The following is a 72,089-nucleotide window of genomic DNA, read 5'->3' as shown; positions in this document are numbered from 1 at the left end:
AAGGAAATTGGATAATTAATTCAATATCTATCTTCTGATTAATAGGTAAAAGCAGAAATGAGAAAAGGGGAAAAGAGAAAGCTGTGGAGAAGAAAATATGCAAGAAATAATATTTAAAATTTTCCCGGCCGGGCGCGGTGGCTCAAGCCTGTAATCCCAGCACTTTGGGAGGCCGAGACGGGTGGATCACGAGGTCAGGAAATCGAGACCATCCTGGTCTACACGGTGAAACCTCGTCTCTACTAAAAATACAAAAAAGTAGCCGGGCGAGATGGCGGGCGCCTGTAGTCCCAGCTACTCGGGAGGCTGAGGCGGGAGAATGGCGTGAACCCGGGAGGCGGAGCTTGTAGTGAGCCCAGATCGCGCCACTGCACTCCAGCCTGGGCGACAGAGCGAGACTCCGTCTCAAAAAAAAAAAAAAAAAATTCCCAGAATTAGAAGCTTAAGTTTCAAGATTGAAAGGGCCCACTGAGAGCTAAACCAATGAAGGAGAAGAAGATACTCAAAAAAGCAAGTCGGTGTGAAATTTCAGAACACTAAGGTTAAAAAGAAGATCCCAAAACATTCTGGAATGGGGAGGGATAGAGTGCACTAACAGGTCACACACAAAGGGTGAGGAGTAAGCAGGATAGCTGATTTCTCAATAGCAACACTAAACGAAAAGACAATGGAGAAATGTTTTCAACATGGTGAAGGAAAATGACTTTCAGCCTAGAATCTATACCTAACCAAACTATTAATTAAGCATTAGAGTTGAAAAGAGATATTTTCAGACATGCAGCATCTCAAGAAAAAAAAAAAGATCTTCCTGCACCCTTTCTCAGTGTATTCTCATGTCATACTGGAGGGTGTGTTACACTGAAATGAAGAAGAAAACCAAGAAAAAGGAAAACATTGCAGCCACGTAAGAGGAACTGCAACACAAGAGAACTATGAAAGGGATTCTAGGATGATAGCCAGCATCAGGTCTAAAGCATAAACACTCTATGTTAGAACAATAGGAGACTGTGCTCTGTGAGAGAGATCTCTAGGGAAATGAAACTAATTATTTCTCTGGCTTGACTATAGGGAAATTGTATTGAGAGATTGTGATAGGGGCTAAGAAAACTTAGGAATAGCATTTAGCTAAGTAAATAAAAAACAAAACAATTATTAAATTTAGGGTAAGCAAAAAATAAGCATAAGAAAACAAATATAATTAAGTTCACTCCTTAGGCCAGCAGGAAATAATATTTGTATAGCTATAATAATGTAAGCAGTGAATGCCAATTAATCAAAATGATTAGGAAAGTTGGCAGGAAATGAGAATGTTGTGATAGAGCAGTTAAAACCTTATCAATCCTAAGAAGTCCCTGGATTATGCTTAAAATTAAATAAAATAAAACAGCAACTTAAGCATGTTATTTAAAAATATAGAAGAACAGATCAGAAAAAAAGCACTAAAATTCATTGCCCACAAGAAGCAGGATAGTACGTTGAGAAGTGGAAAAAAGAGTGATTTTTTTTTTGTTTTAACCTTTGCATAATTTGACTTTTAAAGCTGTGTGCATATCACTTTGGTTAAAAAACAAATTAATTTCCACTGTCTTGGTCCTTTGTCCTTCCCTTTTATCAGAGTTCTGCTTTGGGTATCTGCTATAGACTGAGGCACCAAGCCTTCTTAAATTCTAATTGATTCTCAACAACATTTCTGCTCTCCTTTACCAAGATCTGGCTCTTGAAAAGTGAACTTTCAGGAAGACTTATTGAGTTATTTTCCCTTCACCCCAGTTCTCCAGTCAAGCACTCTGATGTAAGCATTGGAGATGGTCTGGTCTGTTTCCAATAATATAATTCTGTGGAGAAAGTGTCAGAGCTACAATCTTCTCCCTAAGTATAATTACAAGTAGAAGGTAAATATGTGTCTTTCTGAGCCATTCAATAAGTTGAAGGTTATGCAAATCTACATTTTAGACGTTATTTCCGTAAGTCAATTGTGTTTTTTTATTTCTACTGCATTACTCCACAAAGTATTTTAGGCAGAATAAAGACACATGCAATACAACAAAATGAAATAAATTAAAATAAGCAAGGAACACAACAAGGGGAAAATAAAGATGTGAAAGTAAGAGAAACTAAGAATGAGGTCGGTACACACAAAATACATGCAAATAATTCCTATATATTTGATAAAATGGGCCACAAATTTGGTTTTACTCTTGTTAGTCAACATGAGGAGAGAGGCCCGATCAGACATGTCATTCCTAAGGCCTATAGCATAAAAATAAACCAGCCCCTATTCCTGTAATGAAGAGAGGATGCCGTGTAATGGGAACAACGTACTCAACGTACTCAATGCACCCTTATAGTCAACACAATGATCATTTCACTGGACTATTCCTAGGCATGGCTGAGAAAGGAAAATACAATTCTAAGACCCCAGTGGACTGAATGGACCCCCTCTTGGCCAAGAAGACCCTAGAGAAACCTTGGAAGCTGAGTTTCCAGCCATGATGTAATGGGAGGTGAGACATGGCTCATTATACCCCTCCCTCCTTAAGCACCATTAGGCTTTCTTTTCTAAGGGCTAAACAGAAACTAGTCCTTTCAAAATACTCCACACTGATAACGTTGATTACTAGCTTATTCTCCCAGGCACAAAACAAAAACAACTTTGGGAGGCCCAGGCAGGTGGATCACTTGAGCCCAAAAGTTCAAGACCATCCTGGGCAACATGGTGAAACCCCATCTCTACAACCAGAAAATACAAAAAGTAGCCTGGCATGGTGGCATAATCCTATAGTCCCAGCAACTCAGGAGGCTAAGGTGAGAGGATCACTTGAGCCCGGGAGTTTGAGTCTGCAGTGAGCGAAGATCATGTCGCTGCACTCCAGCCTGTTTGACAGAGCAAGACCCTGTCTCAAGAAAATAAAAATAAATAAAATTTAAAAATAAACAAAACAAAGACAAGAAAAGATTAATCATTCCTTCACCCCTCCCTGACATCTGCTTCCTCTCTTCCCTTTTTTCTCTAATGTTCACCTTATCTTATGTAAAATGTAGATGTAGTGGGCACCAACTGAAGTCTCACAAGTACGTAACCATTAGTCTCACTGTCACGCTCCCTGCCGCCCCCCTCCCCCATTCTCAAGGAAAATGTAGAATACTAAACCTCCTGAGAACTTCTTTGGAAAAACAGCCACAGATATGTCTGTGACTCATGTTCTTCCTGGATGCACCCTCAAGCTGGATCAATAAACCTCAGTGCATTGGGACACTTGCTTCAGTCACCCATTTGGTTGTCCATAGCTCAACGGCATTAAGACAATGTAAAATTCAGCTAACATATTTTGGGTAGGAGAATGATGCTGATGAGCTTTTATTCAGCCTCTTCACTCTATAATTATCTGATTTAGCCTAAGGCTAGCTTTTAAGGAATTGGATGTGTGAAAGGAACATAAAATTTCAGGACCCCTAAGTCACTCTGCCAAAGGGAAAATTTAAGCTTGGGAACTGAGTCACACAAAACTGCCTTTCATTTTGTTCCTAAGTAGCTGCAAAGCTAGAAGGTCACATATCTCCCTAGGGGACCTCCCTCACAAATTGCTCACAAGGAAATTCTCTGTGGGCCCCAAGATCTTTACCTTGAAACAGTTCTGTTGAACTTCACCTTGACAATATAAATGAACAGCTTACCTTCACAGGTACAGGACAAAGACAGGACTAGAAGTCATCCCTCTGCTCACATGAGACAAATGCATAGTTGACTGTTCCTCTGAGATATCAATAGCATGGGGTAGTTGCAGGAGGATGGAAAGTAAGAACTATGTTGGGGTCTGCGTGTTTCCTAAGCAAAGGAACGAACACACAAGACAACACAAGACAAGACAAACATGGCGGCCACCCTGAATGGTGCGCTCTGCTTTATTTTATACAGTCGTTTGTGGAATGTTGCCAAGTCACAAGACACATTGTTGTTTTTCTGACCTTTCCCTGACTTTCTGGATTTTCAAGATGTTTACACATAAACAAGCCCCCGGGGTCTGCTGTTTGCAGCTGGCTCTTATTGGGAAGCCCTGCTTCCTTTGCAAGAGCAGGACTTCTCGGGAACGTCTCTTTTGGGAGCACGTAGTCCTCTGCAGAACTAGGCAACTAACCATAGGATAACAGAAAACCCAAAATAAGGGAAAGAAAATGGCCAAACTCCAGTCAGGGTGACAGGTCCACGGCTCTTCCAGGCAAACCCAAATAAGGGAGAAAGGGAGTCATAACTGGGAGGTCCCTGAAATCCCCTCTTTTTCCAGAATACCTAATGATTATCCCACCCCCTAATTAAAGAAACATCCACAAAATTAGAAACCCAAGCTCCATTGTGTGTGACTGTTCTCATGAGCACGCCCACACTTCTTTGTTAGTGTGTGCTTTTGTTTTGCAATAAAAGCTTCTTGCCTTTTGTTTTTGTTTTTGTTTTTGTTTTTGTTTTTTTGAGACGGAGTCTCGCTCTGCCGCCGAGGCTGGAGTGCAGTGGCCGGATCTCAGCTCACTGCAAGCTCCGCCTCCCGGGTTCACGCCATTCTCCTGCCTCAGCCTCCCGAGTAGCTGGGACTACGTCGTCCGGCTAGTTTTTTTTTTTTTTGTATTTTTAGTAGAGACGGGGTTTCACCATGTTAGCCAGGATGGTCTCGATCTCCTGACCTCGTGATCCGCCCGTCTCGGCCTCCCAAAGTGCTGGGATTACAGGCTTGAGCCACCGCGCCCGGCTTGCCTTTTGTTTCATTCTGACTCAGCCCTGAATTATTTTCCTTTTTTCTTATTTATTTTTCTTTTTAAAAAAAGAACAGGGATGGGATCTCACTATGTTGCCCAGGCTGGTCTCAAACTCCTGGGCTCAAGCAATCTGCCTGTCTTGGCCTCCCCAAATGCTGGGATTACAGGTGTGAGCCACTGCACCCGGCCAGTTGTCCCTGAGTTCTTTCTCATCACAGTGTGAGAAATCTGGACACTGGCTGGGACTGGGGTCTCACTGGCATCTGGGGATCCCCCTGAGCCCCTTGGCACCATCTCTAGCCCCTTCTTTCACAGTAAAATGTGGATTCAGTAAGCATTAATCAAAGCCTCAAACGAATGTAACTGCTTGCCTCTTTTACTTGTCCTCTCCCTTTTTTTCTTTCCTCCTTCCACTACTGCCTGCTCTTTCTCCTTTAAATACTGAAGTCTTCAAACCCTCTTTGGAAAACGCATGGATCACAGATGTTCCTGTGATTTCTGTTCCTTTTTCCTGGGCACATCCTCAACCTTGGCAAAACAAACCTCTAAATCAGTGGTCCCCAACCTTTTCGACACCAGGGACTGGTTTCATGGAAGACAACTTTTCCACAGACAGGAGAGGTGAGGGTGGGAGGAGGGATGAGGAGGAGGAAGATGATGGTTTTGGGATGAAACTGTTTTACCTCAGATCATCAGGCATTAGATGCTCATAAGGAACAAGCAACCTGTGCAGTTCACAGTAGGGTCCTGCTCCTGTGAGGATGTAATGCTGATCTGGCAGGAGGCGGAGCTCAGGCAGTAACGCTCACTCACCCGCTGCTCACCTCCTGCTGTGTGGGCGGGCTCCTAACAGCCCACAGACTGGTACCAGTCCATGGCTCGAGGGCTGGCGATCCCCGCTCTAAAGTGATCAAGACATGCTCCTTCTTTGGTTTACAGATGGCTGTCTCGAGTTCCACTCTTCTTTAAACTATTTTGAATATCATAAAGCGAAATTAACTTCATTTAACTCTCCTGTTTTCGCTATGATTTGCATTTGAATTGACCCTTGTGAGGAGTCTTATGTGTGATTTTGCAGGTCCAACTATAAGCAAAGACAAGGTTTTGCTTTGCAGACCTCGTGGGGAGAAGGTCCCCTCCCCATAGCAGACTTGGTGCTCAGCCAGTGCACTGCAGTTTTCTGGAAGAAGTTGCAGCCAAGGACTCAGACCCCCACCCTTTCCCAGGCTAGCCACGCCCACAGGCACATCAGTGGTCCTAGCCCAGAAGCCTCCCTTCATAGGTCTTCTTATTGGTGGCCTTGGATAAGGCCCTTTTCTCTACTTTGACTCAATATTGATACAGGAGCTAGAAAGAAATTATTTTAGGCAGATAGTGAGGGTAAAGAAGTCCTTGGCAAGGCTTCCCTTTTAACAAAAAGCAGCTCCCCACGAAATTTCTTTTCTAACAAAGAGCAGCCTGAAAAATCGAGCTGCAGACATAGACAAGCAAGCTGGAAGCTTGCACGGTGAACGCCAGCAGCTGTGCCAATAGGAAAAGGCTACCCGGGAGCCAGGCATGTTCAACATGGAGGCTCCATCTTCCCTTTATCAACCACGTGTATAGTAAAGAACCAAGTGGGCCGGGCACGGTGGCTCACGCCTGTAATCCCAGCACTTTGGGAGGCCAAGGCGGGCGGATCACGAGGTCAGGAGATAGAGACCATCCTGGCTAACAAGGTGAAACCCCCTCTCTACTAAAAATACAAGGGAAAAAAAATTAGCCGGGCGTGGTGGTGGGCCCCTGTAGTCCCAGCTACTCTTGAGGCTGAGGCAGGAGAATGGCGTGAACCCGGGAGGCGGAGCTTGCAAGTGAGCCGAGATAGCGCCACTGCACTCCAGCCTGGGTGCCTCAAAAAACAAACAAACAAACAAAAAAGAACCAAGCAACATAGCCTCAGCCAGGTACAGAAACCATTTCTTAATAAAAAAATTAGGGTGGGGCGACCAGCTTCTTCTCGCGCTATGCAGATGGCACACCTGGTCCAACCAATCTTTTGTGCCCCTTGTTAAGTCAGACACCACCCCGTCAAGCTCATCTATAAGGCCTTCTGCACTTCACTGTGGAAGCGGCAACCCATTTTTTCAGGGACCCCTCTATGCGCAGAGAGGTCTCCTCTTTCTTTCGCCTATTAAACTTCCATTCTTAACTTCACTCTGGTGTGTCTGTGTCCTAGTTTTCTGTGGCGTGGGACAACAAACCTTGGGTATTACCCCAGACAATGACACTGCTTCAGTGTCTTTCTATTCTTCAAATCCACCTATGATCTGGACCTTTCTGCTGTTGGGCTCAGAAATCATTACTCCCACCACAGCATTTGGACATACTGAACTGAAGAAGACTCAGGGTCTCAGTGACTTCCCCCCTCCTCTGTCTCTCCTATGGAAGTTGAAGTTCCTTTACCTGCCAAAAATCCAGACCCACTGAGGAGAATAATTGTATTTTCTTCCCCTCCCTCTTGTTATCTATTGCAGAAAACAAAAACAAAAACAAAAAACAAGAATGTAGCCACACCTGAACTTACCCTTTTACAAGTATAATGACTGCCTCCAAGGATCATTTAAGTTCCAAGGATAGCTGTTTACAAGGTAATAACTGTTCCCAGATCCATTCATTCTCCCTGGTAATCCCAGCAATAGAATTCCTGTTCTTTCCTCTCCCATCCTGTTTCACTAGGATCCAAGCCCCCATTCTTTCTGTACCTTCAAGATGGTATCGAAGACTAAACTCTGACCCTTTTCCCTCTCTTGCCCAAGTTCCTATCTAAGGGATCTGGGGAAGCCCATCCTACAAACCATAAAATCTCATCAGATGGGCATATAACATGGTTTACTTTCCAATCTACTCTGGCATAATGTCAAACGGCAGATGAAGGAAATCAAACATTTTATGCCAAAATATTTTTCTTTCTCATATTTTGAAATGGCTCCACAAAGCCTTCTTTTGTGAGAGAAAATTTGCATCTGTAAAGAATCTCTATTAACCAGGTTTTTAGGTAACTTGACTCTTTCAACCAATTGCATATCAGAAAATCTCTGAATCCACCTATGATCCTTAAGCCCCTCACCACCCTACTTTGAGTTGTCTTGCCTTTTCAGATGGAACCAATGTATATTGTACATTATGATTGATGTCTCATGTCTCCCTAAAACATATAAAACCAAGCTGTAACCCAACCACCTTGGACACACGTTCTCAGGATCTCTTGAGACCACGCCTTGGGCCATCGTCACTCATATTTTACTCAGAACTAATCTTTGCAAAATTTTATGGAGTTTGGCTCTTTTCATCCACAGGATACAAGCTTCTGTACCTCACTGGGAGCTTGGGTCTTCATTCTGAAGGCACTTACATATACACATTAAATAAATTCATATGCCTTGTCTCCTATTAATCTGCTTCATGTCAGTAGTTTTTTCAGTGAACATTAAGGGAGTCAAGGGCCTTGGCCCCCACACTCTTCTCTCTCCCCAAGCCCACAGGCATTCGTGAAGAGGCACAAGCCTTCTATTCTTGACTTCTGGGCAGTGTGGTGACTCACCCAATTTGCTCCATGCTGTCAACTGAAGAATGATGAAGTCCCTACATGTGGAAAGGAGAGCTTTATTTCTCATAAACGGTTGCAGCCTGCAGGGTGGCCATTCTGACAGGCTGGGAAGCATAGCCTGTGGCCAGAAGCCAGAAACAGACACTTTGAGGGAGAGGCAAAGGTAACAGGAATTCATGCTGAGCAAGGTGGTCAAATATACGTATTCAAGGAGGAGTCATGGATATTTTTGAAAGAAAAAATACGTGCATGTGCAATGGAGCTTCATGCCTCTCCATGGGACTCACGTTCAAACAATGTCAGCATTAGTATCATCTGAGGGTGGAGTTTTCAGCCCTCTGATGTCCAAAGGTGGGACAGAGGACACAAAAACCCTCACTGTGCATTTCCGTAGACTGGCCAGAAGCACTGGTCAGTGGTCACTTATCAGGCAAAAAAGGAGGGGCGGTGTCAGGCTCTTGGTAGATATCCATGGTGGGGTCTTTGAAAGGGCTGGTTTCGGTTAAGCCCTTGTGGAGGAAAGCCCAATGGCAGTCAGTGAGGGAGGGAAGGTGCATAACGAGGTGTGTCTGCCCTTCCCATCACTGTTGGGAACTCAGGCTCAAGGTTTCTCTGGGGTCTCCTTGGCCAAGGAGAGGTCTGTTCCATCAATTGGGGGGCTTAGGATTTCATTTTTATTTTTCAGTGCTGTTCCATGATGAAAATGGAACCCTAGGAAGCCAGCACTTCTCTTGCTTGCACTATTATAGTAAGTGAATAAAGCCTTGACTGTTACTCTCAGTGTGGGTTGTTGTTGTAATTGACTAACCTGATTGCTCAACACCTCACATAGTCATTAAATAAATTCTGAGTATGTCCTTGGGTGTCAAGGACCCAGATTACGGGTTCAGTTTAACATAAGGATTTTCTCAATGAACAGAAAAAGAGGAATGGGGACTCCTATTATACAAAGATTGTATCCTCTTCTTGGATTGAGATGGTTAAACAACTTGGTAGAGTAGTTACACGCTGAGAGCTTAGAGAAAAGCTCTGTCTGTGCCTGGAACTCTCTGACTCTGGAAAAACCACAGTAGGAGGAGGAAAATAATCAGAAACTCAGCGAAATGAAGGCAGCTTAAAAAAACAAGAGCAAATAATTGTCTTTTAGTCAAAAGACTTCCCATAAACCATTGAGACAGAGAGAAAGTAAGGTGATAGACACTCTGAGAAGGCTGAGGGCAGATGTTTCTCCTCAGGAGGAGGGCTGAGGTTAGCTATTGAAAGGGAAAAAGACTTGTAGCAGATTTAGTTGTTACAAGGTTGGGGCAGTGATGGGTACAGAGATTTATGGCAAATTGAAATGACTTCCTCATCCTGGAAAGAAATTGAAGCACCTTTTTAACACCATAGATGGGAGACAGTAATGAGCTCAGAGCCTCTCTTTGAAGATCGTTGCAACCACTCAAGGAGAGCTATACCAAGGGATAAGAGAAAGGGGACCCTGTCCCTGAAACATTTTTTTTTAAATTAATTAGCTGGATATGATGGTGCGTACCTGTAACCCCTGACCTCAGGTGACCCACCCGCCTCGGCCTCCCAAAATGTTGGGATTACAGGCGTGAGCCACCGCGCCCAGCCAACGATTACTGTTCCTAACAGATGTCAGAGATTTTTCACACTTCGTACTTCATCACGACTGCCACCTGGCGGACAGTTGTTGTATGACAGCATTGACTACACCCTGCTTTCAGAGCGGTTAAAATGAGGGGGAAAAATTTACCATAGTACACTTTTAAATAATGATCCTGACCCTAAACTATAATTTGGCTTCCTGAATACTAGCTGGCACACAGCATTGATGGCATATCACTGTTGTGCAAAGCAAGTGACAAGTGCGCAGCTCACCGCGTAGGAGCAGCACATGTGGCCGCCTCTAAGCTGCTGAAAGAGAAGGCTCTTATGTCAGAACTTAGGTTTAGTCCTGTTATTCTTTCCTTCTTTCTTTTGGAAAATGTAGATCATAGGAAATTATTTACAGTTGGCATCTTCTCTCTCAAATAAAAAATTTAATAGCAGGTCTCAGAAGATAGCCTTCCTGTTTTGTTTGTTTGTTTTTTTGACTCAGCTTAGAAAATTTCAACTTAGAAAATGACAAGATAGAGTCCTCCATTTCTATTTTGGGCATGAACTTTGAAAACGCTTGGGAGGCCCGAGCGCTTTCAAAGTCTTTATAACCTGGGGGAATCCAATGAGGCCGTGTGTGGAAACATATTGGTAACTTTTTTTTTTTTTTGAGACGAGTTTCACTCTTGTTGCCCAGGCTGGAGTGCAATGGCATTAACTCGGCTCACTGCAATCTCTGCCTCCCAGGTTCAAGTGATTCTCCCACCTCAGCCTCTCAAGTAGCTGGGATTAAGGTATGTGTCACCATGCCCGGCTAATTTTGTATTTTTAGTAGAGATAGGTTTCACCATGTTGGCCAGGCTGGTCTCAAATTCTTGACCTCAGGTGATCTGCCCACCTCAGCCTCCCAAAATGCTAGATTACAGGCGTGAGCCACTGTACCCAGCCTTTTGTTTGTTTGTTTGTTTGTTTTTGAGACAAGTTTCGCTCTGTTGCCCAGGCTGGAGTGCAGTGGCTCGATCTCTGCTCACTGCAACCTCCACCTCCCAGGTTCAAGTGATTCTCCTGCCTCAGCCTCCCCAAGTGGCTGGTACTACAGGCATGTGCCAACATACCCGGCTAATTTTTGTATTTTGTATTTTTTGTGGAGACGGGGTTTTGCTGTGTTGGCCAGACTGGTCAGCAACTCTTGACCTCAAGTGATCCGCCTGCCTCAGCCTCCCAAAGTGCTGGGATTACAGGTGTGAGCCTGTGCACCTGGCCATTGGTAACTATTTAAAGTTCTATACTTTATATATGATGAGAATCACTGAAATAATATTTGGAGAGTGTTTTGCCAAGTGCCTGGCAGTTGAAACAAATTTTTTCAGGTAAATTTTTTTTTACTTAAAATATCTGAGGTCAGGTGCAGTGGCTCACACCTGTAATCCCAGCACTTTGGGAGGCCGAGGCGGGTGGACCCCTTGAGTCCCGGAGTTCAGGACCAGCCTGGGCAACATGATGAAACCTCTATCTCTGCAAAAAATATAACAAAATTAACCTGGCATGGTGCCCAGTCTGGGCAGCAAGAGTGAAACTCCATCTCAAAACAAAACAAAACAAAACACAAACAAAGCAAAAACAAAAAAACCATTTTTTGTGGATACAGAGGTCTCACCATGTTGCCCAGGCCGGTCTTGAACTGCTGGACTCTAGTGATCTTCCTGCCTTGCTTCCCAAAGAGCTGGGATTACAGGAGTTAGCCAACACACCAGGCTCCTTTGTTGTTTAAATGAGTTGAGTTCTATCTCTTGTAATTGAATGATCTCTCATTGATGGACTGAAAAAAAAACACTTGCAACTAAACAGTCTTTAAGTATCTCAGTATGTAGGTATTAAAATATTCCTTAGTATAAAAAAGTATTTCTTAGTATACAATTTTCATAGTATACAAAGAATTTTTAAAATTAAGAAAAAGAATAATAACCTAATAGAAAGCAAAGAACAAAAGCACTTAAAAAGAAATAGCTAATAAATACGTGAAAAGTGTTCTATCTTATTTGTGATTAAAGAATTGTACGTTAAAATGAAAATGGACTACCATTTTTAATAATTGGAATGATGAAGATCAAAAAGTGAGAAACCATACAGGTTAGTGAACAAGGGGCAAACACGGACTCAGTACTGGCAGGGGCTGGCAGTTGGGGGTAATAAATTGGAAGACAATTGGCAATATCTACCAAGATTTTAGGTGAACATATCCTGTGATCAGGCAATTCCACTACAAGAAATTTATCTCACAGATAAATTCCCACAAATGCACAAATATGTACATAAGAGCTCATTACAATATTATATGAAACAGTAAACTATAGTTACTGTTTACTATAGTTACTATAGGAGCCCAGGGAATTTCTATGGCACTCTGACATGCCGATATTTTAAATTTAAGACTCTTGAAGGTCAGCAGATGCTGCAAGAGGCTCTTCTCTGATATCCCCTTATCTACCTAAGACTGGACCCGCCAAAGAAAGCCCAACTGCATCCCCTCTCCTCCCTGAAATCTCATTGTTATTGCAGAAAAGAGGAATGGGGAATGCAACCACACCCGGATGGACTTTTTCACATAAGACATGGATTGATGCATTGGATTTCTCCCCAAACAGGATGCTGTGTCAAAGCTGACCAAGTATACAATGCTGTCTTTGGGAGGACCCTATAGCATCTCATCATTGTAGGCATGGCAACATTATCTTTCAAAGAAGAATCTAGAATGGCACAAGGAGAATGGCTTATTCTTTTTAGAGGGCAACAAGGCCAATCTCTGGCTCAATTGGGTGGGCAGGCTCCTCCTTAAATACTGACAACCTGTTCCTGAAGTAGCTGAGAGACCTTTGAGGCAGGGGCTCACTGAGAGAGGGGTGCAAGCAATTGACCTCTTTGTTGCTGACGGTCTCCTTGGCACAGGGGCAATGCCAGGACATGCAAGTAAGAGGAAAGAGATTTCATAACAGACATGCATCATGGAGGAGGGGTTACCTGGCCTTGTAGATAGACTCTGTGAGCTGGCATGAGTCCTGGAAGGGCGGTGCTTCAGTCAACACCCATGTCTGATGTTCAAGGAAATCCTAGAACAAAGGAATCACAAGACAAGCTCTTAAGCGTTTGTTGGTACAAACTGCTGTACTGGATGTTCAGGACTCCTTTTTATCCAGAAGATAAACAAGGGAAGCAAACAGTCACGTGGCATCTGAAGTGGGCTCTCTTTCACACGCAGATTCATAAAGGACGCTCAACCACAACAAGCAATTCATTGAGTGACAGAAGGTGAATTAGTAACTCACAGTTAAGATTACTGTTTTAGAATTTCTTATTTTGTCATATAGGCTTAAAAGGGAACATGTTCATCTTTACAAAAGCATCGTAGCAGGTACCAATAGGCCAGAGACAAAGGATAAATGACTAAGTTCTTTCATACACAGGACGGCAATGCAAGAGGCAAGTGTGAGAATGTGGCTTGTCCACCTGCCAGGAGATAACTGTCCCTAGAGCAGGGGTTCCCAGCCTTGATGTACATTAGAATCAACTGAGAAGGGATTATAAGTCCCCATGTGGCAGCCCAGGCTGATTAAATCAGACCCTTTGGAGATGAGACCTGGCTTCAGTATTTTCAAACCTCTCCAGATGATTCCACTGAACATCCTAGGCAGAGAACCAATTGCCCTTGGAGTGGAACTTTCTTCCACCACTGTAAGGTCTTCAGTCCTCTCATTCTCAGGAGATAGAGGCTTCTGTTGAATCAATTGATGTTGATACAGCAGCATGATTAGCATAGAAGAAACCTGTAATAGGCATATTACAAGTGCAAACATACCTTGGTTAACACATGACATTTTTAACTTGTCCCCAGGATGTATGGGTTGAGGGGAGATCATTCTGAGCAGGGCAGGGAACCACGCTGTGTTGGTCTCCAGTGTCCCCAGGGCCCAGCCCAGTCTCTAGCCCAGAGTACATGCTCCATAAACATTTGCTGAAGGATTGGATGACTTTAAGGGGAAATTTCCTGTTTCCTACACTAAGCTTTTGCAGAAGAGATGGTGAACAGGTCAGCTGAGCCCCAAGAAGGTATTTATAATGCTTTCCATAAATTGATTGTGGGAGATGTAATATATCCAATTATAACATCCTCATGGATGTGAAGAGGGGAAATAACAAACACCTAAAAATTTAACGTGCTTTACATTTTTTAAACAAAGTAACATGAGTGAATCTATCACTTTGGAGAACAACTAACATTTGGAACCTGTCAAATTGAGAACATTTCACTGAATTTATGAGTAAAAAATAAAACATGGACAAACGTTTCATACAGTGGCCTGAACTCTACAGACAGGAGAACTCAGTAGGCAATGACTGTGCAACAGTTTATTTCCAGTGTAATAATTATGAATCTGATGTGAATTTCAATCCCATAGAGCATAAAACCCCCAGCAATAGTTTCTTGCTTCCAGATAGCAACATGGCATAAAGCATGTGGATTACATTCCTGTGCATGCCAACTGGTATCACATGGCTCTTACTCCAATAGGAAGGACTTTACTATCTGAAGAGGAAAATGTATACAAAAGACAGAATAAACCTTCAAAGTTTACTTTAATCAAAGAACAGTTACACAATTCTCTTTGCTACGTACCTCTTTTCTTAAATGGTTGTATTTCCTGTTTAAATGCACACCCAAAAATATTTCAATCATGCTATAGGTCTTTTTCATATCTTTAGTGTTATTATTATTTAATTAATTAATTAATTAATTAATTAATTTTTTGAGACGGAGTCTCCCTCTGTCACCCAGGCTGGAGTGCGTGGTGCCATCTCGGCTCACTACAAGCTCCGTCTTCCGGGTTCATGCCATTCTCCTGCCTCAGCCTCCCGACTAGCTGGGACCACAGGCGCCCACCACCGCGCCTGGCTAATTTTTTTGTAGTTTTAGTAGAAATGGGGTTTCACCATGTTAGCCAGGATGGTCTTGATCTCCTGACCTCATGATCCGCCCGCCTTGGCCTCCCAAAGTGCTGGGATTACAGGCGTGAGCCACCGCGCCCGGCCTCTTTAGTGTTATTTTTATTATAAAACCAACACACACGTATGGTAAAAGTTTCTAGACAATAAAAAATGTAGAAAGTTACTGCTACCAGCTTGAATTTTATTAGTAGTATCTACCACAAAGGAGTAAGGTGATAACTTTTAAAGCTCTCAGTAGGTATGTAAATATGAGAACTGGTCACAGAAAATATTAAAGAGTAAACCAACAATTAATTAATTTAAGAATTTTACAATAGCCAGAGTCTGTCCTGTCTTTCATTCTTTTTTTTTCAAAAGGTCAATTCTCACTCTGTCACCTAGGCTGGAGTGCAGTGGCGTGGTCATAATTCACTGCAGCTTTGAACTCCTGGGCTCAAGTGATCCTTCCACCTCAGCCTCCCAAGTGGCTGGGACTACAGGCATGTGCTACCACACTCAGCTTCTCTTTTTTTTTAGTTTTTGTAGACACAGGGTCTTTCTATGTTGTCCAGGCTAAATTTGAACTCTTGACCACAAGTGATCTCCCACGTCAGCCTCCGAAAGTGCTAGGATTACAGGTGTGAGCCAGTGCACCTGGCCTTATTCTATTTTTATTTAGTTTATAACTCTCATATTTGTAAACATTTTATTCATTACACAACAAATCACTTAACAGCTATGAATACAATGCCACTTAATAGAAATATTAATATTCAATGATATAACTTGCACAAAACATTTAGATATGTATAGTGTATGTATATGTATCCAACTGGTTATAAGCAGTTTGTTCTAACAAAAGAATTTCAAGTTTTAACTTTTCGTACATATAAAGATAAAAAGGTATGATAATGAAATCTTAAAAGAATATTTTCTAAAAATTAGGAAGCTAACTTACATTTTAGAGAAAATTTCAAAGCTAAAAACTTTTAAAATCTTTACCGTATAATGACTAAAAATCATCCTTTATAGTTTCCCTAAAAATATATACATGTATCTAAGCTATTGGCATGCTTTTGTAAAGATCAAGAATATTAAAAATATTGACCTTTTCACTCAGATTTGCAGCTTTGTAGCTTCTTTTGCCATAAGTAACTCTGGAGTGAATTTCGTTATCTAGTCAGCAGGTGATGTAAGAAAAGCGTTGTCACCAACACTTTAGGACACCTACGTTACTATACCTCTCAAGTCATGAAAGAAGGGAGATTAATTACAAGGGTGATTACCTTAACCCCAGCTGGCTTTCACTGAAGTAGTTAAAGGTCATGGTGACATGTCCTTTCCATGTCACAAGGCACAAAGGCTGCCCAAAGACACTATCTAGAAAAATGTAATTTGATTCAGTTTTTACTTTTTTTTTTTTTTTTTTGAGACAGAGTCTTACTCTGTCATCCAGGCTAGAATGCAGTGGCGCAGTCTCGACTCAGTGCAACCTTTGTCTCCTAGGTTCGATTGATTCTCCTGCCTCAGCCTTCCGAGGATTGTAGCTGGGATCGTAGGTGTGCACCACCATGCCTGGCTAATTTTTGTATTTTTAGTAGAGACAGGGTTTTGCCATGTTGGCCAGGCTGGTCTCGAACTCCTGACCTCAAGTGATCCACCTGCCTTGCCTTCCCAAAGTGCTGGAATTAGTGGCATGAGCCACCGCACCTGGCCCTGTCTTTACTATTTATTCAAGTTCTTAGAATTAGTGAAGTCATATGTTAATTTGAAGATTTTTGTCTGGTAAAGAAGCAAATAATTTATTTTGCCCCCAAATGGTAATTTATGTCCCTGTTGAACAGTAGCTAGGTTTGTATTCAATCCAGTAATCTTATCTTAATGTTGCCAATAATTACCCAGCTTCTCAAATGCTCTTGGAGTCAGTTTTCATTTTATTGTTTTCCTCATTAATTAATGAGTTGAATAAAGTCCTTGTCATGTGTTTATGTGCAAGACAGAGAGAGTCATGTCTTGTGACCTTTTGGAAATCACACGTGATCATTTTTGAAGGTCATGTACTGAGATGTTCGAGAGGATTAGCCTGGCGGAGCCCAAGACACTGATTTGCCTGCTCATCTTTTCTTGACGTCCGAAGTGAATCCTGGGTGGCGACAGAACTTGAACTTTTCTGACTCTCTCTAGTTCTTTTGCCCTTTCTGATTTTATGTATTCGTATTTGTTTTTGTTTCTGGTTTGTACACCTTCAGTAACTTATTCCCTATTGGTAGCAACAAAACAATGATTGGGGACTTGCTTTTATGGTCTATTTGGTTATCTCAGTTGGATGAATAAGGGAGACCTGTTCTTTGTTCGGTGAGATTTGACAGAGAATTCGATTTATTGGTCTTTTTTTGTTTCTGTTTTGTTATTTTAATCTGTTTGTTTATAAGCAACCTTAAAGCAACCAAGAATTACTTGCTATGTTAGTCAGGCTTCTCCAGAGAGACAGAACCGGTGGGATACATGGAAGGGCATTTATTAGGAGGAAATGGCTCACACAATCACAGAGGTGGAGAAGTCCCACCACATGCCGACTGCAAGCTGGAGAAGCAGAGAAGCTGGCAGCGTGGCTCAGACCAAGTCTGAAGCCTCAGAACCATGGAAGCCGAAGGTGCAGTCCCCAGCCAGGCCTGAGAATTCTGAGATCTGCTGATTGTCAATCTTGAGTCACACTGGGGTGAAATGGTTATGCTAGTCAATTCTGGCAGAGATTGTTTCATTGCTCTTCAGTGGGGAAAGCACTTGCAAGCAATACTCGGAGTGATGTGCCCAAATAGATCATTGGATTTTGTTACTGTATAACATGAACAGGAATCAACACTTCATGGATAAATACCATTAATAATAAAAGGAACCAAATGGAAGGGTAAATGGTTTTAGGTTAACCCACCAAGAGTGCTAGAAAATCAATTTAAAGTATATGTCTTACAGACAGTGGGTGAAATATTAGTACTATTTTCACATATTATTTATTTAGAGTCTCACTCTGTCACCCAGGCTGGAGTGCAGTGGTACAATCTTGACTCACTGCAATCTGTCTCCTGGGTTCAAGCAATTCTCCTGCCTCAGCCTCTTGCGTAGCTGGGATTACAGGCATGTGCCACCACACCCAGCTAATTTTTGTAGTTTTAGTAGCGATGGGGTTACACCATGTTGGCCAGGCTGGTCTCGAACACCCGACCTCAAGTGATCTGCCCACCTTGGCCTCCCAAAGTGTTAGGCTTACAGGCGTGCACCACCACACCCGGCCTCACATATTATTTAGATTTGCATTTGGTGTAAACATCTATTGTTTTCTTTCCCCCCTGCTTTTCCTTTAGGTAACCTTTGCCTGCCACATTCCCTGTGGTCTGGGGGCAATGCTGGGTATTATTAATCAGTCACCCCTTCTCCCCCAACTCAGCGGTATATTTATATGCCATGCTTAACAGAGTTCTGCCTCCTGGGAATGTAAATCCTGAGCAGAATGACAAACAAGGGGTTTAAAGCTAAACATCATAGTAACAGCATCCGAAATGCCTGGCCATGGTTTCCTGACCGAGATCCTTAGCTGCCTTTCATTCCTTGGGACTGCCTGCTTCTTCAGCTTTCCCTTCCATTCCGCATCCTTCCATTCTGTTTAGATTAGCTAGATCAAGTTTATGTGGCTTACAACCAAGTACCATAACTGACAAAACATCTATTTTCCAGGTGAAGTGATTTAAGTCAAGTCCTATACTCAGTGGTCAAATCAACTTCTAACCCATGGCTCTTTCTTCATGGCTTCTGTGAAACACGGATTTATAGTGCTCCCTTTGTGCCATTAGAGAATATCTCACTTGTGGCCGGGCGCGGTGGCTCAAGCCTGTAATCCCAGCACTTTGGGAGGCCGAGACGGGCGGATCACGAGGTCAGGAGTTCGAGACCATCCTGGTCTACACGGTGAAACCCCCGTCTCTACTAAAAATACAAAAAAAAAAAAAACTAGCCGGGCGAGGTGGTGGGTGCCTGTAGTCCCAGCTGCTCAGGAGGCTGAGGCAGGAGAATGGCGTGAACCCCGGAGGCGGAGCTTGCAGTGAGCTGAGATCTGGCCACTGCACTCCAGCCCGGGCGACAGAGCAAGACTCCGTCTCAAAAAAAAAAAAAAAAAAAAAAAAGAGAATATCTCACTTGTACTGAAGAATTGACTTCTCTTCACAGAGGTCTTTTCCTACTGAAAAACTTCCTTAAAAGAGAAAAATATTCTAAATATACTTCTAGAAATGACAATAAGTCTTTGTTGATTGACTTAGATTCAGTTTATTTTAATTACATATATTGTTTGATCTAATGAAGTATTACAGCAGGACAGAAGGGTGAAATTAAAAATCCTAAAGAAATCTCTAATAATCTCGTATACTTAAAAAAAGTATTATACAAACTGACAGAAAAAGTATTTTATTTATTTATAATATCATTTTGTAAACAATCACACTGTGCACTTTTTAATTCAACAATAAGAACAATTTTTTTCTAGGGATTTATAGCAAACCCTATATAAAGTGAATGACTTAATACATGAGTGAAGATGACTAGGGTAGAATAATTTCTGAAAATGTCAAATTACAGCACTTGATACAAAGACCGATGATAACTATCTGTACCATAGAAATTTACATGCCACGAAACATTAATTTATAATTTTAAATATACAGTAAAACATAGTTACAAAAAGGGTATTAAATTTATTATAAACCAGTGAATTACTCAGAGAAATATTTATTAAAACCTACTAAAAACCAGTAAATATTGCAACTGAGGTAAAAATTTATAAGTAAACAAAACTATCACTTATAAGGACCAAGAAGTAAACAAAAGGGCAGACACTTTCTGACGACTGTGTCTACTCCTTGATATTTTGAAGCAGCTTCAACAAATGTGACTCAATAACCTGTTGAACTAGAACAGACAGGTAATCAAGATTACAGCACACTGACTATAAATTTCTTAAAAAACTATCAAATTTAACTTATCCCCAATATTTTCCTAAAATAAAGTTATTTCTAAGCAGGATACATGCATAGTCTGAGGGTGATAATACAATGCAACACTTTAAAAAACTTGAAACTTAGTCTGTCCCTGAGTAACTGTCCAAGTTACTGGACGTTGTATCTTGGTTTCTGTATTTTTGAAACTGAAGGAGAGTCCAGAATACAAGGTTATCCTAAGGTTGCCCTATAAATAGTTTGCTATCAAAATATGAAATAAATCTTATAAACAGGTATGCACTTATTCTCCGGTAACTAATTATTTGGTTTGGTGAAAAGTATAGTAACAAACTTATTTCTAGACTTTATAGGAATTTGTGGACTTTTCCCAAAGTTAAAAGTGTATGTCAGGAGTTGGGATAAGGTGTTTTAGGATTACAGTGATAAAGATGGTTTGGAGTACTGGCTTATACTATTTACAGAGCTTTACTAAGATGAGACACAAGAGTTTGAACACACTTACCACTTCTATAGCCCAGGGCTACAGCTAGATCCATAGAATTATATCCAGAGTCAGTTTCAATTGTTGGGTCAGCCCCACTTTCTATACCAAAATAGAAAAATCTACATAAATGAAATGAAAATGCAGATATGTTTGTCTATTATTGGCTCATGTAGAAATAGCTGGAGAGAGTCTTCAGTTTGGAGAATGTTTTTAGGGTAGTCTGACAAAGTACAGAATGCATGGGGTACTCAGAATTTATTTTAGTGGATTGGAGGGAAGACACTTCAAACAAACAGTGTCCTCTGGAGTAGCTGAAACTCATACACAGTGAAAGATAAAGCTCATAGGTAAGGACACTGTAGAAAGAAAACAATAGTGAATTCATTTTCTTTTCTTCTTCTTCTTTTTTTTTTTGTTTTTCCCCGACAGAGCCTTGCTCCATTGCCCAGGCTGGAATGCCGCGGTGTAGTGTTGGCTCATTGCAACCTCTGCCCCTGAGGTTCAAGCGATCCTTCTGCCTTAGCATCCTGAGTAGCTGGGATTATAGGCGCCCACCTGCCTGGCTAATTTTTATATTTTTTGTAGAGATGGGGTTTCACCATGTTGGCCAGACTGGTCTGAACTCCTGACCTCAAGTGATCCACCCACCTTGGCCTCTCAGAGTGTGGGATTACAGGCATGAGTCTCTGTGCCCGGCCACATAGTGGATTCACATGTGACCCCCCAAATGAAAGCAACAAGGGGCCGGGCGCGGTGGCTCAAGCCTGTAATCCCAGTACCTTGGGAGGCCGAGGGTGGATCACCAGGTCAGGAGATCGAGAGCATCCTGGCTAACATGGTGAAACCCCGTCTCTACTAAAAAAATACAAAAAAACTAGCCGGGCGATGTGGCGGGCGCTTGTAGTCCCAGTTACTCCGGAGGCTGAGGCAGGAGAATGGCGTAAACCCGGGAGGCGGAGCTTGCAGTGAGCTGAGATTCGGCCACTGCACTCCAGCCTGGGGGCGACAGAGCGAGACTCCGTCTCAAAAAAAAAAAATAAAAAAGAGAGCAACAAGGACAAAATGTCCAATTGCAAGTGTGGTATGTGATGGAGGTGCTTCTCACATGGGCAACTCTATGGTGACAGGTGCTCTAGGGGTGAAGAGCAGCGAGATTCACGTATTTAACAATAGTTAATGATTCTCTTGAGTAGCACCAGGGGAGGCCAGGTTGAAAAAATAAAATCAAGTCCTCACATGGGATTTTCTACATAGTATTCACTTTTATCTGCTTACCTAAGAGCATCTTTACACATTTCACATGATTTCCATGAACAGCATAAAGCAGAGGTGTTCCTCCATTCTGCAAAACGAAAAGGTGATTCAGAGTTTTTCAGGGTGAGCAAGACTCAAGTAATTTAATGCTGCTGTGAGAAGTTTTACTAGAATTGGACATACAATCATTTAAAGTAATTTTAATATTTTGTGAAGGATACTTAAATCAGAACTAATAATTGAGTCTGTGATATTAACTTTTTCTTCTAGGTATTTAGCTAATTAATTATTCTTCTTTATTTATTCTTTGATTTATTTTTTAGAAACAGGGTCTGTGTTGCCCAGGCTGGAGTGCAGTGGTGCAATCATAGCTCACTGCAGCCTCAAACTTCTGGGCTCCAGCCATCCTCCCGCTTCAGCCTCCCAAGCAGCTGGGACTACAGGTGTACACCACCATGCCCAGTCTATTTCTTCTTTAATAAAACTTACTGCATCTCTCCTGAACCAAACAAATTCTAAAACTTGTTAGAGTAATTTTAAATGTAGTATCACAAACTTACCCAATCATATTCATTTACATCAACTCCACAATCAAGCAGCATTTTGACAATATCTGTGTAGCCTTTACTACAGGCCAATGACAGTGCACTTTCTCGACCTTTTCCTAAAAGTTGGGGATCAGCGCCCTGGTATGGGAAGTAGAGATAAAAGACTTCTCAATTAGTTTAAACAAGAAGATTGTTATCCCTGTCTACAATAATTATAGTAAAACACTAGACCTGGTAATGTTCTGGGCTTAATATGGAAATAATGAAAACTTTTACTCATGGATACTTTTATTGAGATTGCCTGGATGCCTTCCTTCCTCTGTCCTGTATCAATCCTAATTATCCTTTCATTCTGGAGTCAAGTCACAGCTCCTCCATGAAGCCTTCTCCTTCAAAGCTGACAGTACTTCTGTTCCCGTGGGACTTAGAGAGGTCTGGGCATTAAATTATTTCTTACTGTTGCATGTATGATTAGTCTTGCCTTCTCAACTAGATCCAAGTTCCACGAGAATATGAAAAGCATTAAACTTTTTTTGGTAGCCTCTACCATTATACCTAGCTGGCTGGATATATAAAAACTCTACTAATGACTTAACTGAACTTAAGTAACTATAAATATACATTTTCTGAGGCATTTTCCTTACATTCTGAAGTAGGAACTCTACCACAGCTATTTGCCCGTGTGCTGCAGCCCACATCAGAGGAGTAAATCCTTCTTCATCCGTGTGATTGATAACATTTTCTATTTAAAAGAAAAGCAATTTTTGTGATCTAATTTAACAACCACATCTTAATATCACTATGAAAAACTGGCATTCCGAAGACCAGAGTTTGAATTCTGGCTCTGTCACTTTCTAGCCATGTGACCCTGGGCAAGACGCTTAATTTCTTCAATATACAGAATTCCTTGCTTACCTCGACGTACAGTTGGGAGGATCATAATAAAAATGAGATTATATGATAGCCCTCAGCATTACAGAAATACATAAACTTACTGAATCTTATTAAAGCTATCTTCTACTCCACAGCTAACATTGCTGCCTGAGAATTTCTCTCATTCTTGTGGTTCGCTAACACAATGTTATGTGGATGACAGATAATATAATGTGAATGAAGAATAGTCTCAAATACAGTACCATGCAATTCTACCTTGAACCCCATTTTCTTCCCTAGATTGTCTACTAGTTATTAGGTCCACAGCCTTTTCTCTAAATTTATTTAGTAGATTGAAGAAGCCTCCAAATATTCATAAACAAACAGAAATATAATGATTAAGTCTTTCTTATAAAAATGATGTGATTAAGCAAAATAAAACTCTTTGATCAGACTCCCTGTATTCCAGAAACAGTTTTGGGACAACTGGCTAACTTTTAAAGCATGAAAATAAAAATACAGCTCAATCTTTACTCCATTACAACAAAACATATTCCATGTGAGTTAAAGATTGAAATGTAAAAAGGAAACCCCAGAAGTTCTAGAATAAGGAATGAGTGAATTTATTTATAATCTTAAAATGGGAAATCCTTTCTAAGCAAGATATAAAATCCAGAAGTCACAAAGAAGAAAATAAATTTATGACTTACAAATGTTATGCTTTCAGAACTTCATAAAGGAAGCCAAAGGAAAAATGACAAGCTGGGGAACAATATATGCAACATAAACAACAACAAAAAGCTAATTTCCTTAATTTAGAGTTTACATACCAGTATATAGCAGGCAGTTCACACAAAAAAAAATTCCAGTAGACCATAACTTAAAAAATGTAAATGAAACTACTCTGAGATGCCATTTTTCACCCGTCAGATTAGCAAAATTTGGAGTCTGCTAATATCCTATATCAGTGAGGGCATGGGGAAACAGAAACTCTAGCTCTGGTGTAAGGACACACATCTGGTTTTATATATATATTATAAATTTACATATATAAGTTGTATGTATATATATGTATATATGCATATCTATGTATGTATATATGTGTGTATATATGTATATATATGTATGTATATATATGCACACATACACACACACCCTTTGACTCAGCAAATCTACTTGTGGGAATCTGCCCTATAGATATATTTTAAGTTTTAAGTATAAACCTAAAACTTAACGGGGGGCAGTTAGAATAAATAACAGAACATGTACATGCAATACAATGCACACTTATGGAACTATAAAAACAATAAAATACGTCTTTAATATGTGCTTATATAGAAAGCTCTCCACAGTATTCAGTGTAAAATGGTGCAATGTAGTGTATATTTTCCCTTTTGTGTAAGTAACAAGCACATACACATTCTCACACATAACCTGAAACACAAATAGAAATGTTTTCCATAAAAATTCTCTGAAAATGTAAGAAACTTATAATGTTTGCTTTTGGGGAAAAGGCAAGGGTGGTAAAGGAACGTTTACGTTTTATATTCCTTTTTTTTTTAAACTATCCATTGGGTTATCTGCCTGGTGAGTTTATATAACTATTTGTTTTTGTCTTTATACTTTCTTATATTAAAATAAAATAACAAATCTAATAAATCCTACTGAATTTGTTTAAATCTTTTTAAATAGGCTATTACCTTGTTCGATACGAGTAGCCAGATACAGCATCTCTCCCTGAGCAGCCAACTGGTGAACAGACAAAGCTGAAACAGTACAGAAAATACTTCATGCATTATCTATAGGGTACACTTGCATCATCCCAGGGTTCATGTTTGTGTCACAATTTTCTTTTCCAAAACAAAAACTATAATTTTTTGTTTTAAAAATATAACTTAAAATGTATCCTAAAATTAAGGCTGGGCGCAGTCGCTCATGCCTGTAATCCCAGGACCTTGGTAGGCAGAGGCAGGTGAATCACTTGAGGTCAGGAGTTTGAGACCAGCCTGGCCAACGTGGCAAAACCCTGTCTCTACAAAAAATACAAAAATTAGCTAGGCGTGGTGGCGCATGCCTATAATCCCAGCTACTTGGGAGGCTGAGGTGGGGGGAATCACTTGAATCAGGGAGGCTGAGGTTGCAGTGAACTGAGATTGCGCCACTGCAGTCTAGTCTGGGTGACAGAAAAAAAAAAAAAGTATCCTAAAATTACAAGTACTCATTCTGTATCTGAGAATTGATTCATATTCACTTAAGGTAATTTTGATATCTACAATTTTATTTTTATGAGACAGGGTTTCGTCATGTTGCTCAGGTTGGCCTTGAACTCCAGGGTTCAAATGGATCCTCCCACCTTGACCTCACAAAGTGCTGGGATTACAGGCATGAGCCCCCATGCCTCAGCCTTTTAAAAAAACCTACAAATTGTTATTATCAATGAAATCTATTCTGAAGAAATGGCTTAGGTATTTAATTTTTAAAATGCTATTTCTGTATCCAAACTTAAGAGGAAGATGGGTCTAAAACACAGGAAGACACTTTTTGTCTTTTTATTGACTGACCCCATTGTGGTCTTAAATATTTTTATTTCAAGACTCTATGGGGTTTTCTTTTTACGAGGAATGAGGTCATAAATGAAAAACAGGCCTTGAGAGTAAATTTATTTATTTATTTTGAGACAGGGTCTCAATTTGTCACCCAGCCTCAACCTCCTGTGCTCAAGTGATCTTCCTGCCTTATGCCCCCAAATAGCTGGAACTACAGGTGGATGCCACCACGTCTGGGTAATTTTCATATTTTTTGTAGAGACAGGGTTTTGCCATGTTGCCCAGGTCTTCAACTCCTGAACTCAAGCAATCCGCCAGGCTCAGCCTCCCAAAGTGCTAGGGTTATAGGCATGAGCCACTGCGCCTGGCCTGAGAATAAATTCTTGGGTGTAGGCCCAGCTGTGGCTGATTAGCTGTGTGATCTTGGGTAACTTTAAACATTTTTGTCTGTAACGTGGGATGTAAATCAAATGATCTTAGGTATTTGTTTTTAGCTCAAAAATTCTATGGTGGATTATTTTAAGACAACTTCTTTAAAGACAATGCCAAATAGGGAGAGTTCTCCTTAAAAATTAGTAGCATTTGATCATTGACTTCAATGATACAATTGGATGGTCTTACTACAGAAGGAAAAGCAACTGGTGTCCCATGCAAATTTATGTAAGTAAACCAGAAATGGCCAACAGTGGCGTGAGAGTCCTACAGGAAGATTCTTCCTAGCTTAACTGTTACAGTGTGTGACTCAGAAATCAGGAGGGATTTAGTGTTTCCAAAGAAAAGACAGATTTTGTCATGCTTTAGAATATGGATATATTTATATTACATTCTCAAATACAGTGACTAACATATATACAGTTACATACTAACACAAATACAGTTGTTTTTCTCTTTTGAACATACTTATGCTACATAGAATATTTTTGTAGTTTAAATAGAAACACTTTACTTCCTCTAGAATGATTCTACACTTAAAAAGTTGTGGATTCAAGGTATTAAAAGGGGCAGTTTCATATTCATATTATATTCAAATTCAAAATTACAGTGCAAATCACTCAGCTTTTACTACAGAATCATTTATTGATCAGTGATCTGGTTTATAAGTAAAATGTGAAGCCTTGAACTCCAAGAACATGACAACACTGACAGTGTTTTAATTTCAAAAGGCTCAGAATTATTATCTGTAATCTCATTACTAACTCATTTTTATAGTAAAACTTTTAAGTTTTCATAATATTTTAATCTGTATTTGCTCTCAACAGAGAAATATAACACATGAACTATTTATTATTGATTGATTGGAATCAGGGTCTCACTCTGCTGCTCAGGCTGGGGTGCAGTGGTGTGATCACAGCTCATTGTAGTCTTGACCTCCTGGGCTCAAGTGATCCTCCTGCCAAGCCTCTTGAGTATCTGGGACTACAGGTGCATGCCACCACACCTGGCTAATTAAAAAAAATTTTTTTGGTAGAGATGGGGTCTTGTTATGTTGCTCAGGCTGGTCTTGAACTCCTGAGCTCAAGTAATCCTACCTCAGTATCCCAAAGTGCTGGGATTATAGGTGTGACCCACTGTGTCTAGCCCCACGTGAAATATTAAAAAATGTAATAATATATGAAAAAGTTTTCAATTGCTAAAACTACCAGGACATCACTTAAGCTTTCAAAAAACTTAAGTATAATGCATTTATTTATTTATTTTTAATTGACAATAATTGTGTATATCTATGGAGTACAAAGGGGTATTTTAATATATGTTTATATTATGGAATGATTAAAGCCAATTAACATCTATCACCTCACATACTTACTTTTTTGTGGTGAAAACATTTAAAATTTACTCTTTTAGCAATTTTGAAAAATATAATACATTATTATTTTTTATTTTTATTTTTCTGAGACAGGGTTTCACTCTGTCACCCAGGCTGGAGTACAACAGTGCAATCTCAGCTCATTGCAACCTCCTCCTCCCAGGTTCAAGTGATCCTCTCACCTCAGCCTCCCAAGAAGCTGGGAACAGAGGCATGCACCACCACACCTGGCTATTTCTAAAAATTTTTTCGTTTTTTATTTTTTGTATTTTTAGTAGAGACAGGGTCTTGCTGTGTTGCCCTGGCCAGTCTCGAATTCCTGAGCTCAAGCAATCCACCAGTCTCGGCCTCCCAAAGTGTTGGGATTACAGGTGTGAGCCACCATGCCCAGCCTTCACTGAATTATATTTATTATAGTCACCATTGTGCACAATACGGCATTAAGTAGTCCTCCTGTCTAGCTAAAACTTTGTATCCTTTGATCAATATCTCTACCCTTTCAGCATCTACTCACCTCTCCCAGCCTCTGGTAAACACCAGTTTACTGTGTACTTCCACTGAGTTCTACTTTTCCAGATGTCCCATATAGTGAGATCGTGTGGTATTTGTCTTTCTATGCCTGACTTATTTCATTTAGCATAATGTCCTCCACGTTCATCCATGTGTCGCTAAGTGACAGAATTTCCTTCTTTTTTAAGGTTGAATAGCATTCCTTTGTGTAGTATAATACATTTTCTTTATCCAAAGAATATGCATTTAATGGAAATAATGTTTTAAAGTCAAATTCTTGAAAGTATTATATTAAGCATATAGTAATACATCAGTGGCAAATACTTACAATTTGCTAACAGAGGTGTGGTAGAGACCTCATTTCCTCTGTGTTTGTTGGTTAAAGTAGTTGACTGTTTTATGGGTGAGAAATGCTTTGTTGTAGATGGGGTGTAGACATGCCTTACTTGAATTCCCGGAGAAGGAGATGTATGGATATTGCATTCAGCTAAGTAAAAAACAAATGTAAACATATTAAAAGCATTTCAATAAGAGTTCTATGTCAATGCCTACATTTAAAAAGAAATACATGAGGTATAATAGCTTCAATTAAACTATTTATCAAGTGATACTAACTTGTTTTTATCATAGAAAGTCCATACTTCCTTGTTTGCATAGTGGCGAGTTAATCTAGGCTGGGCATGGTGCTCAAGCCTGTAATTCCATCACTTTGGGAGGCCAAGGCAGGTGGATCACCTGAGGTCAGGAGTTCGAGACCAGCCTGGCCGACATGGTGAAACCCCGTCTCTACTAAAAATACAAAAAATTAGCTGGGCATGGTGGTGTACGCCTGTAATCCCAGCTACTCGGGAGGCTGAGGCAGGAGAATTGCTTGAACCCAGAAGGTGGAGGTTGCAGTGAGCCAAGATCTCGCCACTGCACTCCAGTCTAGGCGACAGAACGAGGCTTCCACTCAAAAAAAAAAAAAAAAAAAAAAGTCTGTACTGTACTACCACAGTGAAAGTTCTGGAAAAAAATATTAATCTTGAGTGATGTTATCCTAAGAGAATAGTTTTATTATTCAGGGTATCATTATAAAAGCAAATCTAGGGCATGATGACAGACTTCAATGCATTAAAGCATAGAAAGTGAATGCACCTTAAATATTCATAGAACAGGAATATTCAGGAAGGGATGTTACACTAATTCATTTCTAAAAGGAACACGAACTTTTTTTCTTATTATTTTATTTTTTGAGACAGAGTCTCACTCTATTGCCCAGGCTGGAGTGCAGTGGCATAATCTCAGCTCACTGCAACCACCGCCTCTCTGGTTCAAGCAATTCTTGTGCCTCAGCCTCCTGAGTAACTGGGATTACAGGTGTGTGCCACCATGCCTGGCTAATTTTTGTATTTTTAGTAGAGACGAGGTTTCACCATGTTGGCTAGGCTGGTCTTGAACTCCTGACCTCAAGTGAGGAGGTCACTTTGCCCACCTCGGTCTCCCAAAGTGCTGGGATTACAGGCATGAGCCACCGTGCCCAGCCCTATGATTTTTTTTTTTTTTTTTTTTTTTTCTGAGACGGAGTCTAGCTCTGTGGCCCAGGCTGGAGTGCAGTGGCCGGATCTCAGCTCACTGCAAGCTCCGCCTCCCGGGTTTACCCCATTCTCCTGCCTCAGCCTCCGGAGTAGCTGGGACTACAGGCGCCCGCCACCTCGCCCGGCTAGTTTTTTTTTTGTATTTTTTAGTAGAGACGGGGTTTCACCGTGTTAGCCAGGATGGTCTCGATCTCCTGATCTTGTGATCCGCCCGCCTCAGCCTCCCACAGTGCTGGGATCACAGGCTTGAGCCACCATGCCCGGCCGGCCCTATGATTTTTAAAGGAACAATAGGGAACTTCATTAGGGAATTTGTAAACAAACATTAAAAGGAAGTTTTTAAAAAAATCAACATGTACTTCCTTTAAATATTATATAATCTGAAATTATTTTAATTTGGCTTCTGTGAGATTCCAGAAAATCATATTAAAAAATGACTTCTAAACTGTCTTCCCAAACTCAAAATTTCATGATTGGGAAAAAAACCCAAACACACAAAAACAAAAACAAATGCAGATATTTATACCATAACTTTCAACCTTTAAATAGGACAGATGCCACCTCCAGGTCAGAGTTAACCTGATCTTGAATATTTTTACTATCTTCTTCATTTAAGGACTTCACAAATCGAGAACACACATTCATATCAAATCGGTTAGGCAATATGAATTTCATTCCCATGGCAACACCCTGAGCTGACCCTTCTTCTGAATTTGGGTCCAGTGGATGTTCTATTTTAATGTCTGGCATGCCAGTTAGGCTATAAGTGCTGGGACACTCTTCCACTATAAGCTGGGCTCCAATATCCAGATTTGTTGATGTAGCCATGATTTCAACTGTAGTTTCAATAATTAAAACATTTCTTCATGATTTCCTTTTGGTTTTATAAGAGCAGTATCCAGTGTATTCTTGGAATTTGGATATTTAAAAATCTGAAAGAAAAAAATTAGAAAATTAAAAGTATTCTATCAACTTAGGCAAAAATACACAAAATAATCATTTTCAATCCAGTATCGAAACAATGTTCTTGAAAGCACCTATACATAATAGAAAGCATATAATGTTCAGAGGTAGAGAAACCTGAGTATGTATCCAAGCTTTGCCATTAATTAGCTGTGTGACCTGTATAAGTTACTCAATCCCTCTGAGTTTCCGTGTCATTTATAAAATAGGGATACCACCATTAACCTTACAGGGTTCTGGTAAAGACCAAATGAAATACTGGACAGTGACATTCTCACCTCCATCATTAAATTCCAATAAATTTTAGTTACTGTTTCTCCCATATCCTATACCTGAATATTGCCAAATGGATAAAAGATCAGGCTAACAATGAAAATAAACTTTAACTTCTTACCTAAGGTTAGTTCTTTAATATGCTATGTTTATATAGGTGGCCCTTAGTTTGAATTTAGAAATGATATAATTCATGTTGTATCCACGTTTATTGGCATTGTTATCTGTAACACCTGTGATTCCCAGACCGTGAAAGACTTTACAAAACTTTGGTTTTCATGAACTGAAGGTACATTTATCAATTTTTGTTCAGATTAAGCATTAGCAACTTAATGTAGGTTTCATGACAAATAAAGTAGGTAGATTATCGATTGGCTTTCCAAGATGTGTAATTGTCTTAGATACATTATCATTTGGGACAGGAAGGATATTAATAACATCCAGTTAATTTTTTCACGTTAGGGTTTATTGCCTCTTAGAAGTTTTGAGAGGGTGCAGGGTGTTATAAAATTGGAATTCAAATTAAAAGAAAAATGCATTAGGATCACAGTGGAGCAAGGATCACCAAACCCTACATTTACAGATAACCACCTTTTACAATTTTAAAAACATTTTCAAAGATTAATCCTTATAACAATCCTTTGAGTAGGCAGATCAGATAATCATATGTCCACCTAGGAGAGGAGAAAAAGGAAACTCATGAATTATGAGGGCTTACTCAGCTCTTCTTACTCCATCACTCTGACCATTAAAATGAGGCAGCACTGAACAAAGCCAAAACCTCCACGAGAGAGTTGAATAAATAACACATAGTATAGTAAGGGGGGAAAAAAAGGGCAGGAAGAAGGTTAATACATTTCGGCAAAAAGAAGGAAACCAGAAAAGAAAGTAAGTTCAGTGATTCAAAGGGAGATGGATGTGCAATGCATTAGTCCATGCTGTCTTAAAAGGTACTGGACAATCCCAACTGTGTTTCCTAAAGGAAGAACCATCTCCCCCTTTCTCCTATCCAGCAGTTGGCTAAGTGCAACTCCCCTAAGCTCTCTGAGTACCCTGCATATATCTGTATTTTAGCATTTACCATTCTCTTGACCATTTAAATAACACCTAAATTGAAAACTCCCCTAGGATGGGGACCACTCTTACCAATCTCTGCACACAAAACAGTACTTGGTCCTACCAGGTGCTCCGTAAATGTTTTCTGATCTTAACTTTAATAATTTTTTCCATACTCTTTTTTTCTATTTCTAACATTTGCTGATTAGACCTGGCTTTCCACTCCCAATATCGCTACTAACGAGCTGGGCAATCCTGGACAAACAAATAATACAAGTTTTCTGAAATTCACCTATTATAAAAAGGTGTTGAAATAGGCCTTTCTAATATTCTTTCCAGCTCTAAACAGCTTCCATGTTACAAATCAAGGTTTATAGATGGTATTACAGGTCTTCGAGAGGAGAATAGCAAATGTGCTTAGGGGAAGGGGTGGGTGGAAAAAGAACGCTTATCTTGGCACAGCAGTCTAATGAGAGGAGAAGCAAACTTGATTGGTAAGACAAAATTTTGAAGAACAGGAGAGGGAGGCGGGGGTGAGGGAGGCGGGGGGGTGGTGAGGGGGCTGGGGTAAACACGACTTAGAAGAGGAGGTGGTGAGAAAAAGGGGGTAAGGCAATAGATAGCTAGGTTCACCTTGATCTGTCAGAGCCCAGGGATGAAGGGATAGAGAGTCTAAGGAGATACAGTGGGTAGCTATGCTAGTTCCTGCGGATGTTAATAACAGGAGCCCCTCGTTTCTTCCTGATCCTGGAATTATCCTACAAGGAGAGGAAGGTGCTATGAAAATAAATGATGCCTCACAGGCTACAGGTGTCCCAGCGTCCCGAGACAGGAGCCCGCTGGAGGGGAGACTCTTGTAGGAAAGGAAGTCCGTTCTGTCGCCACCGGCCAGCTGTGCCCGAAAAGTCCCAGGAAGAAACTCTCGCTCATCCGCGGCGAGCGGATCCCGGGCACGGGGGCTGGAGGCCGACCCGGTGAGAGTGCAGGGTCTCGCGACCACCGACGACAGCAGACAGCGAGTCGAGCCTTCCCATCTGAGGCCAGCTTCAGTACAGGCCTCCAAGCCCGGGCTTGTTTTGGCCGCGACGTCACTTCCGATTTCTTCTTTCGCCTTCTGGCTGAAAAACGTTCTGTAGCAGTGCAGCTGAGACTTTCAGGTTTTCTTTTCTTTGTCTCTCTCTCCTTTTTTTTTTTTTTTTTGCCGCCTTTACGCGCCAAGGCCCATCCTGCCGGAGTACTACACAGATAGGGTCATTTCAGTTGACGGTTCTGGGTCACCAGAGCAGAGGAAGCCCTATTTTCGCCCTCCGGTCACGCCTCCTGCTCCAGATCGCCCCGCCCACCTGACTCGCCTCTGCGCCGCCGGGTTGCGTGAGTATCTTGAGCGTGCGCTGGTACGTCATTTTCGCGCGACGTTAGGTTCGCTGTGTGTGTCGCCGGCTCCTTGAAGGTCCACGTGATTTTTACGCCAGTGCTGCTGAACTGTCCAGGGGATAGGGAGCTGGCCCAGTCCGATTAATTGTCCTTGGGTCGAGGTGTCTCGTCGGACCCTTTGGGGCTCGGTGGAGGTAGGTGAAGGCGGCTCCCATTGAGGGAAGCCCACACACCCGGCCTTCCTGTGTTATCTGGCATGCTCTTCTGGGGCTTCCCAGGCTGCATAGTAGAGTGGCTAAATTCTTTAACAGGTTCAAGTTTCCCTCAATTAAGCTTCGACCTAGGTTCTTCTCTGCAATTACACCGTCTCCTGTCCACCGTTGTTAGTTCCCGGAGTAATCAGCAACTCTCCAAGGCAATGGACACATTTCCATCTTTGTCTTTGCTTACGAGGTTCCCTCAGGTGAAGTGAACGTAATGGAGTTTTAAAAGATTTGGGAGATAAAATCAGCAGATCTTGTTAACTATTTGGATGTAGGGGGTGAGGAAGGAGGACACGGAAAGGCTGAATCTAGGTTAATATCTGGTGCCAGTCACCAGCCAAAATGGAGTATACTGGAGTAAGCGAGGGCACAGACCATGTCTTTATTTCATTCACCATTATATCCCCAGTGCCTAGAACAGTGTCCTGCACATTGGTAGGTACTTTAATGAACAGAAGAGTGTTCCCCCTTTAATCACTGGTCGTTGTATTTCATTAAAGCACCTTTTAAATATATGTTATACCTATTTATCGTGGTGTTATTGATGTAAAGTTTTCAGGCTTCTTGGAATAGATGATGAGTACCACCTCGAATCATTTACCTGATAACATTGAATCTCTTTTGCAATTGAATCGTTCTGGGAAGATGTTTTGGCTCGATTGCATGTTATTTAAAAGTTTTATCCTATTCTGCCACTTTAGTGTTGCATTTAATTTCAGGATTGCTTTATTACAGTTTTCGTTCCTACAGTTTAAACCTTTTAAAGTAAATTTAATTTTAAGCTTCTACATTAGAAGCTTTGTGTTTTTTAATTATTAGCATTTTTAGGCTTTCAGGAAATCAAGTCCGTAACTACAATTGTTATAGATTAAATGTCATCCAAAACTTGGATTCAGGAAACTTATATTTGCAGTTTCACCTTAATATTTCCTGTTGCCAAAAAATGGACACTCAAAGCCAGCATAAGCCTTTTTGGTTTGGCTACTGTAAGGCTGTGCTAGATTTATTTCCAAGTGTTGTAAAACGGTTGGCTAGGTGTAAGAACCTTTGTGTACAACTGAATAGATGGTGCGATGTGATAGCCCTTACTTTAATTATTCCTGCTTCCTATAGATTGCCTTTTCTGGGTTACAATTACATGGCTTATTTGGTCTCTAATCTATATACTTCCACACAGACTTTTTAAAGAAAGCAGAGTGGAAATCAACTATATGTACAAGTTTATAATATGTATATAAAATATTTTCTTTTTCAGAATTACGACAGAGTCACTGCAATTATTTCTAATACCAATTCCAAAATAGTGACCCTTGGACAATAGTGCAATTATATGGAATTATGGCTGGTTATAAGCCTGTAGCTATTCAGACATATCCTATACTTGGTGAAAAAATCACGCAAGATACACTGTACTGGAACAACTATAAGGTGAATGTGGGAGATAATGAGGGAGGAGGGATTTGTGTTTATGCCAATTTCTCTAGCATATGTTATACTCTGGATGCTCTAACAGAGAACTGTTAACTAAAAACTATCAGCAGCTTATAGTTTGGGCAGATAATTTGATATCTATTTTTTCTTGGAATTTTATGTAAAAGTCCATACTGCTTAATCAGATTAACCATACAAATACCCAGCACAGAATAGATGATCAATCAATGCCAAATGAATTAAATTTTAAAATTTGAATCTCATGTATGTAAAGATGTTTAATGAAATATTGCTTATAATAGTAGAAATCTTGAAAAACCTGAATCTATTAGTAATGGACTGGTATAGTAAATTACAGTGTGTCCTTAAAATGGATGGTAAGTCTGTTGCTCCTATGACAGCTAATATGTGTTACTAAGTGAAAAGAAGCAAGATGTGGAACAACCTGCATGGTATGATTATCTTTGTGTTATTTTAAAAGTACATGGTTATTATTTGCTGGTATAGACATGATAACTTTTTTTTTTTTTTCTGGTAGAAATCACAGTAAACTCAATAGCTGAAGAGACAGAGTGGAGTGTGGCTTTCTAACCATACATTTATTTCAGTGGCAACAAGAATAGTCTGGGTGATGAGATATGGACCTTTTTTGCTTTCTTTGTAATTTTATGTTAAATACAACCTAAGAAATGTTACTAAGAACAAAGAGAAATGGTCTGTAAGAAATTATGTAATGCTTAGATAGGTCTTACCAGCAGTAACTCTGTTAACATGCTATTATTTTTTATTAAGACCCCTGTTCAGATTAAGGAATTTGGTGCAGTTTCAAAAGTAGACTTTTCTCCTCAGCCTCCATATAATTATGCTGTCACAGCTTCCTCAAGAGTAAGTATAATATTGAATTTCTTTATTTTTCTTTTGTATAGTTTACTACTGATCTTGAGCCATCTGGTGAAATACTGTCTTTCATTTTGTAGATTCACATTTATGGCCGATACTCCCAAGAACCTATAAAAACCTTTTCTCGATTTAAAGACACAGCGTACTGTGCTACTTTTCGACAAGATGGTAGATTGCTTGTGGCTGGCAGTGAAGACGGGGGAGTTCAACTTTTTGATATAAGTGGGAGGGCTCCCCTCAGGCAGTTTGAAGGCCATACTAAGTAAGAGACAGTTGGTTTTTATGTGTTCTGGTTTTATTTTGTCGTAAGCTCTTTTTTTCTCTGGGCTTTGATGAAAAACATAGAGCAGTTTTATGAAGATTATTTGCCTGTGTGTACTATATTTCCTGATTGTTCTAAGAGTGCTTAACTTGGGTTCCGTGGTCCAGTTTCATGGGGCGTATGAATTCCCTAGAATTGTATGTGATATTTTAGGAAATACACGTTTATCTAGGGAGCTATTCTGTAGCTTTTGGTTAACTTTAGCGGGGTCTGTGGCCCAGCTGAGGTGATGAATTACTGATCTAAAGACAACCTTACAGCTAGTAATGAGGGCTGTATCGGCCTGTACTGTCTCGGAGGCTCTCATGTTGAAGTCAAGTTGGAAGGTGGATTTTCTTCTTGGATTTATAGTATTTTGCCCCTTGATAAATTAAGTGGCCATCACAATTTTGTATTATAACTTCATTTTCAGGATTACCAATGTCCTTGCTGAAATTTGACAAAATATAACAGAAATTTATGTAACATGATTCTATTTAGTGGTAAATCTTTTTAGAGTTTTTTAAAGAACTTTTTGAAATTTTAAAAACTGAACTGCCTTTGCGCCCATATTCAGCAGCTAAATGGAATTGTTAACATATTAGAAAATATGATTTTAAGGCTATTCTTTAATATATTTTTTTAAACTTTACAATATAGGAGTATTTACATTTCTTAATTGGCTTGGGGGCAAACACTTGTAAGTTTTCTCTTTCTTTCATGATTTCCTTCTATGAAGGCTCCCTAAAACTCAGCTGCTTTTTTTTTTTTTTTAATCTGAGAAAAAGGAACATTTTATGTTAGAAGGTACCAGAAAAATAATTTTCTTGCTTTTTAATGTACTGATCTTCGATCTTTCAGAGCAGTTCATACAGTAGATTTTACAGCTGATAAATATCATGTGGTCTCTGGAGCTGATGATTATACAGTTAAATTATGGGATATTCCAAATTCCAAAGAAATTTTGACATTTAAAGAACATTCTGATTATGTGAGGTGTGGATGTGCTAGCAAACTTAATCCGGATCTCTTTATAACAGGTTGGTGAACTCTATTCCCTCCTGAAGCAAATAATCTCATGGGGATGTACTTTAATGTTGCTAAGGGACTCTTGGGATGGAGAGGTTTAAAATTTTTTTTATGAAAGAATGTGTGTCTGATTAATTCTTCAGTTTTTAAATTAATTTTTATGTATATATGTTTGTATTTATTTTGAGACAGGGTCTCACTCTGTTACCCAGGCTGGAGTGCAGTGATGTGATCACAGCTCACTGCATCTGCTACCCCCAGGCTCAAGTGATCCTCTCACCTAAGCCTCCCAAGTAGCTGGGACTATAGGTGCCCACCACCACGTGCCGCTACTTTGTGTATTTTTTTTTTTTTTTTGTAGAGACAGGGTTTCGCCATGTTGCCCAGGCTGGTCTCAAACTCCTGGGCTCAAGTGATCAGCCTGCCTCAGTTTCCTCCCAGAGGGCTGGGATTACAAGTGTGAGCCACCGTGCCTGGCTTCCAATTGTTTTTTATTTTCTTATTCTTCTTTTATGGATCGTTCATGTCTTCCAAGTGTGTTTGGAAAAAGCAGACTGTCCTGAAAACATAATAGACTCTCAGAACTGTAGTGGATAGTTCCTTGCCTCAAGCAGCCAAGAAACAAAGACAGTGCAGTTTAGCCTTTGTAGGTGCCTTTACGAAGATTTCCAGATGATTCAGTAGTGACAGTAGTCCAAAGAAAGGAATATTTTAAGATCAGAGCAAGTTAGATTCTGTATAGTATTGTGTAGTACTTCTTCAGGCACGATCAGTAGTAGAGGGTTTGGAGGTCCTGTGTCTTCATGAATATACATACGTGTCTTTTTAAAATTCCATCTAAACTTTTTTTCCTTTTAAAATTTGTACCTGGATACATACAGTTTTTGTTGTTTTAAACAGTCAAACTAAAAATACAAAAATTGACATTTTAGGATCATATGATCATACTGTGAAGATGTTTGATGCACGAACGAATACGAGTGTTCTCTCTGTTGAGCATGGGCAGCCAGTGGAGAGTGTCCTGCTTTTCCCCTCTGGAGGTCTTCTGGTGTCAGCAGGTACTTCTTAAAAATAGCTTTCACCAATATTGTTGGTTTTGAATCACATTTGTTTAAAATCAGTTGCTCTTTATAATTTATCAGTGTGCACTTGAATTGCGTATCTAAGTTTTTGTTCAAACAGTTGATAGGTAGGACTGGCAAGCAGTTATCATTTATTGTGTACCTAATGTGAGCCAGGCACTGTGCTGTTATATACATATTAACTCTAATGCCCTAGACGATGCTACAAGGTAGTTAGCTTTTTCCCTATTTTACAGCTAATGAAATGAAAGTTTTAACTGATTTTTCCAAGGCAAAGTGGTAAGTGATCTGAAATCACAGAACTCGAGAGCCTACCATAGGTATTTAGCCCTGTGCCATCTTACTTAACCCTAGAAATTTAGCTCATACTCCTTTTACTCCTACCTAACAGATCTGCAGCAGCTTTTGAAAATCAGTTATTTGAGATCTGGTAGGCTTGTCTCTTTTTCTGTGCCTCTCTTGGTTGAAATGCCCCTACCCAGCGAATAGCTGCTAGTACTAGAGAAAGGAGATAATGTGCTCTCAAAAGGGGCCTTGGTACATTTTTCAACAAGTTGGGACTGAGATGTTTTTCTCGTTTTGTACATACTGCATTTTCATAATTACAGTGGAAGAAGTAAATTGGTTTTTTTCATTTGTAAATAAAGTAAAATGTGTTCATATTAGAAGAATGTATTGGTAGTATGTACACTTGACAACATATATGTTGCTATGTTGCTGTGTGTGCATCCTTTTTTTTTTTTTAATTCTAAAATCTGGCTAGAAATTACTCTGTTTTATATTATTTTCCCCAGTAGCTATTTGATTTAAAAATAAGTTGAGGCGGGGCGTGGTCGCTCATGCCTGTAATCCTAGTGCTTTGGGAGGCCGAAGCAGGTGGATAGCTTGAGTCCAGGAGTTTGAGACCAGCCTGGGCAACATAGCAAGACTCTAAGACTCATCTCTAATTTAAAAAAAAAAAATATGGTTGATAATGTCAGATATTTCTACTTTTCTTGCTGTTACTCTGACAAATGGGAAAAATATCAAGTTGAATAGGGAGAATAGAATGCTAATCTCCACTGTGTGTCACTAGCTAATTGTGACCTTGGGCAATCCCTTAAGGTCTCTAGACCTTGAAAATGAGAGGGTTGGACTAGATCAGTGATTTCAACTGTGATCCCTCTTGTGAGGTACCACATAGGAGTGGAGAGGTGGGAACTGTAAGTTGGGTTCCAACTCCTGTTCCCCAGTCAAGATTTCGGTCTCCACTTCCATCCCTTTTTCTGTTTTTCCAGATTAGACTTTTCTCCTTGATATTTTGCTGCAAATCTACATTATTCACTCCCACCGCTGTATAGAATTTCTTTTTAAAAATGATTTTATTACAATTTTCTTAAAATGAACTCTTTCAGTTATACATTTATTTTGCTGGAATTTCTGTATGCTTCACAAATATTATTTGTCATAACAGTTCTGTGAGGTAGGAACTGTTATTACCAATAACCCAGGAAGTGGTGGAGCCAGGATTTTACCAGGCAGCCTGGCCTGGACTCCCTCACTCAGCCTGCATGCTTTGTGGAGTGTCCAGGGAAGAATGCTTTTCAGTTCTTTAATATGTTGAATCTGTTGGCAGAATATCCAACTAATGATGATTTCTTTTTATAGGAGGTCGTTATGTTAAAGTCTGGGATATGTTAAAAGGAGGACAATTGCTCGTATCTTTGAAAAATCATCACAAAACCGTGACATGTTTATGTCTAAGCAGCTCTGGACAGAGGTTACTCTCTGGCTCACTGGATAGGTTGGCATTTTAATTTTTTTGTATATTATTATTAGTGTACAGATGTTTACTGTTTGAGGAAATGAGTTATTTCAGCAATATTTGTGATAAGTATTCTGATAATGATTTCCAGGAGATAAAAACCTGTTGAGTTGAAAATAGTTTTGACCTTTTGTTTACATATAGCTACTTATTTTCTCTTTTGACACAATTTGTTTTAACTTATATACTTAAACAACATTATTGAACCATTTGAATGATAACCTTTTAAATAATGTTATTCTATAAACCATATTTTAAAACCATTATTGTACATTCATATATTTTGAGGTTTTCTTTTTGTTTTTGTTTTTTTTTTTTTTTTTTTTTGAGACGGAGTCTTGTTCTGTCACCCAGGCTGGTGTGCAGTGGCACAATCCGGGCTTATTGCAACCTCTGCTTCCCAGGTTCAATTGATTCTTGTGGCCCTCCTGATTAGCTGGGATTACAGGTCTACAACACCACACCTGGCTAATTTTTGTATTTTTAATAGAGATGGGGTTTCGCCATATTGCCCAGACTGGTCTCTAACTTCTGGCCTCTTGTGATCTGCCCACGTTGCCCTCCCAAAATGCTGGGATTACAGGTGTGAGCCACTGTGGTGGACCTAAAGAGTTTTTTAAAAATTAGATAATTTTTTTTTTTTTTTGAGATGGAGTCTCACTCTGTTGCCCAGGCTAGAGTGCAGTGGTGTGATCTCAGCTCACTGCAGCCTCCACCACCTGGGTTCAAGTGATTCTGCCTCAGCTTTCTGAGTGGCTGGGATTACAGATGCCTGCCACCCTGCCTGGCTAGCTTTTGTATTTTTAGTAGAGATGGAGTTTTGCCATGATGGCCCGGCTGGTCTCGAACTCCTGACCTCACATGATCCACCCACCTTGGCCTTCCAAAGTGCTGGGATTACAGGCATGAGCCACTGTGCCTGGCCTAAAAGTTAGATAGCACATTTTGTTTAGCCTAATATCTAATGTAAAAATAAAATATATATAAAATTTAATTTCAGCATGTAATCTATGTCAAAATGGTTAAGATACTAGAAATAAATTAAGCATCTAAACATGTGCACTGTGATACAATAATCATGTTTTAGGTTGAGTGCAGTGGTTTACACCTGTAATCCCAGTGCTTTGGGAGGCCAAGGTGGGAGGATCACTTGAGGGCAGGAGTTTGAGACCAGCCTGGGCAATATAGTGAGACCCCATCTCTACAAAAAATTTAAAAAATTAGCTGGCCACAGTGGTACACACCTTTAATCATAGCTACTAGGGAGGCTGAGGCAGGAGAAGCACTTGAGCTCAGGAGTTTGAAGTTGCAGTGAGTTGTGATAGTACCACTGTACTCTAGCCTGGATGACAGCGACACCCTATCTCTAAAAAAAAAAGAACGTTAATATTTTGTAAAAATTACTGTCTCAGTTTTTAAATTAAAATTAGGTAAAATAAAAAATTTAGTTTCTCATTTTCACTAGTCACATTTCAAATGGTCAGTAGCCACGTATGGCTAGAAGTATGGCACAGTTTTAGAATTTACATTATTTATTATTAGTATTTTTTTTTGAGACAGGGTTTTGCTGTGTTGCCCAGGGTGGAGGGCAGTGGTATGATCTTGGCTGACTATAACCTCCACCTCCTGGCTTCAAGCAATCCCCTCACCTCAGCTTCCTGAGTAGCTGGAACCACAAGCATGTGCCACTGTACCTGACTCATTTTTGTATTTTTGTTGAGATGGGGTTTTGCCATGTTGCCCAGGCTGGTCTCAAAACTCCTGAGTTCAACAGATCCTCCTGCCTCGGCCTCCCAAAGTACTGGGATTACTGGCATGAGCTACCGTGACTGGCCTACATGATCTATTTTTGATTATTTTATTTCCATATTTTCATTTTTTTCTGCTGTTATGAAAAACTTTAGTTTTCAGCATGTTAATTAAAAAGTATACAGTCACCCCTTGGTACCTGAGGGGAATTGGTTTTGGATGCCCGAGTCCCTTATTTAAGATGGCATATTTGCGTATAACCTACACACATCTACTATATACTTTAAATCATCTCTAGCTTATTTGTAATACCTAATACAATGCAAATGCTATGTAAATAGTTGTTACACTGTATTTTAAAATTCTGTATTGTTTTATTTATGTATTTATGGATATTTTTAATCCATGGTTGGTTGAATCTGCAGATGTGTAACCTGCCATAAGGATTGAATGTATATATTTTAAAAGCTAGAAAATATTTTTAATACAAAGGAATTTTTTGTGTAAATACATGGCAAGTATTTACACATGTTACTGAAATCATGTTACTAGGCAATTTGGGACTTGATTCTTAGGTGTGTTCCTAAAAGCTAAGTGTAAATTGGCTCTATTTGTGGTGGTTTCAACCAAGAGTGATTTTTGTTCCTCAAGGAATGTTTGACAATATCTTGAGAAAGTGTTGTTTTTTATCACAACTCGTGGTACTTGTCATATAGGGGATAGAGGCCAGGAAGGCTGCTAAACATCCTACAATGCACAGAACAGCGCTTACAAAAAAGAATTCTGTGCCCCAAAATGACAGTAATTCTGAGGTTGAGAAGCCCTGATCTTTGGCTTCATAGGTACTTTCTTTCTTTCTTTTTATTTTGATTTATTTTTTGTAGAGACGGGGTTTCATCTTGTTGCCCAGGCTGGTCTTGAACTCCTGGGCTCAAGCAATCTGCTGATCTTGGCCTCCCAAAGTGCTGGGATTACAGGTGTGAGCCATCACACTAGGCATTCTGATGTGCTTTCATTGATACTTTTTCTTTTATTTTTTTTAAAGACTGAGTTTCACTCTTGTTGCTCAGGCTGGAGTACAATGGCGCGGTCTTGGCTCACCGCAACTTCTGCCTCCTGGGTTCATGTGATTCTCCTGCTTCAGCCTCCTGAGTAGCTGGGATTACAGGCATGTGCCGCCATGCCCGGCTGATTTTGTATTTTCAGTAGAGACAGGGTTTCTCTATATTGGTCAGGCCGCTGTCTAACTCCCGACCTCAGCTGATCCACCTGCCTCGGCCTCCAAAAGTGCTGGGATTCAGGTGTGAGCCACTGTGACCGGCCGATACCTTTTCTTTACTCCCAAGTTTGATCTTCAGATGACAGTGGCTCATGGTCTATCCTTTCGTTTTTTTTGTTTTGTTTTGTTTTGTTTTTTAAAAAAATTTTTGAGACAGAGTCTTACTCTGCGATCCAGGCTGAAAGGCAGTGGCATGATTTTGGCTCACTGCAACCTCTGCCTCCCAGGTTCAAGCAATTCTCATACCTCAGCCTCCTGAGTAGGTGGGATTACAGGCATGTGTCACCACACCTGGTTAGTTTTTATTATTTTTGGTAGACATTGGGTTATGCCATGTTGGCCAGGCTGGTCTTGAACTCCTGGCCTCAAGGGATCTGCCCACCTTGGCCTCCCAAAGTGCTGGGATTACAGGCCTGAGCCACCACACTCGGCCCTTCTATTTTTTTTTGTAAATGGCTAGTCAGAGTCTTTATATAGATGTTATAGTTAGGGCTGGTATACAGCCCTTTTTTTTTTGTTTGTTTGTTTTTATTTTTAAGACAGAGTTTCACTCTTGTTGCCCAGGCTGGAGTGCAGTGGTGCGATCTTGGCTCACTGCAACCTCCACGTCCCAGGTTCGAGCAGTTCTCCTGCCTCAGCCTCCCAAGTAGCTGGGATTACAAGCATGTGCCACCACGCCTCGCTAATTTTGTATTTTTAATAGAGATGGGGTTTCACTATGTTGGTCAGGCTGGTCTCAAACTCCTGACCTCAGGTGAATCACCCACCTTGGCCTCCCAAAGTGCTTGGATTACAGGTGTGAGCCACCGTGCCCTGCCTGCAGCTCATTTTTTAAGGGATTCAGTGATGAATTGGTTTGTAATTAACATTACTGATCTTTGTTTTTCTTCACTGTTGTATAGATTTTAATGTTTGTATTTTGAGTTTTCAGAAAATAGAAATTTGCATTTTATATTCATTTTCAAGGTGATTTTTGAGAAAGCTTTTCTTTTTTATTAGGAAGGTGAAAGTATACAGCACAACTTCCTATAAAGTAGTCCACAGTTTTGATTATGCAGCTTCAATTTTGAGTCTTGCCCTTGCAGTAAGTACCTTTACCTGTTTTTAAGTCTGTCACTAACCCTGCCTGTTACATGAAACTGAAATGGAATTTTGGGCTTTATTTTTGGATTTGAGTAACTTTTCTTACCACATTAGATATTTGAGTTAAGACAATTACTGGAATATGTTACTTGTCCTAATGACTTAGCATGAATGCAGGTTTAGGTCCCACTCACTGCATAACTTCAGACTAAGTACAGTGCTCTAGGTATTGTTAACACTAAATGCAGGTCCTGGGAAGCTGGTAAATCTCTCTTCAACTCATTTAATTCAAGAGTATTATAGTACACTAGAAAGGCAGATTAGCTCTCTGAACAGAAAAAAAGATTGAGGGGGAAGGGGACAACAAAATGAAAGATCTCCTTTTCTTTGTTACTGCTCTTTCTGAAATGTATACTGTCAAGTTTTATGAGAAGCCACATTTGGGCAGGAAGGCATTTGACTATAATATAATATGGAAATCTGATTTGGGAGAGGAAAAGCTTATTAAAAATATTTTTGGGGGGCAGGATCGTAAAAGTCATGCTACTGTGTATGTAATCCTTGATGCCGTTAACTTTGTATTATTATACAAACTTTCCCGGTGATATTTTACAAGTATAAGTTCTGTCAATGTACTTGTATCCTAAGGAAAAAATGATTTCACTTTAACGTCTTACACCAATCATTGTTAGGCAGACTATGTGTATCTGAATGGAACCGTTGGTGAATGTATGGACAAGCAGCAAACACATTATAAATGTGTTTTGAAGTAAAAGTACTATAAATTTTGAGTTAAGAATAGACTAACTTATTTTTCTAATTGTTATTAGCATGAAGATGAGACAATAGTTGTAGGAATGACCAATGGAATACTGAGTGTTAAACATCGGAAATCTGAAGCAAAGAAGGAATCAATTCCCAGAAGAAGAAGGCCTGCATATCGAACCTTTATTAAAGGAAAAAATTACATGAAGCAACGGGTATTTGTGCATTTCTCATTTTTGTTTAAAGGGTGAAATTTTTTAGAGTAACCAGCTTCATCCATGCACATTACTGGAAAGTGTGGTTATGGCACTTTATTTTGCATTTCTCTACACCAGAATTATTTCTAGATTGCTAGATTGGGGACATTATTGACGAGTAATGGGGAACAAGGACTACTTTTTGTAATACTCTGCATCATAACATAATGTTATAATGCTTTACTTCATTCAAAATATTGTCTTTCACATATTACCTGGTTTGATCTAAATCCCAAGAAGTAGTAGAACCAATCATGTCCCCGTTTGGCACCTGAGAAGATTGAGAGACAAAGAATTTGTGATTGATTAAGGATTTCATTACTGGTATCCAGAGTTGTTGAGACTAGATCTCATTATCTCTGATTGTTGTTTTGTTTCTATTGTATTACACTGCCTGCCACATAAAGAAAATTTGAAATGAGGAATTTTTACCTAGAATTAAGGCAATGTTGCATGTTGTAAGTTAAAATTATAAGAAAGTAAGAACATGTTGATGTAGCAAGTTACTCCATTTTTTTTTTCTGACTCTGATTAGCAGGATTCGTTTTTATTTAATCTACATTATGGGCATATGAACATTATTTGTGGCATAGTTCAGAGATACCACTTCATTATGGAAAAGTTTATATTAAGTGTATCTTTATACAGATACTGATTTTTCTTCTCTATAAATGTGCTTTTCATTGCAGGATGACATTTTGATTAACAGGCCAGCAAAGAAACACCTAGAATTGTACGACAGGGATCTGAAACATTTTCGGATCTCTAAGGCACTCGACAGAGTTCTTGATGTGAGTGAGCATTTGTTTTTCTAAATCATGTTATTATTTACCCTGCATATTACCATGTCTTGGAACTGTGAAGATAAATACCTATTCAAACTTGATAATTTAGTGCAAGAGAGTGATGTTTTTTGTGCTGTTTTGTCTGCTCATATTGACTTTGGCAATTTTTCTAGCCCACTTGTACAATAAAGACACCTGAGATTACGGTGTCCATCATAAAGGAGTTAAATCGAAGAGGAGTCCTTGCAAATGCACTTGCAGGTCGGGATGAGAAGGAAATCAGTCATGTTCTTAATTTTTTGATAAGGTATGTTTTATGTCTGTGAAACACATTTTGCATCTGAAATCCTTTATCACCAAATAAAAGACATTTAGTTTGATCTTTATAGAGAACTGATGAAACAACTAAATCTGCTTTAAGGATTTTTTTTTTAAGTTTACAAGTTTCACTAACCTGAATTTTTACTTTGTAGGCATCTTTCTCAGCCAAGATTTGCCCCTGTTTTAATCAATGCTGCTGAAATAATTATTGGTAAGTGGTCATTAAAACTTGAAAATCCTAACATGCTTGCAAAAGTAGAGATGTCAAATAATCAAATTTGGAAATCAAGTAGATCAGAATATCTTGCTTTTATCAAATCTCAATATGGATTTTCATGGAGAAAATAACAAGGCAGTGCAGTTTAAAAGGTAGTAAAATGTTTATAGTGGCGTGACTTTGCTAGGGTTATTATAAAAACACTTTTATAGACATCTATAATGACAATTTTTCAAATGGGAAAATGAAAGTAAGTCAGGACTTCCATACTTTCTGTAATTATCATTTTTGAAATAAATTTACTCAGAGGGATTGTTATACTTTCTATAAATCATAAATTAATTATAAAGTAAGTACAGATTTTCAGTGTTCTTATGGTTAATATTTTTATACTTTTAAAAACTTTGGCTTTTCACTTAATATATAGAAAGATATTGCTAGTTAATGTGTTTGCTTTGTTTCTTTTTAGATATATATCTGCCTGTAATTGGTCAGTCCCCTGTAGTTGATAAAAAGTTTTTGCTACTTCAAGGACTTGTAGAAAAAGAGATTGATTACCAAAGAGAATTATTAGAAACCTTGGGGATGATGGATATGCTTTTTGCCACCATGAGAAGGAAGGAAGGCACTTCTGTATTGGAACATACATCTGATGGATTTCCAGAGAATAAGAAGATAGAATCATAGTGTCTGCTAAATAAGACATATAGGAACTCTGAAGTTGGAATAGATTTGATGTATTAAATGTCGGAAAGAGACTGTCTTTGATACATTAAAAAAACTATTTGCAGAAGCAGTTCCATGGAAGAGACTGGAATAATTATAGCCGGAAAACAAGTACCTGTTTTAAGTAAGACATGGTTTTCCATGTAATATTTTGAATCATAGCATCTTTACCTAGAAGATCTCAATTGTCTTGGTCACAGAGTAGGTTTATCTGGGATGGATATTAATTTTAGTACAGGAGTGTTCTGTATCAACATTTGGGTTGGTATTCAGATGGGAATTCAAATTTGAATCCTCTCTGGAGAGAGTCCAACTGGTAATCCTGCTAAAGGAACAAAGCCTTGTATTACTTCTGGAAAACCACAACAAAAACAAATGGCAATAACAAAAAGCCTCTTTCTTGACTTCAGTCAGTGCCTTTGGGATTCCTAGGCCATTGCTTAGCTTGCTTCCTCTCTCCTTAATATTTACACTTGTCTTAGATCACATGCCCTGCTTCAGCTGGTAATGGTACTGCATCGGTTCCAAGTGTGGCAAGTAAGGCTCTGAAGAACTGACACTAGCTAGGTTTGTATTCAGAGTGTGAGAGCGAAAGCTCTACAGATAGACCTTATTGGACTACTTTTTTTTTCTTCTCTTCATGCAGCCTTTATACCAAGTTTTCACCTTGTTTCAGGTCAGAGGAATGATAGAATTTGTCATTTTTCTTACAATAGCCTTTCAGACTATTCTTCATATGTTTCCAGCTAATCTTATTGCTAGCTACCTAATCCTCTGAAAACTATTTTCACTGATTTGTATTTAGATTCCCCCCCATTATTCACAATCATATTGTGTTTCAGAACCCCAATCCAGAGCAGTTTGCTTTGAAAAATAGTTGTTTTTGAAAGTTTAATGTAAATAATTATTTTTTAGAACTTTTTTTTTTTTTTTTTTTTTTTAAAGACAGGGTCTCACTATCACCCAGGCTGGAGTGCAGTGATGCAATCTCAGCTCGCTGCAACCTCTGCCCTCCTGGGTTCAAGCAAGTCTCCTGCCTCAGCCTCCTGAGTAGCTGGATTATAGGTGTGTGCCACCAGGCCTGGCTAATTTTTATACTTTTAGTAGAGACGGGGTTTCACCTTACTGGCCAGGCTGGTCTCAAACTCCTGACCTCAAGTGATCTACCCGCCTCAGCCTCCCAAAGTGCTGGGATTACAGGTGTGAGCCACTTTGTCCAGCCTGTAAATATTATTTTTTTATAAAGAGAGTCTTATTTTCTTGGCTTTTTGATGTATCCATTCTTGGTAGATAATTGTTGGCTAGTAACTCCTAGTACACTGATTTCACAGTTGCTACCTCTCTGACCTTTTTCTAATTCATACCCCAACTCAAGTAGTTAAAAATCAGTAAGAAAAACGTCTTGAGCTAGAAGAACCCATAGAGGAAGATTTTGTAATGTGAATCTCCTCTCATAATTTTAGTTCTGTAAATTCAGGGATTTTTTTTTTTTCCAGAAAAAATGCTTAATATGTTCCAGCAAGTAATTGTACTTTTATGTAAAAATAAATAATTTTTTACTTATTTAAGTAAAAATTAAATAAACATATTAAGTTTAACATATTAAGTTTAACATATTAAGTTAATTTAACATTTTAGACTAACTTTAACGTTTAAATTAATATAAAGTGAATATTCTTAATATGTTCTCATACGGGTATACTTGGAAATAGGGCCAGTTTCCTTTTCATGAATTGGTTTCAGCAATCAGACAGCACACTGGCTTGTAAGGGAACCAGCAGTGTGTTTCCCTGAGTAATTATGATCTTTGTCAAGATCAGAAGCTGGGTTTTGGGGTTGAGAAGGGTTCATTTATTTAAATAAAGTTTCTATTTAAAAACCTTTTTAAAAAGTTAACATCATAAATATTCTGATAATTTGCATAGTAGTAAAAATTAGAAGTTGAAATTCTACCTAAAGCTGTAGTTGCCATCAATTTTGTAACATGTGACAAAGGTCTTCCCATATGTCATTTTATTTGATTCTCACCACAGCCATTGAAGGCTGATATTATTCTCATTTAACATTGAATTAACGAAAGTAGTTGATTCACTCTTGAAGTCCTTGAATGTGAGCTCTTCATCCTAGCACTGTGCAGTGGCTTGCCTGCTGAGGCCTAAACTACTCATTCCTTTTAACAAAGCTTCACTGAGTGCTGTAGTTCTCAAAATATGTAACAGTTACACATTTTCAAACAGGTTGGAAAGCAGTTCTCATAGCCATTAATACTTAAATTCAGGAATACTTTTTTGTTTGTTTTGTTTTGTTTTGTTTTTAGAGACAAGGTCTTGTTCTGTTGTCCAGGCTAGAGTGTAGTGGTGTGATCATAGCTCACTGCAGCTTCTGTCTCCTAGGCTGAAGCCATCCCCCCACCTCAGCCTCCTGAGAAACTGGGGCTACAGGGATGAGCCACCATGCCCAGCTTATTTTTTATTTTGATTTTTTGATAGAAGAGTTCTCACCATGTTGCCCAGGCCTGAGGCAATCTCCTAGTCTCAGGCGATCTTCCCACCTCAGCCTCCCTAATGACTGGGATTAAAGGCATGAGCCACTGCACCCAGCAGGAATGGTTATTATATTCATTGAGACAAACTATAGTATTTGCTCTTTGAAGTATTTAAACATAATTGGCATATTACAATATGTGACACTGGCCTTAAGATTCTAATTTAAAATGTTTAACAGATTTTTAGACTTGTGAGTTTTAGTTGAAAGGTATTTTAAAAATGTTACTAAGTCTGCAAAAGTACTGAAATGTTTCAGAGAACTTGGAAAGTCACCGTATGTTGGAAAGTCACCGTATGTTTAATTTATTATATTTATGAGAGTTAAGCACTTGGGTAGGTTTTGTTGATGGGGTCAAGCATTTGCAGTGCTGCTTAAAAGAGAATCATTTTTTTAAATGTATAAATGCTATTAAGTTGTTTAAGGGAATTTGAATTGTAAATGGGACTATTAAAACAAATTTAGTCTGTTCAACTCAGAGAGGGCATTTCATTTTCTATGAACAAAATACCCTCTTAGACACTAAAAGGCCACATGCCTCTTCCCTCGGCTATAGTTAACTGGACCATGGTGGTACAACGGACTCAACCCTTTTGTAAGCAGGGATTTGTAATTGGGAAATTCAAATAGGGATTTGTATAGTGAAATTCCTGATCTGGGAAAGTGGGAGGCTGGGAATGCTGTGTCTAGGTCATCAGTGGAGAAAGTTGGTTTGTAGAGAATGAACAAGAATGCAACCTAAGTGCAAAGAAAATAGATTATCCTGCTTTAATAGATCAGACTAGAAAAGAGAGAAACCACCTTAGTTCCTGATGCCTTCCTATTGCCCTATTCTGGTTGTACCTCTTCCCCTAGGGGTCCATGATGTTTTTTGAATTCCCTCTAACACTTGTTTGCTTAGGTGACTGTGAGTGGGTTTTTCTTATTTACAACCAAATGACTCTGAAAACACTAATCCTCTGGTCCTCATATTTATTGTGACACATTGGAGGCCAGGGAATCAAGGTTATAGGCAATGAACAAAATAGACAAAATATCCCCCTCAATGTTCTGATTGGGGGAGATACTCAGTAGACAAGTATGTATGTAGTGGGGTAGGGTGGTGCTAAATGAGATGGAGACCAATCAGGCAGGGGAGGGAGATGGCAAATGCCAGGGGTGATAGGTGGGTTGGAGTTTTAAATAGAGTAGTTAAGGAAGGCCTCACTGGGATGACAACTGAGCAAAGTTCTTTAGGAAGTGAAGGATCCTCATTGCTATCTGGGGGCAGAGTGCAGAAGCGTGCCTGGGGAGTTAGGAATGGCAAAGTGGCCCATTTAGCTGGTGTGGAGCAAGAGAGGGGAGAGTAGTAAGATAAAGAATGGTGTAGAAACTGGAGATGGGGGCCGGGCGCAGTGCCTCAAGCCTGTAATCCCAGCACTTTGGGAGGCCGAGACGGGTGGATCACGACGTCAGGAGATCGAGCCCATCCTGGCCTACACAGTGAAACCCCGTCTCTACCAAAAAATACAGAAAAAAAAAAAACTAGCCGGGCGAGGTGGTGGGAGCCTATAGTCCCAGCTACTCGGGAGGCTGAGGCAGGAGAATGGCATAAACCCGGGAGGCGGAGCTTGCAGTAAGCCGAGATCGCGCCACTGCACTCCAGCCTGGGCGACGGAGCGAGAGACTGTCTCAAAAAAAAAAAAAAAGAAAGAAACTGGTGATGGTACATTTTGACAGCCCTTTAGGGAGTTTTAACATAAAAGGCAATAGCAAAATTGGACAATGACTGGAGGTATGTGGGGTCGAGATTTTTTTTAAATTAGGTATAATTGATATGCTATAAACTATACATAGTTAAAGTGTTCATTTGATATGTTTTGACATTTATACACCGTTGAAACCACGATCAAGTTAATGAACATGTTTAATACTCTCAAAAGTTTCCTCCTGCCCTTGGTAATGCGTCCCTTGGCCCCTTCCCCTCAGGTAACTACTGATATACTTTCTGTCACCATAGATTAGTGTTCATTTCTAGAATTTTATAGGAATCAGAATTTAGGATTTTGGGGGTCTGACTTCTTTCACTTAGCGTAATTGTTTTGAAATTTATAATTCCTTTGAGATTTAAATTGGCAACAGTGACAATGAATGTGTGTCAGCGGGGATATAATCCTGTAGAGAAGGAAAAACATGATATAGGATCCAGGGGAGGTGGCATTGCTGGAACAGTGGCTGGGAGGTGGGACACGGTCAAGTGCTCAAGTGGAAGGGTTGGTTTAGATAGGAGAAGAAAGGAAAATAATAATTTGGGCATAGTTCAGGAGGGAAGGCATATATGGGCACAGATGTAATTAGGTGGGTAGATGTGATCGTGAGGGTTTGTGGAAGTTAAATTGGAAAAAACCCAAAAAGGTAACCAAATTAAATGGGGTTAGAGGAAGAGCAGGTGGAGGTGTTGGAAGTTTGATAGATAACAAGATATGAATTAATCCTAATAAGGTCAAGAACTCAAACTTTGGAGCCGTCTGCATAGATTTGAATCTTGGCTTGACCACTCACTGGCTACACTATCTGGGGGAAGTTATTTTGACATTTTGTATCTCATTTTCTTCATCTGTTAATCAGACAAACAGAATCACATAGGGTAGTTGTGAGAATTGTGCTAATACCCATAAATGTACCTAGAATATTTCTTCTAAAAAGTTGTTTTTAAAGAACAGTATTGAGAAGGGAGAGTAGAACAAGGAATTCTGTCTGTAACTAACTGAACAATCGAGATAGCACTACCTTCAGTCGAGCCCCTAGAATGTTTCTATTGTCAGCTAGTATGACGTGGGGAATGAATGGACTGGAAAATGAAGTAGGGTTCCCAGCAGCACCAGAGGCCCACATGACTAAGGGACTGAATGAGAGTTCTGGATTTACACTGAGACCCACCAGCATGGTGGCATGTTTTTCCCTTTACTTTCGCCTGTTAGGAGGCAGACGTGGAACAGGTTGAGATACGGATTTAACAAGCAGTGGCGTTTTTGCAGGTGAATGCAACATAACTGAGCAGGGACAAAGGTGGTGGTAAGATTGGTGCGAAGAAGTGATTGTAATGATAGAGCATGGAAGCCTAGCTAGGTAAGTATGGAAAGGAGGCCACATGGGATTGAGGACAGTGAAAACACCTGGATCAATGGATTGTTGGTCTGTGTGTGGTTGAAGGTTGCAGTTTGCCTACTAGAGATAGCGAGCTAGAGGCAGGAAAGAGGTTGAGAGAACTAAGCATTATGACAGCAGCAGTATTTGAAAGAATGACAGCAAGCCAGGAGCTAAAAAGTTAAAAACATAGGGAGTGGTCTCGTGGTGTGTGGTGACCAACAAGGTAGGGTATTAGGGGTATAGTCAGATGACATGAGATTCAGTGGTGAGGCTTTCTTGGGAAGGAAGGTGGGAGAATGATCTGGAAGCAGCATTGAGGATTACCTACACAACTGTTAGGAGTTGTACAGGAGATAGGAGAACAACAGCAGCAGCACTGGAGAGGGCTGCAGAAGAAATGGTGTCCTCAGCAGAGAGCTAAGGCTCAGATCAAAGTCTTGGAGAGAATGTCAACACAAGAGGTTGAGAGTCTGAGGGGTGTTGCTGATGACTGTGAGACCAGAGGGCAGAGGCAAAGGGTTTTAGGAGCTAGAGAAGGATAGAAATAGGACCAAAAGAGAGGATGTATGGAGTCTAGAGGATAAGGCATGATCTAGGGCTCCTGGCTTTTTGTGGCAATAACTGGCACAAAGAGGGTTAGAGGGCCTGATGACAGCCCTGATCATCTTCAGGTAGAGGCTGGGTGTGAGGGAAGGAGAGAAGTGAGCTCTCCACAGGGGCTTATAGAATTCCGGGCACCATTCTTCACACCTGCCCACAGGTGCTGTGGAGGGTGGGAGAGGGGCAATCACTTCTACAGAAACAGGAAAACAGGTTAAGTTCACTCCAGGTCCCCCAGTTTGTAAGTGAAAAACAAACAAACATAAAAAAGGATTTGCATTCACGTCTATTTTTACAGCCTGCACCATTTATCATTACTTGAGACCTCTCTTGCTCTCTCTTCCTCCCGTATTCAAGCAGTTTTCAACATAACACTCAGCTGTCACATCCTAGATATCCTTTTGTTTTTTCATTCCCATCGCCATTCTTTGTGGCCCCAATTCCTTTGGACTTCTGCAGCACCCTGCCTTACAGCTCCTCCAGCTTGGGAGTCCTCCAGTCCATCCTCCGTATCATGGCTGGAGTGGTCTTCAGAAACATTTGATCTCATCACTCCCTGGAGATAGTCTATCATAGTGTCAGGGGGAATTAAAAGGACATGGTGGCAACTGAATGGAAGTGATGATGTAGGAGGTGAAATGACCAAACCCTCCTTCCATCCTTCGCTTTACCTCAGGCAGCTTCCACGTAGAAAGCTCTTTGGCTTGAAATACTGATGATGTTTTCCTCGGTTGGGAATTTGGTTGTTTTGGAGATCTTGATTCTGATTCAGAGTCTGTTGCCACTTCTTTTTTCAGTTGATGTTTATTCCTCAACTGTTTTTGCATCTGTTTACACAGTTCAAACATCCAGCCACTCTCCATTCTGACCTGAGAACGTAGAGGCAGGGATTCCTGCTGGGTCACCGTGCTTTTGGTGCAGGGTTAAAGTCTTGAGCTATTTGTCCTAATGGTTTTCTGTTGTTTTGGCTTTTGTTGTTTTTGAGACAGGGTCTTGCTCTGTTACCCAGGCTGGAGTGCAGTGGTGCAGTCATGGCTCATTGCAGTCTCAACCTCCCAGGCTTAAGCGATTCTCCCACCTCAGCCTTCTGAGTAGCTGGGACTACAGGCCCATGCCACCATGCCCAGCTAATTTTTTTTTTTTTTTTTTTTTAGATGAGGTCTCACTTTATTCCTCAGGCTGGTCTCCAATTCCTGAGCTCAACTGACCCTCCCGCCTTGGCCTCCCAAAGTGCTGGGATTATAGGCGTGAGTCACCGTGCCCGGCCCTACTAAGGGTTTTCTAGAGATCTTACATTAAAATTAATTAAAATTAAGAATTCAGTTCCGTGGTCACATTTGCCACATTTTGAGATGGCTGAAAATAGCCACATGTGGCTCGTGGCTACCATATTGGACAGCACAGATAGAGAACATTTCCGTAATTGGAGAAGTTTCTACCAGACAGCCTTGGGTCTTTGGAGAAGTACAGACTCTTTCTTTCTGGAGACTTGAATCCACTTCATTGATCTGGTCTGAAGTACTCATCTGGCAGCTACTTTATCTGCCAACACAGCCGCTGGCTTGGTCCTTCCTGGCTCTGGCCCATCTGTTCCTAACTTAGTTCCCTGGCCCTGACTGCCCCAGATCTGCCCCTGAGTTTTCTTCCTCTCACTGATTCTTGCTCATAAACTCTTCTCATGGCTTGATTCTTCCAGCCCTGTTGCTTGGCACCAGCTCCCCAGGTATTTTCTCTAGCAGCTCAGGGTTGGAGAAGAGGTCTCTTAAGACTGCCATCCATGCACTACCTCCCCTGACCAGGCTGGGGGAGAGGGACCTCACCTCAGCAGTCTTGGGTGATGCTGAGGCAGCATGGTAGTTTGTTCACACACATTGGCATTCTTCTGTTTATTCATTTAACAGATATTTCTAGGCCACAAGCTGTGTGCCCTGAGGTCCTTGGGCTGTGATAACATTGGGGAATGAAGCAGCCCTCTGATGTCTTCAGATTTCTTGTGTTGAAGACAGCCACCACCATGCCGTGGAAGCTGTCACCACTCTAACTAGAAATGCTTAATTCACATCCTCTCTAGATAGAGTATAGGCAGCTGCACATTGAAACTGAGATTCAAGAGGATACAGTGAAACAGCAGAGTGAGTTCTAGGCAAACTGGCCATTGCAGACTCTCTGTTTTCTTCAGCCTCCTTGGTAATACCCCACCGCCCTCAATGGCTGCCCTCCTCTTTGTTGGAGGAATACCTAATGCTTGCAGAATCATCAGGCCCCTCTCCCTTCTTCTTCCTTCTCTAATCAAAAGAGGGAATCCCCTGAATTATTTCCATTATAATGTGTCCATGTTTTAGTTAATGCATTAAAATTTAAGCACTGTGACTAACGGTGGACTTTGTTTTTGACATGAACCAGGAAAGAGAGAGTTGGGAGGTGGGGAAGAGAGTTTTTGCTTTTGAAACTCAGTAATGTTTATTAAAAAGCCCAGCCCTGAACATATACTTGCTTTTGATAATTTCCTTTACCTTGGCAGGGAGAGAGAAAGGGAGGGAGATTGAGTTGAAAAGCTTGAGACTTTCCCTGAGAGAGACCTTAGATTTTGGGGAAGTCGAGTAGGGAGGGAGCAGCACAGTTGGAACTATGGAAAGATCATTCCCAGTGGCTTCCAGGGATGGAGGGAAGCAAATGCCAGCATAATGAGATCTTCCTCGCTCTCATTTGTCTTGCCTAAGCTCCAACCTACATTTTTATTTTGGTCTTACATCCCAGTAATCCCCAACAAGATGCGTGTGCTTTGACCAAAGTGGATTATTCCTTTAAAACTTACTAGTTTCTCATTTTAGTTAACAATATAGTTTTAAATAAACAACATATGGACAGGGCATAAAATTCTAAAGTACAAAGTAGACAGTGATAAGTCTTTCTCTCATCCTTTCCCCTAGTCACCCAGTTATCCTATCTGGAGGTGTTTATAAACATACATTTTTAGATATATATATCTAAATAGGTATAAACATATATCTATATAGATTTTCCCCAATGTAATAAGCATAGTATATATAATACTGTTCACGTTGCTCTGTTTTTTTGTTTGGAAAAAGTAATAACATACTGTAGCTCTAGTTCCCTATCAGTACACATAGAACTGCCTCAAAAAATACACACACAGAAAAATTTTCTGACAGTGCAAAACAGTATATACAATAGAGTAAAAAAAAAAATCTCCAGTCCTTCTGGATCTCAGCCCACTTTCTTCTAAGGTAATGGCTTGTATTAGGGTTCTTCAGGGGAACAGAACCAATAGAAAATATATATATACACATACATATATACGTACGTATATATATACACATACATATAGACACTGTGTGTGTGTGTATATACATATAGTGAGATTATGGAAGCCAGGAAGTTCCATGATTTGCCATGTGCAAGGTGGAGAACCAGGAAAGGTGGTGGTATAATTCAGTTCAAGTCTGAAGGCCTGAGAAGCAGCAGCTTTGACATCCAAGGATAGGAGAAGATAGATGTCCTGGCTGAAGAAGAGAGAGTGAATTTGTTCTTCCCCCACATTGTTCTATCCAGGTCCTAACAGACTGGATGTTGCACTCCCACACTGGTGAGAGATATTTTCTCAGGGATCTTTACTCAGTCCCCTGATTCAGATGCTAATCTATTCTAGAAATAACCTCACAGACAAACCCAGTAAATGCTTTTCTGGCTATCTGGGCATCCCTTAGCCCAGTCGAGTTGACGCATGATACTAACCATGACAAGATTCTTACCAGTTTCTTAAATGGCTGTAATAATCAAAGTTCAGTGCAGGAAATAGAAATCTTCTGGGAAGCTAAAGTAGACAGGATTTGATACAGGGAAGTAGATCCTTATGAAATCATTGGAAGGGCTAGAAGAGTAGGGATAGGAGGGAGGGAGTGCTCCGGATAGAGCCACTGTTCAAGAACATGGCTCCAGAGAGCAAAAAGCTACTGCTCCTGCCACCATGAAGCCAGAGGATAGACCCTGGCAAGCTGGGTCATTTCAACACAATTGCATCTCAATCTCCATCTGCTTGCCTTGCTTGCTGACAGTAACAAGTAGGAAGCTGGCCTTCCGCTCATCCCTGAGTCATATGGTGTTAGTATATTTAATTGGAGGAGCCCAATTTTGCATCCAGAGCATTATCTGGAAAGGAATGTGGGAACTACGGCTTTTAGCCTTCCAGCTGTACAGTTTTGAAGACATCCTAGAAGGAGGATAGAGCAGAAGAGGATGGAGCAGAAGGTAAGAGAGCCAATCCACGCAATATTCTCCCCCAAATATTCTACACATCTTTAACCATGTGAATGTACAACCTCACTTCTAAACAAATGAGACCACACTATACCTCTGTTCTGCATTTCAGGTTTTCCACGTATTGTGTATTAGTGGTTGATCCATCTCAGTACAGATAGCTCTACTTCATTCTTTTTTATGCTGGCCTCCTATATTACTATACAGCTGTGCCATAATCAGTTTAACCAGTCCCCTATTCATGGTTATTTAGGTAGTTTTCAGTCTTTTGCAGTCACAAGCAATTCTGCACTGAGCAAGCTTTTGCCTAAGTTTGTGTGTGTTTTGAGGAGTATGGTAGAATAAATCAACATGGATTATTATGATCCCACAGAACAAAACTTTGTTTTCCCACCCCAAAGTCTTTGTGTGGTAATGCCTCATCCCTGCTGCTCATCTTCATCTACAGGGATGCTGTCCACCCTGGAGACCTCCTTCTCATGCATACACGGAACTTAACACTCCACAGAGTACCTGATAACTGAGAAGCTGTGATTAGTCCAGTTCTGCACATAATGACACTGAGGTGACATAGAAAGTTTAGGTGACTTGTCCAAAATCACATAGTTGGTTAGTGGCAGATTTGGGATTTGAACTCAGGCCATCTGCTTCAAGAGTACATATTCTCTACCACTACAGGAATAGCATCTTATTTTCTAGAAATGTGGAGCACGTCCTTAGTCACCTTTGTGTCCTTGACTTTATCCACAATAAATAGCTGGTAATAAATATGTGTTGAATGAATGAGTAAATGAATTCTTATTGGATCTAATTGGCAATTTATATGAAAACAGCAGTTCGGTTACTATGCACAACATGAAATTATTATAATATCATTTTGCCTGAGACACAACTCAAAGCAAAGATGTTTCTGGAAGCTGCCCTTCTCGTCCATTGAGAATTTTTATCAGGTAAAATTGAAATCATGCATTAGACAACCTCCCTCAGCTCACCATTAGTCCACCAGGTGGCAGTATTATCCTGAAAAACCACAAAAAGCCTACTTTCTCCCCAGCCGTTTCCCTGAATTGGTGTTTCTCAGAGTCATCAGAGTTGGCGCAAAAAAAAAAAAAAAAAAAAAAAAACCCAAGATATCTAGTTATTACTATGTTGACAAAGTAGCTTTGAAAGTTCAGCTATAGTTATTAATGGATACTAACCAGAAATGTGGAAACAAAATCTAACCAAGGTTCTATTTCTTTTTTAAATTGGTGTATACTCTCTGTACATATTTATGAATGGCATGTGGTATTTTGTTGCACCCGTGGAATGTTTAATGATCAGGTCAGGGATTTTTTTTTTTTAATTTTTTTTTGAGGAAGGGTCCAGGTCCACACTGTTGTCCAGGTTGGGCTGCGGTGGTGTGATCATAGCTCACTGCAGCCCTGAACTCCTGGGCTCAAGTGATCCTTCCACCTCAGCCTCCCAAGTAGCTAGGACTACAGGTATGCATCACCACGCCCAGTTAATTATTTATTTATTTATTTTAGAGACCAGGTCTCGCTATATTGCCCAGGCTGATCTTGAAATCCTGGCTGCAAGCCATCCTCCCCAGGAGGCCTCTCAAAGTACTGGGATTATAGCTATGAACCACTGTGCCCAGCAAGTCAGGGTCTTTTGGTATCCATCACCTCAAGGATTTATCATTTCTATGTGTCGGAAACATTTCAAGTCTTCTCGCTGTTTTGAAATATACATTGTTGTTAACTGTAGTCACCCCACTCTGCTATTGAACATTAGAACTCATTCCTTCTATCTAATTGTATGTTTTTACCCATTAACCAAACTTTCTTCATCTCCCTACCCTCTCCCCTGACACACCCTTCTCAGCATCTGTTATATATCATTCTACTCTATCTCATGTGATACTTGTCTTTCTGTGCCTGGCTTATTTCACTTAACATAATGACTTCCAGTTCCACGCATGTTGCTGCAAATGATGAGTTCATTCTTTTTTATGGCCTAATAGTACTCTGTTGTGTTTATATAGCACATTTTGTCTATCCAGTCATATGTTGATAATCGCTTAGCTTGATTCCATATCTTTGCTATTGTGAATGGTCCTGCAGTAAACAGGGAGTGCAGGTGTCTGTTTAATACACAAATTCCTCTTCCTTTGGATAAATGCCCAGCAGTAGGATTACTGAATTGTATGTTAGTTCTATTTTTAGTTTCTTGAGACATCTTCATACTGTTTTTCCTGATAGCTCTACTAGTTTACATTCCCACAACAGTGTACACGAGTTACTTTTTCTCCCCTGTTATTTCTTATCTTTTCAGTAATAGCCCATTCTGACTGGTAAAAGATGGTATCTCAACGTGGTTTTGATTTGCATTTCCCTAACGATTACTGACGCTGAGCATTTTTTGACATATCTGCCCATTTGCATGTCTTCTGTTTATTCATGTCATCTGTCCACTGTTTCCTGGGATGATGATGATGATGATGATTCTACTGTTGAGTTGTTTGAGTTCCTTGCATAGTTTGGATATTAGTCCCTTGTTGGATGAATAGTTTGCAAATATTTTCTCCCATTCAATGCATCGTCTCTTCCCTCTGTTGACTGTTTCCCTTGCTTTTTAGTTTAATGTAGTACCATTTGTCAGTTTTTGTTCTTGTTTCCTGTGCTTTTGAGGTCTTAGCCATAAAATCTTTGTCTGGGCCAGTGTCCTGAAATGTTTCCCCTCTGTTTTCTTCTAGTAGTTTTATAGTGTCAGGTCTTATGTTTAAGTGTTTAATCTGTCTTGAGTTGATTTTGCATATAGTGAGAGATAGGGGTTCAGTTCTATTTGTCTGCATATGGGTATCTAATTTTCCTAGCCCCTCTTATTGAAGAGGGTGTCATTTCCCCCATAAATACTCTTGGAAACTTTGTTGAAAATCAGTTGACTGTAAATATGTAGAGTTATTTTCTGGCTTCTGTATTTTGTCCCTTTGGTCTACATGTCTGTTTTTATTCCAATACCATGCTGTTTTGGTTACTATAGCCTTGTAATAAATATGTTTTGAAATCAGGTAGAGTGATGCCTCCAGCTTTGTTCTTTTTGCTCAGGATTGGCTATTAAAGATCTTCTTTGGTTCCATACAAATTTTAGGATTGTGTTTTCTTTTTCTGTGAAAGACAACATTCATGTTTTGATAGGGATTGCATTGAATCTGTAGACTGCTTTGGGCAGTATGGTCTTTGTAACTATATTAATTCTTTCAATCCATGAGCACGGGATATTTTTCCATTTGTTTGTATCCTCTTCAATTTCTTTCATCTGTGTTTTGTTTTTTTCATGTAGAGATTTTTATCTCCCAACATTCTATTTCAATTAAACTTTTCAACAATGTGTAATAATGGAAAGAACATGAACTATAATAATCTTGGGTAAGTCCTAGCTTCCCTGGGCCTCAGCTTTGACATCTGTCAAATGGGGCAAATATTACTTCTCTTGCAGGATTGTTGTGAGAATAAATACAATGATATATGAACTGTGTCTTACCTACTTACTGTGTTTTTCACATGTTTGTGATTATGGAAAGTCTACTTGCCCTGCACCAGTTGGAAGTATTTTCTTAGTTGACCTGATGACTAACATCATTTGGATCACTTGGATAAGGGTTAAGTTAAAGTTTTCTTTTTATGTTATTATAAAGGATGTTTTCTAAATAAATTATTTCCATAAAAGAATGTAACTGACTTGAGACTGACTGCTTACAAGCATTTTGAAAGTAAATGATATAATTGCAGTACATACAAATAAGATACTGGGCTGGGCACGGTGGCTCATGCCTGTAACCGTAGCACTTTGGGAGGCCAAGGCAGGCTGATCACTTGAGCCCAGGAGTTCGAGACCAAGCTGAACAACATGGTGAAACCCCATGTCTACAAAAATAAACCAAAAATTATCTGGGTGTGGTAGTGTGCACCTATAGTCCCAGCTACTCAGGAGGCTGAAGTGGGAGGATCACCTGAGACTGGGGTGATCCTATGATCACCCCAGAGACCTATGATCACACCACTGCACCCCAGCCTGGGTGACAGACTGAGACTCAGTCTCAAAAACAAAAACAAACAACAACAACAAAAAATAAGATACTAACCATTAACCACTTGTTCATGAAAGTTAGATGCCAGTTCCCACTCCCTCATTACTGTTATACTAGACATTTTAAATAATGTTGTTTATATCTCAAAACGTATTTATTATGGCAGATTTCCTTTATTCAAATTAACTGCTATGTGAGACTGTAGTTAACTATAGGTGGGACTTTGTGATGACTTAACTGAGCAGAAAGTTAAAAATATAAACTGTGTTAATTTGGTCAGGTGCAGTGGTTCACGCCTATAATCCCAGCAGTTTGGGAGACTGAGGTGGGTGGATCACCTGAGATCAGGAGTTCAAGACCAGCCTGGCCAACATGGCAAAACCTCATCTCTATTAAAAATACAAAAAATGGGTGGTAGCGGGTGCCTGTAATGGCCGCTACCCGGGAGGAAAATTGCTTGAACCTGGGAGGCGGAGGTGGCAGTGAGCTGATCTCAAGCCACTGCATTCCAGCCTGTGTGTGTACATATGTATATATGTACATATAGGATATATACACACATATACATATATACACACACACACACACACATATCTATATACTGTGTTAATTTAATGAGAGTTGGCAATTTTCTACAAGTAGTGTTATGAGGTGTTGGATTCATATAAAAAATATATTCTTAACAAAGTGGTTCAAAATGTTTAAAAAACATGAGTTAAAAGATAGCGTAAGTCAGTAATCATTAATGAGAGGAGTCTATGATCAACTTTTAAAGAGAACAGTGAATAATTCTAGTAAGTATAAGGTTGATCAAAACTGGAAAATTACAAATAATGTGATGATGATGACTGATGCCGATAATGTGCTTACTAAGGCACTGTTCTCACTAATGTACGTATATTAGCTTATTTAATCTTCATGATAACTGTGGGAGCAGGTACTCTTATTATTCCTATCAACATTCCTATTTTTGCAAATAGATATTTCTATACGTGTAGGTTAATAAAAATTAAACACAATCAGAAAGAAGCAAGTAACAGGAAGTAACCATAGATGCAGAGAAAATTTAAACAATTTATAAGAGTACTTGATAAAACTTTATACAAATACATTTTAAAAGTGTGATTACATGAATGCTGTTTTAAAAAACATAAATAAATAAAATAAATTCCGGAAGAGACAGAAAACTGAAAATGGTCACTGAGCAGGGAATTCATTGAGAAGGTAATCTGAGAAGCTCTGGACTCAAAGATTTTATTAGTGAATTCTTCCAAACTTTCAAGGAAAATAAAATTCTAATGATACTTAAACAGGTCTAGGACTTAGAGAAAAAACTTCCAACATCATTTTCTAAAGCCAGCAAAACACAATATAAACCTGGAAAATTTGTTTTTAGTATGTTGCACTATTGTGGTGGGTTGTACTATTGTTCAAAATATTTGTTGTCCCTCCTGGGGGATGGATTAATTATAGGCCTTCATCCCACTGACATCTGACCTGCTTTAGGACTTGACGTGCTCCTCCTTGTGGCTGGATTACTTATCCCCATCTCTTTGAAGCCAAGAGTAGTTCTCCAATTTACCTTGGCCAAATGGTCAATGAAATAAGGGCAGAAGTGACATTATGCCACTTAGAAGCAGAAGTTTTAAAATAGAGTTCACAGTTCACCATGTCTCTCTTATCTCTACCATGATGACCAAAAATACGTCAGATCAGCTGCTTTATCTACTTCATTCCAGAGGGAAGATGGCATGGCAGAGAGGCACAGCAGATGGTGGACACAGACCATGAGTAAGAATTAAACCTTTGTTACTGTAAGCTGCTAACATTTTGAGATGTTTGTTATCACAGCATAACCTAGCCTACTCTGACTGATGCACTCCTCTTTTCCCACACAAGAAAACTATGGACTACATTGACTTACGAACACCACTTTAAAAAGTCTTTAATAAGGAAAAGATTTCAGGCATACATTGTAGGAATAATATACCCCCAACTGAGATTCATTTCAGGAATGCAAATTTGATGTTCCTGATAAAATAAGAAGAGATTTATGTTTCCCTGACATGAAATCTATAGTAGCTCAATAATGAAATACTAGAAATATTCCCATTAAAGTCAAGAATGTGACAATACAGCTTATTAGCTCCCCTATTATTTAACCTTTACATCCATTGTATTTTCAGCTTAGTTTTTTTTTTTTTAATCCTGCCAAACACTAAATGTTTATATGTGAAATGTTGAACATTTGTTCCAATTCAGTATTCTTTCCTTTAAAGAATTCTTTTGGTTTTAAACCTCTTTATATTTTGCATCTAAATATGCCTAAGTTTTGATGGTTTCATTGGTTTATTAGCCAATAGTACATCTGCACAAATACACAATAAATTGTATTTGTGCAGATGTACTATAGCCTTATAAACTGAGGTTTTAGCATTCCACCATCAATTATAGCCTCAAAGCTGAACTGAGTACATGAGGTATCATATTTTGGAGGAAAACTCAATGAACTCTTTCTTTTTCCTGTTCTCTGGAATCACTTCCATGATACTTATTTTGTTTACCTTTACTGCTGCCTTTAGAATAGGTCTATATTTTCTTGATAAAAACGTTCAGTGAATTTTGTTTCACCATCAGTTAATTGAGGTTAAAGACATAGGTATTTATTTCCCAACTTTGGTCAATAAAGAAAAACTTGAGGCCAGTCTCAGTGGCTCACGCCTATAATCCCAGCACTATGGGAGGCTGAGGTGGGTGGTTCACTTGAGGTCAGGAGTTCAAGACCAGCCTGGCCAACGTGGTGAAACTCTATCACTACCAAAAATACAAAAAATAGCTGGGCATGGTGGTGGGCACCTGTAATTCCAGCTACCCCAGAGTCTGAGGCAGGAGAATCACTTGAACCCAGGAGACGGAGGTTCCAGCAAGCTAAGATTGTACCAGTATACTCCAGCCTGGGCAGCAAAGCAAGACTCCATCAAAAAAAAAAAAAAAAGAAAAAAAAAAAGAAAAACTTGATTACAATGTAAATTTTCATAAAAATAATTTTATAAAAATGAATACCTTATATCAGATTTTTGATATACTTTTGGGTTAAAGTTGATGAACTAACCTCTCAATAACCTTGCACTCTGTAATGACGTCCTACTGTGTTTTACTATTATGCGAATCCTGCCACATTCAAGTCACCCTAATGGTCTACACCCTATTCAAGAAGATGAGTCCACTGACCAGGTGCTTGCATGTCACAGCAGCGTCAAATGGCTATAAAATTTTCTGAATGCTTACTCTCAATTTCTGTACTTACTTCATTACCGATAGGTAATAAACACCTCATAGACTGGCACCAATGTAAGGACTGTAGTTTGAATGGCACTCATGAATGAGTTTGGAACTAACAGACAGATTAAAGTTGAAGATCTGTATTTGGGAGTTGTCAAAGCCGTAAGATCAGAGTAGATCACCTAGGGAAAGAATGATCTCTGGGAATTTCCAATAGTGAGAAGTCACAGAAAGGAGTCAGTGGCTGGATGACTTTCTTGTTTGTTTGTTTTTCTCAGAGACAGAGTCTCGCTGTGTCGCCCAGGCTGGAGTGCAGTGGCGTGATCTTGGCTCACTGCAACTTCCGCCTCCTGGTTCAGGTGATTCTCCTGCCTCAGCCTCCCGAGTAGCTGGGATTAAAGGTGCCCGCCCCCATGCCCAGCTAATTTTTGTATTTTTTAGTAGAGATGGGGTTTTGCCATGTTGGCCAGGCTGGTCTTGAACTCCGGAACTCAAGTGATCCACCCGCCTCGGCCTCCCAAAGTGCTGGGATTACAGGCGTGAGCCACTGCACCCGGCCGACTGTTCTTAACACTAATCTATTATACATTTCAAAATAGCGAGAATAATTTGAATGTTCTTAGCATAAAGAAAAGATAAATATTTAAGGTGATGGATAGCCCAATTATCCTTATTTGATATTTACACATTATATGAATGTATCATATTATTACCTGTTCCCTGAAAATATGTATATCAATTATGTATTAATTTAAAAAAAGTAATGGTAAACTTTAATCACCTGCAAAAAAAAAAAAAAAAAAAAAAAAAAGAAGAAGAAAGAAAGAAGGAGTCAGTGGTCAACTGTGTCTAACATTGTTGAGAACTGATGAGATAGGAAGAAATTATCAGGCCAAAATATATATAAATCCTGAAACCTACAGAAGTAAAGAGAGCACTGGAGTCACTTTTACCTGGATCTTATTTGCCAATCTCAGCAAACTTGGACTTTAGTTTTGATGGTCTCATGGGGTAAAGGAGACAAATGCCCAGGGCCAGAGGAGGGTGGGTAGCCTAATGGAGAGCTTTATCAATAAGGGTGGATGGATCTCTACTGGGCTACAGTCTCAGGGAAAGGATTAACTGGAAGTAAACCCACTCTGTGCCCTAACCCGTGACCTCCAGAATACTATGAAGTTTTTTGTTTGTTTGTTTGTTTGTTTGAGATGGAGTCTTGCTCTGTTACCCAGGCTGGAGTGCAGTGGCACGATCTCGGCTCACTGCAACCTCCGCCTCCCAGGTTCAAGTGATTCTCCTGCCTCAGCCTCCAGAGTAGATGGGATTACAGGCATGCACCACCACACCCAGCTAATTTTTGTATTTTTAGTAGAGACAGGGTTTCATCATGTTGGCCAGGCTGGTCTTGAACTCATGACCTTAGGTGATTTGTCCGTCTCGGCCTCCCAAAGTGCTGGGATTACAAGCATGAGCCACCATGCCTGGCCAGAATTTTTTCTTAACTCACAGCATAGTAAGAGAATTTACAAACGTCCCTGAGAATTGTAATCATAATGCTGCTTTCTTGCAGACTTGCAGCACAAACTCACATTATCTGGATAGTCCTAAAAAACCTTCACCACTCCCCTTCTTCAAAACCCCCAGACATAAGGCATAAATATTGTTTAAAGCTGTTTGGCCTACTAACACCCCCAGACACTTGGAAGATGCAAATGAAATGGGTAATAGTACCCTTAATCCTGGCCTCAGGGAATACCCACATAGTATGTGACTTTTCTAGATTAGCACCTTTCACTTAGCAATATGCACTTAAGTTTTCTCCATGTGTTTTCATGGCTTGGTAGTTCATTTTTAAAATTGCTAAATAATATTCCATTGAATGGATGTACCACAGTTTATTCATTCAGCTATTGAAGGACATCTTGGTTGCTTCCAAGTTTTGGAAATTATGAATGAAGCTGTTATAAACATTTGTGTGCAGGATTTTTGTGGGTGTAAGTTTTCAAATCATTTGAATAAACATCAAGGAGCATGTTTGCTGAATCATATGGTAAAGGTATGTTTAGTTTTGTATAAAACTGCCAAACTGTCTTCCAAAGTGGAAGCATTTTGCATTCCCATCAACAACAAATGAGAGTTCGTGTTTCTTATTGTTGAGTTTTTTGTATATCTTAAATACCAGTCCTTTATCAGATATTTGTTTTGGAAAGATTTTCTCCCAGTTGGTAACTTAACTTTTCATTCTCCTCTCAGTGTTTTTCATAGAACAGAAGTTTTTAATTTTAATGAAGTCCAACTTACTAATTTTTTCTTTCATGAAGTGTGCTTTTTGTGTTATATCTTAAAAAGTCATTTCCAAACCCTGGGTTATCTAGATTTTCTCCTGTGTTATTACCTATGAATTTTAAGTTTTGTACTTTACATTTAGGCCTATGATCCATTTTAAGTAAAATTTTGTGATAGGTCAAGTCTGTGTCTAGATTTTTTTTAAACATGTGGATGTCCCGTGCAGTTGTTTCAACACCATTTTTTTAAAAGACCATTGTTTCTCCATTGAATTGCCTTTGCTCCTTTGTCAAAGATCAGATAATTATATTTGTGTGGGTTTATTTCTGAGTTTTCTACTCTGTTCCACTGATTTATTTGTCTGTCCTTTTGCCAATATGACACTGTCTTAATTATTGAAGCATTATAATTAAGTCTTGAAGTAAGTAGTATTAGTCCTTCAACTTTTTTCTTCTCCTTCAATATTATGGTGGCTATTCTGAGTTTTATGCTTTGACATAGGAACTTTAGAATAAGTTTGTTAATATATACAAAATGGGATTTTGATTGGAATTGCATTGACTGTAGATTAAGTTGGAAAAAACTGACATCTTGACAATATTGAGTCTTCCTTTCCATGTACATGGAATATCTCCATTTCTTTGGATTTTTAAATTTTCTGTCATCAGAGTTTTATAGTTTCCTTCATATAGGTTTTACACATATTTGGTAGATTTATACATATGTGTTTCATTTTTTGGTGTTAATGTCAATGGTATTGGTTCTTAATTTTAAATTTCAATTGCTAATTGCTGGTGTATAAAAAGCAGTTGACATTTGTGTATTAACTTTGTATCCTGCAAGCTTGACATTATTGCTTATTAGTTCCAGGTGTTTGTTGTTGATTCTTTGGGATTTTCTACATAGGCAGTTGTGTCATCTTCAAACAAAGACAGTTTTATTTCTTTCTTCCCCATCTCCACACTTTTAATTTCCTTTTCTTGTCTTATTGCATTAGCTAGAACTTCCAATGTTATGTTGAATAAGAGTCATAAGAGTAGACATTCTTGTCTTGTTCTTGATATTAGCAGAAAAGGATTATACATCACAACCAAGTGGAGTGTATCCCAAGAGAATACAAAGTTGCTAGTGTAGGAAAATACAACTGACTTTTTTTTTTTTTTTTTTTTTTTTTTTTTTTTTTTGAGACAGAGTCTCGCTCTGTCGCCCAGGCTGGAGTGCAGTGGCCGGATGTCAGCTCACTGCAAGCTCCCCCTCCTGGGTTTACGCCATTCTCATCCCTCAGCCTCCCGAGTAGCTGGGACTACAGGCACCCACCACCTTGCCCGGCTAGTTTTTTGTATTTTTTTAGTAGAGACGGGGTTTCACCGTGTTAGCCAGGATGGTCTCCATCTCCTGACCTCGTGATCCACCCGTCTCGGCCTCCCAAAGTACTGGGATTACAGGCTTGAGCCACTGCGCCCGGCACAATTGACTTTTATATGGATCTTGTAATCTGCAATCTTGCTAAACTTGCTTATTACCTCTAATAGTTTTTTAGGTAATTCCTTAGGATTTTCTATATATAAGAGGATGTCAATTGGAAATAGAGATAGTTTTGCTTCTTCCTTTATAATTCAAATGTATTTCATTTCTTTTTTTCTGGCCTAATTGCTCTGGGTAGAACTCCCAGCACAATGTTTAATAGAAATGGCAAGAACAGAGATCTTTGTCTTATTCCTGATGCTGGGGGAAAAGCTTTTGTCTTTCACCATTGAGCATGATGTTAGCTTTGGTTCGTGTTGTATATCAGGTTAAGGCAGTTGCCTTCTACTCCTAGTTTGTTGAGTGTTTTTTATAATAAAAGGATGTTGGATTTTGTCAAATGCCTTTTCTGCTTCTATAAAGATAATCATGTGGTATTTGCCCTTTATTTTATTAATGTAGTATATTATATTGATTGTTTACTGTTGAACCAACCTTACATTGCTGGGATATATCCCACTTGGTGATAGTATATAATCCTTTGGATATGTTGCTGGATATGGTTTGCTAGTATTTCGTTGAGGATTTTGCATCTATATTCATAAAGGAGTTTGGTCTGTACTTTTCTTGTGATGCCGTGTTGGCTTTTGGCATCAGAATAATACTGGGTTCATTGAATGAGTTGGGAAATTTTACTTATTTGAATCAGTTTTTGGTCTCTTTCAACTTCATCTGTGCTTCACTATATCTTGAACAAATTTCTTATAGTTCGTGATGTGAGATTGTTTTAGCAGCAAGGATGTTTTTCCCTACTTTTTCTCACTTATTATTATTATTATTATTATTATTATTATTATTATTATTATTTGTGATGGCGTCTTGTTCTGTCACCCAGCCTGGAGTGCAATGGTACAATCTCGGCTCACTGCAACCTCTGCTTTCTGGGTTCAAGTGGTTTCCCCGCCTCACCCTCCCGAGTAGCTACAGGTGTGCACCACCATGCCTGGCTAATTTTTGTATTTTTAGTAGAGATGGGGTTTCACCATGTTGGCCAGGCTGGTCTCAAACTCCTGAACTCAAGTGATCCACCTGCCTTGGCCTCCCAAAGTGCTGGGATTACAGGCGTGAGTCACTGCGCCCGGCCTTGCTGATTATTTTGGTGAGTTTCAGGGATGGACAGTTTTGAAGCTGCCTGGTTTTATAGAGTCTGCTTACCAACATTGTCTTAGGTCTAGGAATAGAAGGAAGGAACACAAAAATAAATATAAAACTCCCCAATTAGCAGGAACCCATAGGAGCCACTCTCTGTCCTCTGTTTTAATTCAATATGGACTTTTAATATCTCTAAACAGGTTAGTATGCTCCACACTAAATACTCATATTAGCACTTGGAAACCTCCCACTTTATGTTTGTATGTTCTCGTCTCAAGAAAAGGTAATGTGGATTCGTTTGTAAAATATATAAGTAGCTGTGTCCCTCTCCTCAATCCATTGTGTCATTATCAAAAACAGGGTTAAGGATTCAATGATATCAAAAAACAACCTTAGGTGGGAAAATGTGTCTGAAAGGTGAGTTATGGAGTGAGGAGTACATTAAATGACAGTTCCTAGGGGTCATTGCTTTATAAAATTTCACAATGCATTGTTTCCTATGAAGGCACAGGAAATGGATATTACCCCTATTCTGCAAGAGGAGAAATTGAAGTACAGTTGACACTTGGACAACACAGGTTTGAACTAAATATATCAAAATTTTTTTTTGGAGATTCGCAACAATTCAAAAAAACTCACAGATGAACCATGTAGACTAGAAATACCAAAAAATTAAGAAAAAGATATGTCATGAATGCATAAGATGTATGTATATACTAGTCTTTTAAAAATCATTTACTACTGTAAAATATATACAAATCTGTTATCCAAAGTTAAAATTTATTAAAACTTATACACACAGTTACAGATCTTACATAGCACCACTTACACTAGAGAGAAATCTAAACAAACGTAAAGATGCAGTATTGAATTTTAATTGCATAAAATAGGCTGTAGTACTGTACTACTATAATAATTTCATAGCCACTTCCTGTTGCTATTTCAGTGAGCTCAAGTGTTGCGAATATCTGCTTAAAACACCATGTGATGCTAATCGCCTCTGAGTGAGCAGCTCATCTCTCCAGTAAATTGCGATCTCTCTTGGTTCTTGCACATTTTTCGTCATGTTTAGTTTCAATACCGTAAACTTTGAATAACACCACGAGATCTATACAGGGGACCACTAGTGATGATGGAAGTGCTCCCAAGAAGTAGAGAAAAATCATGACATTACAATAAAAAGTTGAATTTCTTGATATATACCATAGATTTAAGACTACAGCTGCAGTTGCCGCCATTTTAGACAGATGATTCATCTTATAAACAGATGACGTAAACTTATGATATTGATAAATACAGTACTGTAGAAGTATTTTCTCTTTCTTATGATTTTCTTAATACTATTTTTATTTTTCTAGCCTTATTGTAAGACTATAGTACACAATACATATAATATACAAAATATGTGTCAATCGACTGTTTATTTGATCAGTAAGGCTTCTGGTCAACAGTAGGCTCTTTATAATTAAGTTTTTGGGGAGTCGTAAGTTGTATGCTGATTTTTGACTGCATGTGGGGTGGATGTCCCTAACCTCTGTGTTGTTCAAGGGTTGGCTGTAGTTAATAGGGACACTCTGCTTTGGACTTAGATCACCAAGCTCCTGATGTAGTTTTATTTTATGATCTTTTCTTGTTTTGTTTTTAAAAATAATCTACCATTGCCTAAGTCAATAGGTTTCTAGTATCTTTACTACAAACTAATAATGCTTGTTGCAGTTTCTTTTTTCTTTTTCTTCAAGTCACAATGATATGATGATTTCTAAGTCATTAAAAGATGATTCCATCAAGTTCTTGCAAGGAAACCTTAGATAACTGGTTGTCACTATAAATAAAACACTGTGCTATTGCTACAAGTAGGCCATGTGATCTTTTATACATTTTCTCAGGAAACAGGACATGGAGGTCATTTGATAGAGGAACATTCATGTAATGTTCAGGTCTACTGATATAAACTTTATATCAATAGTCCAAATAGTAACATGTATTTGCTTATCTCTGGATTTCTTTCTTAACAGTATAGAAGATAAGAATATGGATCTCCTGGATCCAGTCTGGAAAAACAGGACTAAGGGCAATATTTTGCATGTGAGCAGTAACTCACT

At 39.5% G+C, this 72,089-nt stretch overlaps 2 protein-coding genes across 5 annotated transcripts; one reads left to right on the top strand and one right to left on the bottom strand.

Moving 5' to 3' along the window:
- Positions 1-19,356: 19,356 nt before the first annotated feature.
- On the bottom strand, positions 19,357-33,141 carry ANKRA2 (ankyrin repeat family A member 2). 3 transcript variants are annotated; one of them, XM_023207969.3, is made up of 9 exons: positions 32,616-33,141; positions 30,062-30,454; positions 28,274-28,432; positions 24,783-24,848; positions 22,854-22,951; positions 22,222-22,347; positions 21,683-21,749; positions 20,426-20,506; positions 19,357-19,873 (listed from the first exon to the last, which is right to left on the bottom strand). In XM_023207969.3, exons 2-9 carry the CDS (start codon positions 30,348-30,350, stop codon positions 19,818-19,820), a joined length of 942 nt encoding a protein of 313 aa, XP_023063737.1. In that variant the 5' UTR covers positions 30,351-30,454; positions 32,616-33,141; the 3' UTR covers positions 19,357-19,817. The 3 variants fall into 3 exon arrangements, with proteins under 3 accessions (XP_023063737.1, XP_023063738.1, XP_023063739.1); XM_023207970.2 differs by having other exon boundaries at positions 30,049-30,454; positions 32,616-32,864; XM_023207971.1 differs by lacking the exons at positions 30,062-30,454; positions 32,616-33,141 and adding an exon at positions 28,561-28,721.
- UTP15 (UTP15 small subunit processome component) lies at positions 33,055-47,571 on the top strand. Of its 2 annotated transcripts, none has more exons than XM_023207968.1 (13): positions 33,055-33,185; positions 34,707-34,879; positions 35,675-35,767; positions 35,860-36,044; positions 36,945-37,123; positions 38,045-38,170; positions 39,842-39,977; positions 44,026-44,110; positions 44,940-45,089; positions 45,821-45,922; positions 46,090-46,223; positions 46,390-46,448; positions 46,924-47,571. In XM_023207968.1, the coding sequence occupies exons 2-13, from the start codon at positions 34,790-34,792 to the stop codon at positions 47,139-47,141; spliced, it is 1,557 nt and encodes a 518-aa protein (XP_023063736.1). In that variant the 5' UTR covers positions 33,055-33,185; positions 34,707-34,789; the 3' UTR covers positions 47,142-47,571. The 2 variants fall into 2 exon arrangements, with proteins under 2 accessions (XP_023063736.1, XP_023063735.1); XM_023207967.1 differs by lacking the exon at positions 33,055-33,185 and adding an exon at positions 33,209-33,382.
- Positions 47,572-72,089: the final 24,518 nt, after the last annotated feature.

Source organism: Piliocolobus tephrosceles, chromosome 4, assembly GCF_002776525.5.
Source record: "Piliocolobus tephrosceles isolate RC106 chromosome 4, ASM277652v3, whole genome shotgun sequence".
NCBI classification, from domain to species: Eukaryota; Metazoa; Chordata; class Mammalia; order Primates; family Cercopithecidae; genus Piliocolobus; species Piliocolobus tephrosceles.
The sequence above is the reverse complement of the archived record's forward strand: the minus strand, read 5'-3'. Positions and strand labels throughout refer to the sequence as shown.

Bases quoted from the DNA above. Each gene is read 5' to 3' on its own strand.
- ANKRA2 (XM_023207969.3), bottom strand. From the start codon at position 30,350: ATGGCTACATCAACAAATCTGGATATTGGAGCCCAGCTTATAGTGGAA. The intron at 22,952-24,782 runs GTAATAGCCTAT...TCTTTTAAATAG, and splicing joins GGCTACTCGTATCGAACAAG to AAAATGTTATCAATCACACG. The intron at 21,750-22,221 runs GTAAGTTTGTGA...TTCGTTTTGCAG, and splicing joins ATGTAAATGAATATGATTGG to AATGGAGGAACACCTCTGCT.
- UTP15 (XM_023207968.1), top strand. From the start codon at position 34,790: ATGGCTGGTTATAAGCCTGTAGCTATTCAGACATATCCTATACTTGGT. The intron at 34,880-35,674 runs GTGAATGTGGGA...TTTTTTATTAAG, and splicing joins TGTACTGGAACAACTATAAG to ACCCCTGTTCAGATTAAGGA. The intron at 45,923-46,089 runs GTGAGTGAGCAT...CAATTTTTCTAG, and splicing joins CACTCGACAGAGTTCTTGAT to CCCACTTGTACAATAAAGAC.